Consider the following 72,089-nt stretch of genomic DNA (forward strand, 5'->3'; position numbering starts at 1 on the left):
CAGTCGGTGTCGGTGAAGGTGATGGGTTCGATCCATTGTTTTGACTGTTTGGGAGGTCGGTCCACCGTCGCCACTGCTTTGTCTGAGCCCTGCCTGATTTTTCTGAGTTCTGCCTTCTGAGCTGAGCGGGATGGTCCCCCGCAAGCAAGGCCGCCTGAAATAACTCGGATTTCTCCGACTGGTGGAGGGGGATTACCAGGAGGCCGAGGCTGTGGTGGTGGGCGATCGTGGCCTTGGTTAGGTGGGCCTTGATTGCGGGGTGGTGTTTGTCGGTGATTGTTCCTGGTGAGGTCGGTTCTTTGCCTCTGTGGAGGGCGGTTATCTGTGAATCAGCTGAGGCGGCCCTGGAGTATGAAGGTCTCAATCTGATCTTTGAGGTTAATACACTCGTCGATGGTATGACCATGGTCTTGGTGGAAGCGGCAGTATTTGGACTGATCTTTTCGAGTGGAAGGGTTTCGTGAAGGTAGGGGCCACTTGAGGGGGTAGTCCCGTTGGATCTGATTGAGGATGTGCTCCATAGGGGAGTTGAGAGGTGTGTATCGCTCAAACCGACCGGGCGGTCTGGTCGGAGTCGTCCGGTCGGCACGGGGGGTCGGTCATTATAGTGAGGTGTTTGGCTATTATACTGGGCGGCTCTGGGTTCGGGGTCTTTCCTCTTGTCTCTAGGGGTCGGATTTTTAGGGGTGGGCTCTTGTCGAGCGGCCAGGGAATCTTCAGCATTCATGTACTTCTGAGCTTTGGATAGTAGGGCTGCCATGGTGGTTGGAGGGTTTTTGGAGAGGGAGAAAAGGAAATCCGACGACCGCAGGCCGACCATGAAGGCGGTGAGGATGACCTTGTCGTCATTCTCCGCTACTTGAAGGGCCTCGGTGTTGAAGCGGGTGACGAAGCTGCGGAGCGACTCCCCCTCGGTCTGACGAATGTTGAGGAGTTGGGTGGCTGGGCGTCTCTGACGCTGGGCCCCGATGAAGTGGCTCAGGAAAGAGTCACTGAGGTGTTGGATGGTGGAGACGGAGTCCGCCGGTAACTGGCTAAACCACAATCGAGCTGATCCCTTTAGTGTCACTGGAAAGGCTCGACACATGATCTCGTCAGGGAAAGCATGGAGGATCATGAGGGTGCGGTAGGTTTCCAGATGGTCGACTGGATCTGTCGTGCCATCGAAGGAGTCAATGGTAGGCATTTTGAACTTGGCGGGCAACGGTTTGTCGCGGATGGAGGCAACAAAAGGTGAGTGGGCGGTGGCTGAGGGCTTGTGTTGGATGTTCTGGATGACCCCTTGTAGTTGGAGTTTCATAGCTCGGAGTTCCGCGTCCTAGAGGGGAATGTTGTCGCCATGGTCGGTCAATGGGGGCTGGACACTGCTGGCTTCCCCCTCAGGGGGTAGTGGCACGACTGGCGGGCGTGGAGGCGGAGGTGGTAGGCTCATATGTGGAGGAGGAGGGGGTTGTAAACCTTCTGGGTTGGGGGGAAAGGGTGGTGGAGCAGTGTGGTTCGGGGTTCTTTCTTGGTTGGGTGGAATGTCTGGGGGTGGAGCAGGGAGGTTTCTTTGGAGCAAAGCATTGATCAGGGCCTGGTTTTGCTCGGCCATGCGGTTAATACTGTTGGTAAGTTCGATGATGTACTGTGGTGGGTTGTTTGGATGGGAAGGGTCTGTTTGATGATCGGTGGCGCTATGGTGGGAGGCCATGGATCTAGTCGTGACCATACACCTGGACGGGTGAGAGGAAAAAGGTGATAGTGAGAAAGGAGGGCTCCAGCGATAGCGAACACAACTAGCGCACGAATAAACCACAAGGTTCCCACAGACGGTGCCAACTGATGATACAATCCGTCCTAGGTGGATGGGTCGAGCTGGCCCAGGCTCTCCAGGTTCCGGTTCAGGGTGATGATTCCACCAAATGACCTGCAAGCAAGTCCAAAGGGGAACAGGGTAGTCCCCCAGTGAACCCTCCGGCGAGTGAATTAGTAGAGGAAGAAGGAAAATGTCGAGAGAGAGAGAAAGAGAGAGATAGAAAAGCCTAACCTTCCTCTTGTCTTCCATTCTTGCTTATATCCTTTGGTAATCATTTCACTGTCTCTCGTGACGTGCCTCCTTCCGCCGAAAGCCTGTGCCGTAGCTTACCTTGTTCAGGGTGAGCGGGATCTATTCCGACGGGGAGGTGTTGTCGTAATAAATGCTGTGATGGGATGCATTAATGGTGATGTGTTGTGGTAATAACTCTGCAGATCTTTGTCTGCTGACGTGGCCCGTGTTTCACCTGCCACGTGCCCGAATGCCATTGGCCCCCCGTGACTAGATGGCCTCCAGCTGTCCTGGGCTTTGCCAACCGGGTTATGCTATTGGTCCTAAGCGATGGGTTCGGGGTGGTTTGCTGTGGGCCGTATGCCTCGTGGGCCTGTCCATGTCAGGTACACTATATCCGGTTTGTCATATCAATCAACCATTGCACTGCTAATCTGGTTTGTCGAGGTGTTTGTAGGAGGGATTCAAATTGGAGTTTACACAGTTATCACAGTAGCAGTGGGATTTGCTTAGAGATTGCTCTGGTTTACTGGTTTGCTAGTTCGTTTGGTGGTTATTCAGGCTTATTGGCTCCTTGTGGTGTAATTGTTGTTTGCTTTGCACGTCTCTCTTTGGTTGTTTCTTTGCTTATCAAATGATTCCGTGATATTCTTAGTGTCAACCTAGTTAGGATTTGGAATTTCACTTTGATACTTTTTGCTCTTGCCCTCCCCTTTATTAATGTATTTTCATATGTAATATATATTTATTCTTATCAATAAAGTTTTTTTTTTTTGTTAAAAAAAAAAAGGTACAGTGAATAAATAGTTGAATCTGACTTCTCTCACAACTTGATATCAATGAGGCTCATAGCTCCTCTCATAATTGGATGTTTAGTATTGGAGGAAAGTCATGTGCTAAATAATGTCCTTTTATTAAGGCCTCATGTGAGAAATTAGCTATTTTAGTAGGTTATTTTAGTTTTTGACTATTTTATTATGCTAAAATATTTATGTTTGAGAAAAGGGTTAGATTTCTTTTAGTTGGATGTGATGTTTGTGAGAGAAAAAATGAAATGATTAAGAGTTTGATGTGTCATTTTGTCTTATTAACTATTTTAACCTATTTTATTTTTTTTGTGAATTTTAGCCAAAGAAAAGTGAATTTTTGGCTTCCCAAACACCCCCTAAGGCTCTAATTATTAACCTAATCAAAATATAATTAGAGAATAATCAAATCGTAGGCATTAGCAATTACCCAAAAGAAAAAGAAAAAGAAAACAAGAAAATTCGTGGGTTTTAGCATTGCATTGACATGATTTTGTTCCTCCTGCCGCCATGTGAAGGTTGAATCAATTGAAAGCTTAAGTTTTTGTAAATCTTATTGATTACTTGAATCTAAGTTCATTTATATGAACTTGACCCAAAAAATTTGGCATTGAATCTCCAAGTTCAATATAAAAATCAACTGAGCATAATTGGACAAGTTGGAAAGCAAAATGGATAAGATCAAATTCTAAAAGTCATTTGCACAACTTCATCAATGTTTTCTTTAGCAATTTCTTTAGTATTTAATTTTCTTAAAAGGGAGAAAGGAAAGAGGACTTCAAAGCTTTCATTTAAGGGAAGCAGAAAAAGTGAAAATACCAAAACATGAAAGAAGTGGAAGGGAACTCAAAAAATATTTGGATGAACAAAAAATTGCATTCGAGTTAGATTTCTTGGGTTCTTTGGCTTGGTAAGTGCTCTTGTACAGCTTTTTATTTCGGTGCTTCAACTTACAATATCGATCAACTTCTCAATTTTCTCACTTGTCTTCGCGGTAGTCATTATTAGTCACATGATTTTCTAGGAGCCACGGTGTTGACACCATTATGCCATGTTATGTGACGACTACTAATTCAATTTACTATCATTGACTGATGTGAGACAGTACTATAAGAAGACAATAATCGAGTGCTCATTTTACACCATGTTTGTCCAACCAGATCACAAGGGTTGTATTGGCATGATGATGATCATCTATTCACGATTATACAGCTTTCCTTCCTCTTCCAAAGTTTATACAGCATCCTCAACCTCCTCTGTTGAGAGCTCAACCCAGGCTCAGAGGTCCATGGACCAAAATTAATAACTAATACAGATAGTGCAAAAATACAAGAATAAAAAATTAAATATCCATTTTCATGCTAAAGAAATGACAATATCATTTTTTTAATGTATATAACTAACAAATTATTGATAAAAATATTATGTGAATTAAAATTTCAAATATGCTCATCCTCTCGATTCATCTTCATATTGAAATTGGAAGAACATCATATCTTAAGATCTGCCCCTTCCATCACTCCAAAGAGGTGGAGATGTGAAGTGAGACAAACAAATAAAAATTTCTTCATCTTACTCCTCCCTACCTCAAACCTAACCTCAAATATAAGGTTTTCAAAAGGGATGGGAGGTGATAGGAGGGGAAGGTATGACGGCAGTAGCAAATATTATAACAAGTTGAGGTACATTAGTTCTTTATATAGACATCTCAAGATACATTGAAAAGTTAAGATTATAGCAAGTGTCAACCATCTAAATGATGATAGAGTTGTAAAAGATACCTTTAGGTTTTTACGTCACTATAATAATCCTCTAGATTATTCTCTAAAATAATCTATATAAATATATTTACAAGCCTTGCACATTGAGTTGTTTAGGGAAATTACTTAGAAAATTATTTACAAGACTTGGAAAATTATTTCATCACACCCTTTCATTTTTCACTTTATTTTAATTATAATTTTGTCCCTCTCTAAAATTACCATTAAGGACTTAAACACAAAAAATTCGAACTCTTAATTTTTCACCCTACCGACCCTTCCTTACCATCTCCATGAACTCACTACCACTATCAATTGTTTGTCACCACACCTCGCCGCCTTCCACTACTCACCACCATCCCCTCCATATATCTATATTTTCCTTTCTGTCAGCCCCTCTTTCTTCTTATTTTATCACTCATTCTCGTGGCTTTTTTTTTCTCTTTCTTTTATTTTTTAAAAACCCTAGATCTTGTTTTTTTTCTTCCCCTCATATCTGAAAACCCTAGGTCAAGGTAATGGGCTAAGAGGGATCATGATGGTGAAAGGAGGTTTCCGTTTCACCATTCTCTTTAGGGCTGAGAATAGTGCGATGGGTTGTGATATGATGCTACCCCAGGCCCAACATTTTAAATTAGTGAGAATGATCCGATGGGCCTTGAGAAGAGGCTACCCTAGGCCCAATTTAGTCTCTTGAATCTATGTCAAGAATCTATCTCCTCACGTGCTTTGAAAGCGTTTTAAACACGCAATCTCGCATTGTAAATGAAGTACACCTGTGTTTCAAAGACAGAATAAAAGGGAAAAATTAAATTAAAGAAAAAATAAAAAAGCAAAGCAAAAGTCCAAAACAATAAGATTATTTGCATGGCATCTGAGAGGGTAAAAAGCGTAAAAACTGGGCCGAGCTAGGACTGGGAAGAAGCGCACTGAGCTATTGGCTGAGTGGAATGGGCTTTGCCGCTAGGCTCTGTTAGCCTGGCCATGGATGACTGAAGTTAGCTTGGTTCGAGTATTCTAAACTGGGATACAAGGAGTTGCGTTGTGCAAACAAGTTGATACTGAGCTAGGTGAAGTAAGGTAGAACCGAGCTAAGGAGAGTTCGGTGAAATTGGCCATATCAGCGTGCGTTAGCCCGGTTGCTTTGTTATTCAACCATGGTAAAACCATCTCACTTGGTTTAAGTAGTGAGGAGGGTGTTGAAAGATAAGCATTATCTTTCAGGAGTGTGATTCCTAGGAGGACTCTACATTGAGGAGTAAGAGTCCTACTAGGATTATGCCAGGCAAAAACTATAAAAGCTCACAACAGAACCTATGTAGAGGTAACACAACTTTGATTCTCGGAATACACAGAGCTTTTGTCTATTTGTCTATTTTGCTGACTTAGGCATCGGAGAGGTATCCGACACACACCCGCCGGCTAGCTCACGTTTGTGTTTTCAGGGAGTAAAACGACGACGTTTAGAGGAGCGCAGACTTGATCAACAGGATTATACGAGAAACATTATTTCATGCTCGTACAATTGGCATCGTCTGTGGGAATTCCACAAAGAACAAAACCTCTTGATCAAGCCTTCCTCTCTAGTTAGAAGCAATGGCGCACAATGAAGACTTGCCGCAATCAGCTATTGATAGGCAAACCCCGGAGGGGGGTGGGAGGTGCGAAGGTTTGCCTTCTATCCCTCCCATGACGGATTTAGAACCCCAGCGACGGAACTCCCAGAGGGACGCAAGAGAGAGACGGGGCACTAGTCCCCGTCGCTCTCAAAGTCCTGATAGGTAGAGGCGGAGGCTGGATCCTCAAGTTCTGGAGGATCGCGTGAGGGAGCAGGACGAGTAAATAAGGAGGATGGGGGCAGACATGGAGTTAATAAAGCGCCAGATAAAAGGGAAATGGGTGGCGACAGGAGATTGGCGCAAAGGCAACACGCCCCTTCGCCACTCGGAGGATCGTGATAGGCATACCAAACCATCACAAGCAGAAAGTAGAAGCCTTAGAACAGGCGACACTCAATCGAGGACTTCCAGGACTTGTTACTCCAGGTCTGAGAGAACGAGAACTGAGAGGTCGTGCACTGAGGGAAGCACATATCGGCCCTCGCGTATGCACGAGACGACATCTAGGCTCTTGGAGTTGCCTAGATCATCTGAATTATGAACAGTACTAGAAGAAAGGACCCGATGGAATAAGGACACCAGGGCTCGCAACCCACGCATAGTTTCAACACTACAGCGATTGGCCCCTCGGACACATGGGAGTGTCGAGGTAGGAATGTCAATGCCGCGCCTTGCTTACGAACCAGCAGACAAAGCATTAGCAAGGCTACAGAGCTCGTCGTTCGTTTCGGCAATAGAGAACGTACCACTACCTTCAGGTTTCCACCAGCCCAAATTCACCACTTATAAGGGGAAGACAGACCCCTACATGCACTTGAGCCACTTTCGCCAGGTTATGGCAGTGTACCGGCGGAATGAGGCCCTGATGTGCATCCTGTTTCCATCTAGCCTTGGCGACCTAGGTCTAACCTGGTTCGAAAGGCTACCAGAAGGCAGCATCGCCTCTTTGGCATAATTGGCAGAGTCGTTCGTGACTAGGTTCAGAACGAACACCAAGACACCAATGGAGATCAATCAGCTACTCTTCATTGACATGGGTGACAAGGAGACGTTGAGATCCTGCAACGGTCGGTATTGGGAGACTTTCAACCAAATAGGAGATTGCCCTACAAATCTCGCCATCGCGCAATACAAAAGCAGTCTACCAGTCGGAAACAAATTGAGGGACTCAATTACTATGACGCCACCCCTCACAATGGAGGCCCTAATGGAGAGAGTGCACCAACATATTCGCGTGGAGGAAGATAGCACCCATGCTAAAGCAAAATCTGGCAGCACAGCAGTGCCAAATAAAAAGACTATAACAAAAGTCAACACGGTAGAACAACCAAACAGGAATGGGCGAGGCAGGCGGGCCAACAGAGAGGACCCAAACAAAAGGAGGTTAAAAGTTCGCACTGCCATTACCACAGTACTCAATAAACCAATCTACCAGATTCTCAATAAGATACGCAATGAACCTTTCGCCCGGTGGCCAGCTAAGTTGGGAGAAGCACAAAAAGACTATAACGAGAGGTCCCGGTGCACCTTCCATGATGAAAAGGGGCATCGCATAGAAAATTACACATCGTTGAGGCAGTATTTGGAGGAATTAGCGGCAGCTGAGCACCTGGACCAGTACATAGAATGAAGGACACAGCCATCCCCCCAAAACCACAACAACCTAAACGGGATGCCGGTCGACGCTCCACCTCAAGGCGTAATTAACGTAATACATGGGATATTCGAACCTGAGCGGGTATGTGAGCTCAGGGGGATAATCGAAAAGGCTGAGCACTTAAGGGAGGTATTAAGTGCACAACCTGCCATCAAAAATGGGAGAACAGAGGCCACAAATGTTGTATCTTTTTCAGACAAAGATTTGGTAAGGATATATTGCCCTCACAATGATGCACTGGTTGTCACTCTACGCGTCAAGAATTTCGACATCAAGAGGATTTTGATTGACCAAGGATTTGATTGACCAAGGAAACTCATGTGAGATAATGTATTACGAAACCTTCAAACAACTGAAACTGGAGGACAAAGACCTGGCACCTGCAACTTCTCCCCTAATCGATTCAACTCAATGCCAGAGTGGCCAGTGGGCAAGATTATCCTCCCAGTCAAAGCAAGAACCATGACGAAACAGGTGGAATTTTGGGTATTGAAAGTCCCTTTCACTTACAACATAATCTTGGGGAGAACATGGTTGCACGCCATGCGATCGGTAGCGTCAACCTACCATCAAGTATTGCGGTTCCCCAATGAAGTCAGAGTAATTGAAGAGGTCTTTGGAGACCAAATCATGTCAAAACAGTACTTCGTCACAGTAAATGGCAGTCGAGCTGCAAAAGGATATGTACAGATGGTAGAAGAGCTAGACAGCAATGAAGTATTTATGGATGTTGGCAAGGCAGCAAAATAGAAGGCAGTAGAAGACTTGGTAGAGCTAAGGATAGATAAAAAGAACAGAGGAAAGTTTTTTTTACTCGGCTCGTCTTTGTCCAGCACTGAGAGAATAGAGATCAAAGAATTCTTAACCTCTAACATCGAAGTGTTTGCATGGACACCATACGACATGCCTGGCATTGACCCAAACTTCATCTGTCACCAACTGAATGTCCACCCGACTGCTAGACCAATTATACAGCGTACTCGCAGATCAGCACTCCACCACGCGGAGATAGTGGTGGAGGAAGTGGGAAACTTGCTGGAGGCAGGAGCTATCAGAGAAGTACACTATCCCAGGTGGATATCCAATACTGTAGTAGTGCCAAAGAAAAAGGAAAAATGGCGTGTTTGCATGGAGTACAAAACAGTCAGCAAGGCATGCCCGAAGGATAGCTTTCCCTTACCCAGGATAGACCAACTGGTAGACTTGACAGCAAGGCACAATCGACTTAGTTTCCTTGATGCGTATAGAGGTTACCATCAGATCGCTATGTATGAGCCAGACCAGGAGGTCACATCTTTTACAACGCCTAGAGGATTATATTGTTACAAGGTCATGCCCTTTGGCCTAAAAAATGCAGAGGCCACATTTCAACGGATGGTCACCAAAATGTTTGAACCATTGTTAGGAAAAACAATGGAGGCTTACATTGATGACATGGTGGTCAAAAGCAAGGATGAGAAAGACCATCTCAGGGACCTAGACGAAATGTTCCAAATTCTAAAGAAGAACAAGTTGTGTCTAAATGCATCTAAGTGTGCGTTCAGCGTAGGATCAGGCAAATTCCTAGGCTTCCTGGTGACCAACCGAGGTATAGAAACAGACCCTTCTCAGATCAAAGCAATCCAGGATCTAGAGAAGCCCAACACAGTAAAAGAGGTGCAGCATCTCACTGGCCTAGCTGCCCCACTCAACCGGTTCATAAGTCGGTCACCAGACAGATGTCGACCATTCTTCCAAGTGTTGAAGGCCAAATTTGAGTGGGATGAAGAATGCTATCGTGCCCTAGAGAGCCTGAAAGACTACATGACTTCTCCTCCATTACTAATAACCCCAGTACTTGGAGAAGAACTCTATTTGTACTTAGCAGCTTCACAGCATGTAGTCAGCGCAGTGTTGGCCAGAGTGGAAGGAATCCAACACCTGTCTATCTTTTATGTTAGCAAGACCTTGCTGGGGGTAGAAACCAGGTATTTACCATTGGAAAAGTTGGCCTTAGCTTTGATGATGGCCTCAAGGAAGTTATCACATTACTTCCACGCCCATACCATAATCGTCCTGACAGCTTTTCCCTTAAAAGCTTTGTTTGAGAGGGCGGACTTTTTTTGGATGAATCTTGAAATGGGCGGTGGAATTGGAACAGTTCGACATCAAGTTTCAACCCAGAACCATAATAAAAGCCCAAGCTTTGGCAGACTTCGTGGCAGAGTTCACACCAGGAAGCCATCACATCCGCCTAGTTGACTTGACTGGTACAACCGAAATAGGGAAGGAAAGTGCCGCAGAAAGTGCGCAACCCCTGTTACAAGATACCCAGCCACATTACAAACCACATAGGTTTAAGGAACAGAAGGAGGGAATGAACCATGCCATTCCCAGTGAAGACTCATCAAAAAATAGAGACTTAAGGCAGTCTGACAGTAAAGATACAACACCTACAGCAGGCATGGACTTGGAGGAAAATGCCGGTAACATTCATGATCCCAAAACATCGTCCGATCCATCTACTTGCTGGAAGCTATTCGTTGGAGAGATGTGAAAACTCTTTGTGGATGGAGCATCCAACTGGCACGGTGCAGGACTTGGTATAGTACTCATCTCACCAGATGGCCTAGTAGTGGAACAAGCGGTCAACCTTGGCTTCCCAGCATCAAACAGTGAGGCGGAGTATGAAGCGCTTTTAGCAGGCCTCAAATCAGCACTTTTCATGCAGGCCACCGAGCTAATGGTTTACAGTGACTCCCAGCTAGTAGTAAACCAGATTTCAGGCGACTATGAGGCGAAAGATGAGAGGATGGCTAAGTACCAAGAATTAGTCAGAAAAGAGATCATGAAATTCGAAGTAGTGCGGATAGAACAGATCGGCCGAGAAGAAAACAGTAAAGCAGACGAACTAACAGGCTTTGCTTCAATGGCAGATACATCCATCCCACATCCATTACTGATCGACTTCCTACCAAGACCAAGCATTGAAGAACCCGAAGTAGTTGAGATATGTTGTGCAAAACTAGGCCCTTCACGAATGGATCCCATTATAGTATTCTTAAAAGACGGCATCTTACCTGAAGAGAAGAAAGAGGCCAACAAAATCAGAGCAAAGTCACAGCGATTTTAGCTCTCTCCGTCATTTGCGTTATACAAAAAATCCTTCATAGGACCTTACTTGAAATGTGTCCATCCTAGCAAGGTCGAGGCATTCTTGTTTGAGATACATGAAGGCATATGCAGATGCCACCAAAGGGGAAGATCGTTGGCCTACAGAGCAATTTCACAAGGATATTGGTGGCCTTACATGCAAGCAGATTCAGAGAAGTATGTCAAAAAGTGCGAGAAATGTCAAAAGTTCGCACACCAAATACATCAACTAGCCAAAGAGCTTCTACCATTAACTAGCCCATGGCCCTTTGCAATATGGGGCTTAGACATAGTAGGACCACTTCTAACAGCACCCGACAACAGAAAGTTCTTTTCTCGCAGCAACAGATTACTTCACGAAATGGGTAGAGGCTGAAGAACTCAAATCAATAAAGGAGAAAGATGTGAAGAAGTTCGTCTGGCAAAATATCATAACCCGATTCGGCATACCAAAGGCTCTGATATCCGACAATGGCGCTCAGTTCGACAGCAAGATCTTCAGAGGCTTCTGCGAGGAATACAAGATAGAATTCTACAACTCTACACCAGCATACCCTCAAGCAAATGGCCAGGCAGAAGCATCAAACAAACTTGTCTTGGATGGTTTGAAGAAAAGGTTAGAGAAAGCAAAAAGCAAGTGGGCTAAGGAGCTTCCTCATGTTTTATGAGCTTACCGTACCACACATCGGCGGTCAATTGGAGAAACAACTTTTTCCTTAACCTATGGCATGGAGGCAGTAATCCCACTGGAAGTTGGCCTCCCTACAATTAGGAGTGAAAATTTTGATCCAGACTTGAACGGAGAAGCCATAGCCTTTGAACTCGACCTTGTAGAAGAAAGAAGGGAAAAAGCTCTAGTTCACATTGACTCATACCAGCAAGAGTTATCCAGAAAATATAACAAAACGGTAGATCCAAGGCAATTCAAGATTGGGGATTGGGTATTACGCAAAGTAATGGGTAATACTTTGGTACCCGGAGATCGCAAGTTGGAAGCCAATTGGGAAGGACCATACAAAGTGGTTGGATTAGCAAGAAAATGGGCATACCACTTGGAAGATGAAGACAGCAAGGCCATTCCCAGGCCATGGAACACTGCCAATCTCAAACTATTTTATTTTTAGCCATTCTTTAAAGTACTTGTAATTTTTCTTTAAATAAAACAAGTAATTTCCTTTTCAGCATAATTCTTTTCTTTTATAAAAGTTGTTTTAGTGAGCTAGGGGCAACGAAAGCAGAGTTGGTCGGAATAACCAACACTTGGCTCTAGGTTGGCAGGAATAACCAACATTGAACCCTCTTCAACCAAGATCAGGATCTAGGCTGAAGAAGTTTAGTAGGAATAACCAAACACTTGGCTCTAGGTTGGTAGGAATAACCAACATTGAGCCCTCTTTAGCCAAGATCAGGATCTAGGCTGAAGAAGTTTGGCAGGAATAACCAAACACTTGGCTCTAGGTTGGCAGGAATAACCAACATTGAGCCCTCTTCAGCCAAGATCAGGATCTAGGCTGAAGAAGTTTGGCAGGAATAACCAACACTTGGCTCTAGGTTGGTAGGAATAACCAAACATTGAGCCCTCTTCAGCCAATATCAGGATCTAGGCTGAAGAAACTTGGCAGGAATAACCAAACACTTGGCTCTAGGTTGGCAGGAATAACCAACATTGAGCTCTCTTCAGCCGAGATCAGGATCTGGGCTAAAGAGGTTGGCAGAAATAACCAACATTTATTTCTCTTCAGTCGAGATAAGGATCTGGGCTGAAGAGGTTGGCGGGAATAACCAACATTTATTTCTCTTCAGTCGAGATAAGGATCTAGGCTGAAAAGGTTGGCAGGAATAACCAACATTTATTTCTCTTCAGCCAAGATCAGGATCTAGGCTGAAGAAGTTTGGCAGGAATAACCAAACACTTGGCTCTAGGTTGGCAGGAATAACCAACATTAAGTTCTCTTCAGCCGAGATCCGGATCTAAGCTGAAGAGGTTGGCAGGAATAACCAACATTTATTTCTCTTCAGCCGAGATAAGGATCTAAGCTGAAGAGGTTGGCAGGAATAAACAATATTTATCTCTCTTCAGCCGAGATAAGGATCTAGGCTGAAGAGGTTGGCAGGAATAACCAGCATTTAGTTCTCTTCAACCGAGATAAGCATCTAGGCAGAAGAAAGGTTGGCAGGAATAACCAACATTTGGCACTCTTTAGCCAAGATAAAGATCTAGGCTGAAGAGCGCTAAAGAGGCATGACCACCATTTACTTCTCTTCAGCCGAGATAAGGATCTAGGCTGAAGAAAGTCGATAGGGCCAACTTTTGGCAAAGTTAGCAGATTATCAAGTTCCTATACCGGAGTACATATCTCGGCAATAGGAGGATATAACCGGACCAACAGTTCAAGAAAAAAGAGCATATTTCATTTGAATTTTCAAAAGTGTAGTACAAAATGAGGGGCCTCAGCCCGGTTACAAATTTCTTACAGTTAGCATCTAAAAAAGAAAATACACGATCAAGCAAAGAGGTCATCCAAATCAACATCCAAGTCAACCCGAGTTTCACCAATCGGTAGCCTGGTGTTGGCAGGTAGGTTGGTCACTACCACATCATCAACCGCAATAGGCACCGATGGCTCCACCCGAGCTGACTTGGCAGTTTGAAGACCGGGATCATTGGTAGCAGCTGGGGTGTCGTTTGGCTCTGGAGATGCCTCCTCTTCCTCCCCTACTTGAAGAAGTTTTTGTTTAATGGCATTGGCGTAGTCCGCCATATAGCTCGGAATGAAGTGGGGAGAAGGGTTCTGGAAGACCTCGACTTCATGGCCATAACCAAGCTGTAACAAAGCCGCCTTCTATCTGCATTTGAAGAATATGTCTTTTGCAGCCTCGCACTGTAGGATGTAGGTAGCTTCCCCGTCTTTGTAGCCACGGTCCTCAGCGTCTTCCACGCTCTTCTTCAGCTCAGCTATTTCGGTGTCTTTCTTTTTTTCGAGCTTGGCCAGCTCGTGCAGGTATTTGTCTTTCCACTCGGCCAAAGCCTTTTGCTTATCTGCCTCAGCCGAGTTAACCAGCCCGGTGAGCCGGGCAACTTTAGATTTAAGCTCGGTCATTTTCTGCTTGGATTCTTCTAGCTCGGCCGTCTTAGCGTTGGCCTCAGCCAAGGCCAGCCGTGTGGTCTTACGCAGCTCCAACATGCGCTTGTGAGTGACATGATTCTTCTGCATGGCCTGCAAAAGGAGAGATAGCAATTATGGTTAAAATCGTGGAGACAGATGTACAAATTAGAAAGACAAGCAGAGAAACTTACTAGCACCATCGACTTTGTCGCCGTGCGGATGGCCTTCAGCTCGGTCAGATGATCATGATACTCCATGTCGGCTGGCAAGCACACGCCCTTGGTGAGGTTGAAGGCGAGTGAGTGGTCCTTTTCAACGACCACTGCATCAGTGCTTGTTATGGCTTGGTTTTTATAAGTCACTCTTGGTGCCCACTCTGAAGGGCTAGCCCGGTCTGAACGCACTGGTTCTGGGCTCGGCCAGATAGATTGAGGAAGCACGGTATCATCTTCATCAACGAGGTGTTGTGGCTCGGTTGTAGATGTGCGAGCACGCTTGCTCGGCCGGGATAACGTTGCTCGGGCCGTTGGAAGGGCCACCACTGCCTCATTTGTTTGGCCGACTTGTGGTACCTCAGCCTGAGTAGTTGTTTCGGTGATCAAGGCTCTGACTGCTATTTTCTTAGCCATCTCTTGTTCCTCTGTTAGTGGGATCAACCTAATTTGAGAAAGTGTGGGATCTGGTTCTGGTGAAGGCTCAAGGAGAAAGTCTGACACCCTAGTCTTTCTTCTTCTGCTATATGTGTAGGACAGTTCGAAGTTAAGTAGCTCGGCCTAACCTCGATCGCGATATCGAAGTGCGGCGCGGAGAAAATCTAAGTTGGAGTATTGGTATTGTGACTTTAGTTGGTTCAAGTCTGCACATGGAGAAAGAAAATGGTTAGCACAGGGTAAAAGTTGTAAGCAACAACAGCAAAAATCAAACGAGTTAAGTCGAGGTATTCATACCGGCTACTCCTTTATTCCAGTTAATTTCGTATCCCGGTATTGAGGCTTCCTGGTCTTCAAAATTATCAGAAACCCAGAAAAAGTCGTCATCATTCACGTCTTTGTCTGGTGTGTTTTTGATTATTTTTTCTCGGCGTCTTCTTAATCTTAAATAATATACCCAGTCGTCTTCATTTTGGCCAAGTGAATATTGGTGAAATAGCTTGGCTAAACCGAGGTTGAGGCCAAGCCGATGATTTAGCTCGGCGATGCCATTTATTATTCTGTAAGAATTGGTGCTGAGTTGGGTTAGGCATATTAGTCTACCTAAGGAATTCGCATAATAGTGGCTGAACAGGAAATCGAAGTACAGCTTCAACAATGGATATCACGGTGAAAGGGACGAAGCCCTCTTTTCCCCAGGGTATTGTGTCTAGCTCGACTAGTGAAAGGTGGACGTCATCAGGGATGTTGTAGTCCTTGCAGAATTCGGCAATAGCCCCTGGTGAGTTTACTAGGAATCGATATTTACCCATTTATGACTTAAAAATAACTTAGCCAGGAGTCCTAGCTCGGTGTTGAGATGACATTAAGTATCTTGGTTAAGCGTGCAAAGGAGTGCCTGGCCAACCTAGTCAGAGTCTGCAAAGTGGAGATGAAAAGTGTTAAGCCCAGATCGTTGGACCGTGCTAAGTACAAAGGCAAAATAAATGTAAGCCTAGCTCGGCTACATGGGATACTATCCGTTCTTAGTTCGGTTGGAGCAAAGGACTTTAGCTCGGCTAAATGAAGCTGAAGGTTCTTAGACCGGCTGTAACACAAGGTAAAGCGTGAAAATTTTAGTTCAGTTATTGGGTGGAGTTCCCTAGTTCGGTTATGTTTAAGCCTAGAGTTGCCTAAACAGGTTTTTAGCTCAGCTACATCACGATTCTAGATTCAAACTTCATGTTTTCTGAATCCAGAAGTTGTGTTCTTGAGCTCGAGCCTAAGGTTTGGGGTTTATAGCATTTGCCCAGTACTATGGTGGATATCTAGCGTATATAAACACATGTATGTGGGGATTGAATATCAAAAATACAGAAATAGTTGAAAAAGAACAACATAAAGAAGGATTAGCAAACTTACGATTGTGAAGTCGCGAAGGAACAGTAGCCAATGGAGATGAAGGTGTGAGTATGGAGCTTCAAATGCACAAGTTCTCAAAGGGCAAAGGAAAGAAGATGAATAGTAGGAGTGTTTTTCAAGAATGGGGGTTCTTTTGTATAAAACCTACATTTTGGCGGAACTGTTCAAAATGCGCGAGGTACGAAGACGGCGTTGACAACTGTATTCAACCAATAGGGGCCAGCCATGTGTCTATGGGAATAGAAAACGATTCAGATGTACAGCATGACTGAAAAGACGTTTTTTGACCGGACAAATCGGTAGCCCGGTATCAAATTAGCTCGGTTGAACGTTTGAACTTTTAGGTCGGCCGGTAACAAGTAATCCTGATCATGCTACGCAGACGGAATTAAAGGACAATTGAGAGGGTAAAAAATGTAAAAACTGGGCCGGGCTAGAACTAGGAAGAAGCGCACCGAGCTATGGGTTGAGTAGAATGGGCTTTGCCGCTGGGCTCTGTTAGCCCGGTCATGGATAACTGAAGTTAGCTCGGTTCGAGTATTCTAAACTGGGATACAAGGAGTTGCGTTGTGCAAACAAGTTGATACCGAGCTAGGTGAAGTAAGGTAGAACTGAGCTAAGGAGAGTTCGGTGAAACTGGCCATATCAGCGTGCGTTAGCCTGGTTGCTTTGTTATTCAACCGTGGTAAAACCATCTCACTTGGTTTAAGCAATGAGGAGGGTGTTGAAGGATAAGCATTATCTTTCAGGAGTGTGATTCCTAGGAAGACTCTACATTGAGGAGTAAGAGTCCTACTAAGATTATGTCAAGCAAAAACTATAAAAGCTCACAATAGAACCTATGTAGAGGTAACACAACTTTGATTCTCGGAATACATAAAGCTTTTGTCTATTTGTCTATTTTGCTGACTTAGGCATCGGAGAGGTATCCGGCACACACCCGCCGGCTAGCTCACGTTTGTATTTTCATGGAGTAAAACGATGACATTTGGAGGAGCGCAGACTTGATCAACAGAATTATACGAGAAACATTATTTCGTGCTCGTATAGGATCTGTTGTTAAAAATTTCAAAATATATATTAATATTTTATAGATAATTAAATTACAAACATATATATATGATTATTTCTCATTTCTTATTCCAACCAAAGCATGAAAATATAATCATTTTATTTTAATTTTCTTTTTTTTGTTTATCACAATTTTAATATCTAAACAATCTAACTATTGAACACTTGATTCAACCTATGGCGTGCACTACTGCAATCAGAATAATGTTTTCATGTTTAGCACAAGAATTCATTCTTGACATAAGGAAGGTGTGCACGCCTAAAATCACAATCTTTTCTTTTTAAAATGAGGAGTAAATATAAATTAAGAAATAAACGTCCAAATTATGAGGTAATTGAAAATAAATTGAGGTTTAATGTATTTTCCTCATCTTATAAAAGAAGATTTTGATAATTTAACATATAAAATCTTTTATTAAGTGAAAAATAATAATAATAACAATAATAATAATAATAAGGGCTGCCATGGTGGGTAAAATTATTTGTTTGTCTAAGAAAAAATAAAAAAAATAAGAAAAGGGAAAAATGAATGCCAAAAAATATGCAATCTCGAGAGGAGTTTAACCTATAGTTTTATTTGTGTCACAGTCATCTTAGGAGAGTTTAGTTCATCTACACATATAGCAACTCCCTCCTGCAACTTAAGACACGAATTTCCCAGGTAGGGTGTCGATCATTCCTTTAATTTTGAGTAATACTACAAATTTATCCTTATCAACTCATAAACTACCTAGAAATTAATCTTCACCACACCTTACATGGACTCCACACTACACAAATTAATCTAAACCACGCAATCATTCACCCAAAAAATTCTGGGTAGGTCAGTCTGGGTCCATAGCTTTTCTGTTTAAATTTTAATTTTTTTTTAATGAATAAATTCCAAGGTAAGCTTAATTAAATGGTTTTTTTTCTTGATCTCCAAATAGAATTACCATTCTTTTAATTAGATTGAATGTTAATTCTATTGTGATAAACATATCATTCTATCCTAACTTTATTCACTGAATCAAAAACTGTGTTAATTTTCAATTGTTTGGTTTTTATTTTTATTTTTTTTGTATATGTGCAGTGATAGCCATGGAGGGTACATGGCAACCAAAGGGTGAGGATAGGCGGGAACAGATGAATACTGGCTAATAACAGTTACGTAGCGGCTACGTAGCTCTAAATTGCCGAGCTCGAATTTGGCTCAAATTCAAAACGACGTCGTTTTGAATTTTTTTTTTTTTTTTTTTTTTTATTCTTTCCATAACTGGGTGAAGAACAAAGAAGAAGAAGAAAAATGAGAAGGAGAAGGAAGAAGAAAAGAGGAGAGGAGCAGAGAGATCATCATCTACCAAAAATCAAACCCACCCAACACGCCCAACACATCATCATCAACACAGCAAAGAGAGAGAGAGAGAGAGAGAGAGAGAGAGCATCATCATCATCAACCAAACACATCATCATCATCACACATAAAGATCAATAAAAAAACAAACCTACCATAGAAAGCATCCCAAAAAAAATGTAAAAATCTGAAAAAATTTCAACACATCATCATCATACACAGATCGGAGGTGGAGATCAAAGATCGGAGGCCCGGTGGTGGAGAAGAATCAGAGATCGGAGGCAGCGATCGACCCCCCCTCTCTCTATTCCCTCTTCCCTCTCTTCTCTCTCCCTCTCTTTCTCTTTCTCTTCCTTTTCTTTTCTCTCTCTGCTCTCTGTTTCAAACATAAAAAAAAAAGGGCCCAAAACGGCGTCGTTTTGGACAGTCGAACCATTCGGGGCAGAGAGATTCAAGCTACGAAGGATTTTCCGCTAACTTTTTTTGGCTTGTTTTGGAAATACAGTTAAAAATAGGTTTTTTTTACTTTTTTAACTTTTTTGGGTTACATCTGCTCTATATTTTTTTACATACTTTCGAAAATAATCACCAAAAAATCAATTTTTAAGTTACTTCCTCAAACAAGCCTTTGTTTCTACGACGGTAATGATGTTGGTAACGTTCATACTGCTTTTTAAGCGGATCAAATCGAATGTGGCATATATGTCGGTTCTTGTTGTGTTCATCACAATGGTTTTTTTTTTTTAAGCGCTCGTCCATTGCCATGGCCGGCCCTAAGATTTATGGGCTTTAGGAAGGCTTTAAGAATGGAGTCCTCCTACATATATTTTTTTATAAAAAAATTACTGATAAAATAAAAATTTACTAATAATTTTTTATATTATTTAGTAGCTACAAAAAGTTTCCTTACACATATAATCATTAAAATTTATTTTTATATATTAAGATACAATAAAATCATTACAAAGACTCAAAAAAGATAAAATAAGGTTTTGTTGTTTTATAGTTTAGCAATAATCAATACAAACAACATAATTCACTGATATTTGATAACGAAATAATTATGTTAATCATAATCCACACAAATCACAATCCACTAATTATTTGATAACAAAACACAAATTATTGAAAAAAAATTGGGAGAAAAAACTAAGGCAAAATTATTCAATTAAATTATGATAAAGAGAGGGAAAAAAATTAAGACAAACAAAATTAAGGAAAAGAAATTAGGCAAAATTATTCAATTAAAATATGATAAACAGAGATGGCAAAAAAATTAAGATAAAGTTATTTATTCTATTAAATTCTTGACATTAGACTATATTTGAACTCATTATATTATATATATTTGTTTGGACTAATTACATAAATTTTTAATTAGGCCTAACAATGATAATATATATATATATATATATATATTTTAATTTGGCTCAACAGGCTTTTGTGAGGGGCCTATTAGACTGGGTCTCAAACAATAAAAAAAATTAGACTTTGAACTTATAATCTAATATAAAACTAATAAATTTATGACCTTATTTTGGACCAAAATTTAGGAGTCCTAGGCACATGCCTTAGTGGCCTTAGCACTGGGCCGGCCCATCGCTACAAAAATTCAGAAACTCGTAATTCATCATCGTGATTGTCATCCTAAGTAGCAGTGGTTGCTTCTTAATAAACATTAGATTCAAACCACTGTTTAGGGATTTCTTGGGGTTGATCCTTTATCATGTTCCATGATGTTTGAAAACAAGCTTTATTCGTGTATTATTTGTGTTTCTCTTTATATAAAACTGGCAATCTTGAAATTCAGTTGAAGTTGTTACATAATGTTGCTCTACAAAATCCAAATTATTCTTGTGTAAAGCCTAAATATATCAAGAAAAATGTTTTAGATTTACAACTCTTATAATGACGGACAATGATACAATATGATAAATGCTAATTTTTTATTTATTACATACCAAATGACATAGGCTTATTTTGAAAAGTGGGTTAAAAGTTGACTTTTTGCCCCCTTTTTTTTTGTCTCTTTTAAAAAAATGTGTAAAGAAGTAGAAATATGATATGACCCTAAAAAAAATTAAAAAGTAAAAAAACAAACTTTTAGCTGGGTTTCTAAAATAGGCCATAAAGTTTCACTCTCTTGTCACATCGTTTGGAATGTGGGTTGACTTGTTGATTTTTTGACTATTTGGAGTTAAAAAATCTCGTTTGGGATAGACTTTTTATTTTTTTTTTTGAATTTTCTAAGAGAAAAAATAAAATGATTATGACTTGAATGTGATATTTTGTCTTATTGGACTAAAAGTCTTATTTTATCTTTTTGTAACTAAAAATAAATAAAAAATCAAAAAGTCTAACATGCCAAACGAAAACTTAGGGGTCTAAAAGGGGGTTCTCTAAGCATTATAGACATCCATTAAACGCGAAATGATTTTAAATGAGTCTTGAAGAAAAATATTCATAAAAAGTATATTTTTTAGGAGGGGGATTTCCTTAAAAAATCTAGACTAGAGGGGGTTATTTGGGCTCATGGGGCTTACCATAATTCTCGTTTTGATAATTTAAACTGTTCATTTTATTAGGCACTTCATATATTTTATCCACACAAAAAATTAGGTCAACCTGACAATTGTAACTTATTCAATTCATCGTATTTTTTATTAAAAAAATAGACGATAATTGTATTTTTAAAAAATAAATCATACATTTTTTTATGAGAAAAATAATAAGTTGAATAAGTTGCAATTATCGAATCAACCTAATTTTTTTTGTGGATAAAATAAATGAATTATCAAACAAAATGAACAATTTAAATCATTAAAACAGAACTCGTGATGAATCTGATGGACCAAAACAACCTCCTCTAGTCCAAGACCAGTAATTAAGATGCATACAAAGGTAAAAGAAGTTATTGAAGGGTGATAAAGCAAACATGTAGAACTTTATTTATGGTTTAGCAAGCCAATACCGAATACAGGCTGCGAGGAAATTGATGGTTCTCAAATGGTTAGCATTGAAACATTTATGTATACACATTCTTCAAATTCTTTCTAAATAAAAAATTAGTATAAAATTTTTAAATCCATTCAAAAAATGAAATTATATATATATTGTCGCGAAAGTTCAGGTGAGAGAAGGCTATTACCTTAGTCAAAGGCTGGGGCAAATTGCAAGCCATGTCGAAGACATGTACTGGACTTATACATGGCAAAACGCCCACTAAAGAAGACTACTCGCCCACTAAAGAAGACTCATTACAAGAAATAACACTTTTATCGGCCAAAAAATTGGTCGTTAAAAGCTCATTTTTAGTCGGCAAAAATTATCCGCGACCAAATTTTTTGATCTCTACTTTGGTCGCCAATTGAGGGTCGGCAAAAGTAATTCGCGACCAAAATTTTGGTTGGTCAAAAAAAATTAGATTTGCCGACTAAATTTTTGGTCGCTAAATATGTCATTACTGCGACTAATCCATTTTGTAGCTAAAATACTTTGGTCGCGAAAAGTGATATTTTCCCGACCAAATATCTTAGTCGCCAATTGTCACATTCCACGACCAAAAAGTTTGGTCGCCAATTATCACATTTAACGACTAAAAAGTTTGGTCGCCAATTGTGACATTCTACGACCAAAAATTTTGGTTGCCAATTGTCACATTTAACGACTAAAAAGTTTGGTCGCCAATTGCGACATTCTACGACCAAAAATTTTGGTCGCCAATTATCACATTTAACGACTAAAAAGTTTGGTCGCCAATTGTGACATTCTACGACCAAAAATTTTGGTTGCCAATTGTCACATTTAACGACTAAAAAGTTTGGTCGCCAATTGCGACATTCTACGACCAAAAATTTTGGTCGCCAATTGTCACATTCCACAACCAAAATGTTTGGTCGCCAATTGTCTCATTCCACGACCAAACATGTTTGTCGCCAAAAAAAATGTTTACGCAACTAAAACTTTAGTTGGCAATAGACCTATTCACGACCAAATCCTTTGATTGCCAAAATTAATAATTTTGACAACTAATTATTTAGTCACTAAATGTGCATAGTGATACACCGACTACTTTATTTAGTCGGCAAAAGTATAACTCATCTTTCCCGACTAATCAATTAGTCGCCAAAACTAGAAAAACAAAACCAAAATCTGGTTGCCAACATCCAACAAAATAAACCTGTAATTTATAAGAATCCATCTAATTTATTCAATATAATTTGTAATTTGCAAAAATCATTCAAATCAAAAAATAAATTAAATCATGAACATTCAACAAAATACATATATCAACCATTTTTTAACCTATTTAATTAAAGTCAACTATTATAAATTTTCATTCACAAGTAATTCCAAATTACATATTTCATGTTGCATAAAAATTTTAAAACATAACAAGTATTTATTATTATGTTTTAATTTTTTATCCATGTGCATCAACCCAAAAATATAACTAGTAGTCTACCAAATATTTTCCATACACACCCATCCAAAAGTATAACTACTAGTCTACCCTAATATTTTCCATATACATCTATACAAAAATATATAATTCTTCCAAAAATACAAAAAGTGTCAATTTGTCCTGTACAATTTAGCTTTGTGCATGAGTAAATCCATCTGTACCAAAGAAAAAGAGAAATAATGTCAGGTAAAATTGGATAAATAATGAAAAATGTCCATGAAAAGTTAAGGTCACATTAGCAAATTAAATGACAATCATTATCAAATTATAAATAAAACAACAGCATTCTTATGTCTATAGCATTACCACTTTGGTATTTCATTGTTTAGTTTTTTGAACGGACTTAAATGTAATTCAAAGAAGAACAAGCCAAAAATAATTAAATAAAATAATAATTCACAATAATATACAATGGACTTCTCAACTAGCAAATATAAACTATACATATTGGCATACGAGAGTGTCTAACCATACTGAAGGGGAAAATTGAAGCAGAATTCAAACGGTTCGTCTATCTGTACCAAAGAAAAAGAGAAATTATGTTAGGTAATTTTTTTATGAAAATATTTGCACATCACATTAATGTAAAATTGGACAAAAAATGAAACATGTCCACGGAAAGTAAAGGTAACATGAACAAATTAATTGACTATCATTACCATTTTGTAAATAAAACAACAACATTCATACGTATATATCCAATAAACATTACAATTCTAACTATTGGTCCACAATTTGCCAATATTGACCTGTGCTTCAACAATGGAAACTAAGTTAAAATTTGGAGCTATCTATTTTCATAATTTAGTTGTAGTTTTATATCCTTTGTACTACTACATTTTGGTCCAAAGGTTTTTTTTTCGACCCTTGTTTTTTTTTCCCCTTGGTCCAAAGCTTAAAGAACTGATAGAAGTATCTTACATGTAAAATAGTTCCAGACTTACATCCATGTAGAGGCAGTGCAATGGCAGAAGGCTTCAGTGCATCAGCATAATCAGCAGGTTGATGGTAGCTTCACCGAGGGTGGCAGATTGTGAAGAACCCTAATGCCAATTCAATTCAAGATATCATAAAGTTAATCACTATAGGATAATGTGCGTAATAAGTACAGAAAAATACAAGAGGCATCACTCTATCAAGTACAGATAACTAGCATGTAACAACAGAAAAATACAAGAGGCATCACTGTATACAAGAGGCATCATAAAGTCAATCATAATTTTTTAATGGTGAACAATAGATAAAAGGTCTTATAAATGAACATGAAATGAGGTGTGACCCTCAGCAGCAAGGAACCATAATGCAGAGGCTGCTGAGTCAATATTCTTCTTCCTTTTTGTTTCCCCTCTAATGTAATGCTAATTCAGTCCATTACAAGGACCGTAAAATTTGTACATGCATGTAACAAAATCGTAAAACAAGGAGGGCACACAGCAACTGGCACACCTCATCAACAAAATTTATATGGTGCAAAACTGAGGTGATCAACTTGGTAATTCATTTAATAAATATATTTAAAGAAAGAAACAAAAAATGAGGTGATTAGCTGATTTTGGACATCAATTTTACCATTCTCTTATTTGGATAAAAAATTTTGGACATCAAAATATCACTATAATCCTGTCGATGACTTCAACAAAGGAAAAAGTTAGCTAGACTTTGTAAAAAATGCAACAGGAAAACTGGACATACAAAAATCATTTTAAGTAAACCAATTTGATAGTTATCTAGAATACACATTTTTCTATTTCCTTATGTTGCACTACATAAACCAAGTCCAGCAGATTTCCATTTCAAGGAGTGACCAACAATATTGTTCCAAAGAACTTTTCCATCATTAGAAATTCATATAAACAAAAGTGATAATATAATGAAAAGGTTAGATATACGTGCCTTAGTTCCTTTCTTCAAATTACATCCACGTAAATAACCGCATAAAGTGACATTTCTATTGCATTTATTATCCATATGCACTCTTTCTGGAGGTGTGACATCTTCAAAACGATCTACCAATACATAAGGATGGGTAGTTTGCCAAGACAAAGGATGAAATTTCATAACAGAAATGAACCTTGCAAGATTGTGAACCTCACACTTAGCATACCTGTTCAATCAGAAAATGGATCATAAATCTAATGAGTATTCTGTTAAGGTATTGATTATTTAATTACAAGATAGAAGTGAACTTGCAGATTTCAGAACAAGAGGCAGTCGAATACTTACTTCCCATGAATAAGACCAGACAAATAGAATAGTTTAGCTCCATCATATATTTCGGTCCAGTATCGATGCTTGAGGCGCTGTTTTGTTTTTTTAAGTTTCTTTACATCCTTGAACTTATCAATATGTGTAAGAACTCCCATTATTTTAGGGAATCCACGATTTTGCAAAATATTAAGGAACTCAAAAGTTTCCTGCAAGAACAAAATACCCCATTACACCAGACTTAATATATATATATATATATATAATTAATAATAATAATAATAATAATACTTAGATCAGATGAGCCAGACCAACAAAAATGTCCATAAATTCAGAATAAATTGTAAGTGAAACAGTTAAAATAAGAATGGATAAGTTGGGGAGGGAAAAAGATTAAAAACAAAATAGGATAAATTACGGATCACGGGCATTGCACAACACCCATCCAATGATTTTGACGAGCTTCAAAAATCCGTAAACTTTGTAGTTAACAACCAATCAAATTTGATTATTATTGCCAGAAAGAAAATTATAAATATGCAGGTTAGTGCATCATTTTACCAATCGAACAAGAGCATTTGCCATTGAATGCTAAAAATACACTTGCTACTCTCTAAGCCTAGGCACAAAAACAAAACAAAATAAAATAAAATAATTTCCAAAATAACAGAATCATATAGGACTTGATACTTGCTTATAATAATACAGAAGTGGGTTAAAAAATTTCTTAGTGTTAAAGTAATATGCCAATAAGACCTCAACATTTCAAAACTGTAACTTCCATCAATGAGAAGCAGAGCTAGATCAGCAAACTTTGCAGCATCAATCATACCATTAATATCATTTGGGCACTCCACAGATTGTACATGCCTTTGCTTCCCTAAAAAAACAAAAATAATAGAAAAAAAATTGACCAACCACTTCTACCTCAACCGGTGAATACAAGAAACCCTGTGAACATTTCCAATCCTTCACTAATTCTTTCCTCAAATTCACATTTGATGAATAAGGAGCTAAAAGTGAGCCCCAATCATTTCATCAAACTTGTATCAAATCATGGGAGAGCCAAAATTTTAACCAAATCAAGAATGAACCAAATCCTTCACTAAGTTTCCAACAATTTGATGAGATTTTCTTGAAAAAATATGATTTTTTTTTTCTTCATAAAAAATCGATAAAAACAGGTTTTTTGCATAAGAAACAAAGAGTAAGGATTAGAGTGTTCCATACCAGATCAAGCTTTCAACCAAATTTTCACTCGAATTTGATTAAAAAAAAGTAAGTATAAGGATTGGAGATGCTCTTATCAGTGAAGTTTGTACTTAAAAAACCCAAACTCGTTAGGGAGAGCATGTTAAACCTGACACAATAGTAATGGGTCCTCAAACATCTGGTATATTATGCTTGGTGTAATGCTTCACAAGACACTTTATCAGAAGAGACTTTCCAACCTTTAAAAAAAAAAAAAAAAAATTGAATCCCATTATCATAACTTCATTACTAGCTACTAAAAAATAGATAATTACCTGGGGAGGACCCTGCACCAGCACAACATACGGTGCCGGTTCTCCGATAGACCAGTCAATCGTCGGTACATGAAGCCTCCGCTGCTCTTTCTCCGAAGCACGCAATTGCAATCGCTTCGCTTTCGCAGTCGAACTGAAAGCAAATGCCTAAAAGACATAGCAAAATTAGTTTGCATGGACATGAAAGTAAAATCTGTGTGTTACACATTTAAGAAAAAAAGATGAATCAATGTAATACAGAAATCTGATCTACAGTCAAATCTGTGAGTTGATACATCAAAGTAGCACGTTAAGGAGGGTTTATCCATCAATCAATGGATTAAGAGAGCATCCATCACCCTCCCAGCAAATTAAGAATCCTGGGATGAGATTGCAAATAACTAAGTATTGCTAGCTGACTGTTCAATGTGAGGTGTATAAATTTGAACAGGAAGATGTTTCAAGTAATAATAAAAAATGGGTGGTTTAAAAAATAAAAAAGACAATCTAGTTTTGGTCAGTTAATCGATGACGTTAGGAGGGGTGAACCAGATACAAACATAACCTTAGGCATTATTTGCGTGCAATGGCTACTCTCACACAAACTTGTATTCCCATGATTGCCAGGCCAGGGATTTCACCATTCAACCAAGCAACACTGCTTTAATGGTTCGAAAAGTACAAAACTTTGAAAGTAAAAGAAAGGGGGAAAATTTAAGAGAAAGCGGCACAAAGAGATAATTAAATCCATGCACATACAAAGAAAAGTAATGGCCACAATATGGAGCCTTTGTTAACATAACAAACCATACTAAAATATCTAATCATGGAAGTATGAAACACTTGCTGCAACTTGTGGCACTGCATCTCATAACTATAATATCTATCACTCAAAACAACTATAAATAAATTTTATAAAATGGGTCCATTCACATGGTTTTCATTGTTGCAAACTTGCAATACTAACAATTCAAGCTCAAAGCTGCATATGTTTCCAATTTTGAGTGATCATACACATAACAAAAATTTCTACTCCATCCAGTATGTCACATGAAGATGTAAGGGCAATAATCTCATTGATTTTTTTTTTATTTTCCCCAAGGTCCCCCTGATGAAGAAAACATGACAGCTTTCTAAAGTAATTTCATATACATTTACAATAATACAGTGGCGAGGCAGTGCAGCACGCACATGATCCATAAGGCATAGTAACAGGTCTTTAATTCAAACATTTGGCATCCACATCCTGTACACCAAATAACAAGGGTCAGAAGACAAGGCAGGGACATGATACATATGAAGCAATGCAGCATGTATGTAGCCCAGAATGCATGCTGAGAAAACGTCAAATTCAATTTTTAGCATCATGTAAACCAAACAAAACAGATCAAGAGTCAAAGCAGGGACATGACACAATGAGCAAATGTATTATTAGAATTATTTAACTTTGACCTTGTCCTCCATCCCAAATAGGGGATGGGTCCAAAAGGGTGTTTTACACTAAGTAGTTCCTAAGAGACATTTTATCAAATAGTTTGAAGGCAAGAAAAACAGACATATACATATAGGCAAATTGGTACAAACGTATACACATCATTTCCTATACACATACAAATCGGTACAAACATATAAATCTACAAATTCAACAAAAGTTCATAGTTTCCTCTACAATGTGCAAATGATTATTTGTACCTTCAAGATTCCAAGTACTCTAGTGACATCTTCCTTCATGAGCTTCTTCCTTAAATCCTTACAATACATCAAACTTAGAGCCTCAATGTAAACTTCAACATCATCACAGTCAGCAATCTCGACAATGTAGGGGTTAGAAGTTCGTTGCTGCTTCGACCACCGATCGGAAAGCTTAACCGCGAAGAATCGGATGTGAGCAACCAAGATCTGCCAAGAGAGAGATTGATATGATTCGGGGGGGGGGTGTGGGGAAACGAAGAACTTAACTAATTAAAATACCTGTTTCGGATCTCCTTGAATATTGACGACGACCGAGTACCGATCTCCCTGGAGACAGTGGTGGTCCAGTGAAATCTTCCTTTTTGTAGTGGCTCCTTTCGAAATCTCCCCTATGGCTGAAATAGGAAGTTTGGCCACCACTGTTGATGAAGATTGGGATGGCGGAGAGAGGGAGTGAGGAAGAGAGAAAATGAAGACAGTAATAGGGGGTTCGGGGTTGGGTCTGCGACAGGGAATTGAGGAGAGAGAGAGAGAGAGATAATCGAAGGAGGGCAGATGCGAGAGAGACAGAGAGGCACTTTTGTTTCCAAGCCCCAACTCATTTGCGTGTTTGAAATCCCACCAAAATCCCTTCCTCACCAAATTAATTTGAAAATCCCTCCAAAATTTGAAGTCTGCCCTCCAAAATTTTTAATTATAATTAGGGACCAAAATTTAATAACTTAAAATTAAATAAATACTGATTAAATTATTTTTAATAGTTAAAGATTACATATTTAGAGACTAATTTTATTTTTTGTAGTCCAAAACATTATTTTCGACGACTAAAACTCAATTAGTCTTCAAAAATAAAATAAATACTGACTAAATTTGTTTTGGTCACCACAAATGTACATTTTTCTAACCAAATGAGGTAGTCACCAAATATTAAAATCAAATTATACTACATATTTGGCGACTGAATTTCTTTTAGTCGGCAAAAGTTATTACATGATGACTAAAATTTATTTAGTCGTTGAAAATAAATTTTTGACGACCAAAGTTTTGGTCGCTAAAGATAAAAAGTAAATTTTTATTTTTCATTCGGCGACTAAATAATTTTAGTTGCCAAAGCTGACTATACAACTGGGCTCATCCTTCTTCTCCTCCACTGGTGCCTCCACCGGATCTAAAAAATTGTCGAGATCTGAATCAGATTTGAGTCCTCGTCTCGATTTCTGATCTCTCTCAACCTTCTTTCTACCACACCCCTCGAAACAAGCCAGCTTAGAAAACACATGAACCACCTTAGATTACCCAAAGTTTTAGGAATGGGCCAAGTGCTTTGGGTGTTTTTCAAAAGTGTTTTCGAAAATCTTTCCTCTTCATCATCAGCTAGGGTTTCCTGGTTTTCGAGCTCTTCAAAGATGTCAATGGCGTCGCAAGAGCATTTGGACAAGATGCAGCTCTGCTAGAACTACCGTAACCTCTGGCACACCGATCTCATGGGCACCATTCCGGTCAACACTCTATGTACTCTCTCTCTCTCTCTCACTTCTGTACTCTAATATGATATTAATTTTGGTTTGTTTCTTTGATGCAGATTGTTGCCTTGCTTCTTGGTGGCCACCAGCAGTGAGGTGGGGGTGAAGGAGAATCTATGTGAGAGAGAGAACAATCTGATTTGTTTAAACAGAGAACAGGCGGGGATAATTGGTCTCCCTCTAAAATTTTCACACCTTTGGCGAAAAAAGTAGTTTTTGGTTGGCAAATGTTAATAATTGGTGAGCTAAATTTTGTTGTAGCCAAATCTTAATTAACAGCGACTAAAACATTAGTCGCCAAAAATATTAATTTGGTGACTAACTTTTTTTTGGTCGGAAAAAATAAATATACGATGACTATTTTTTTTTTTGTCACTAAAAATAAGTTTTTGGCAACCAAAACTTTAGTTGCCAAAGATATTTTTAAAGTACCATAAAACTGCAAAATCTTAGAAGCTTCGAAAGGACTTTCATTTATTCCACTGATACAGATGCATTACATGGTTACAAGACAACTCATGTAACATACATTCCATGACATGCTTGTGTTATTTCTATATTATAATACTTGTCCCTTCCAAATTTTTATATATAGTATAGCTTCAGACCCTGCAAAATCACAACGAGAGAGAGAGAGAGAGAGAGAGAGAGAGAGCAATAAGTGACGATATTTTTATCGACAACTATATTATTTAAATGCTTAACCACTAAAATATATGATTTCAAGAAATTTATAAGCATTTTTCATAACAGTAAAAAAAAATGCAGTGAAAATTAATATTAAGTTAAAAAAATTATTTTTTTTTTTCCCTTTAGAATTTGAGTTTTGTAGCGAACTAAATCTAAAATTTTTAATTTTGTCAATTTAAACTATAATCTTTTGATTTATTTTCAACATAAATAATTTACTTATTTTCATTGAGTAAAATTGACCCCAAAAAAATGGTATTTTAATTATTAAACTTAATGTGAATAAATTGATATAATTAAAAATTCAGGATTTATTTTGTTACAACCGTCAAATCTAAAGATCGCCCCCCCCCCCTCTTAATATTGTATATAACATTTGTTTGGTTTGAAATTTTCAAAAACAGTTTTTTAAATTTTCAATCCATATTTTTTAAGTAAATTCTTAAAATATTTTTGTTAATTTTTTTTACTTTTTAAATCATTTGAATCTAGATACACTTAAAGAGTATAAAATTTATACAAAAATTCTTTAAAAATTTATTGAATATAACAAAATATGAAAATATACTGAATATATATATTATTTGGATTCAATGAGTTTTCGGGAAAAAAAAATTGTATAAATTTCGTACTTTGTTTGATTGTACTAAATTACATGAATCTAAAAAATAAAAAAAAAATTGATTAAAATATTTTAATAAATCACTAAAAAAAATACATATTAAAAACTCAAAAAACTGTTTTTGAAAAGAGTAATGCTAGTGACCTATAATTTAGACCCACAAAATTACCCATAATAATGTGGCAAGTGAGTTAGACCTTATATCATTAAGTATATAATAATTTAAAAATTGACATCTATCCTACAATATCATTATAGGTCAAATTATGAGAATTTTTAATGGATGTCAAACATTTTCCTTTTGAAAACTCTAAACTGAACATTAAAATCAAACTACTCTCTCAAAATTTCTATGTTTGCTTATTTAGTTTTCAAAATTAGATTTTGAGTTTTCAATTCATATTTTCTTTTATTTTTAGTGGATTTATTTTATATTTTGTTCAATTTTTTTATTTTATTTTGTAAATGTACTCAAAAAGTAAAATATTTGTAAAGAAATTTTTAAAAAATTCAATAAATACAAAGAAAATGAAAATGTATTGAATTTTTACATTTTTGTATTTTGTAGTATTTATTAAGCTTGTAATAATTTTTTTTACAAATATTATACTTTTTGAATACATCTAATTTTTTTTACAAAAAAAAAATTGTTCAAAATATTGTAGACGTCCCCGAACGCCCCCGGGAGGGATGAGGTCCCGTTCCGTTCGATATTGGGCTCACTACAGTTCGAACTCTCAATTTGTCACGGTTCTAAATCTGAACCAAAGAGGCCAAATCCGGCAAATCGTTTTGAGAAAACAGATTTTGAAAGAAGTGCCAAACATGGACTGCTTTGCCAGATACAGAGTCGCCACCTAAATATTTTATTTTGGGGAAATCTAGGAAACCCTGACTCGTTTGCCTAAGGCCACGTGTCCGTCATCACCAAAGTTGCCTCGGCTCGGGAACTTGGGTACGATTGGAGAAGGTCACTTCGTGAGCACCCCCGCTCGCCCGATCAAAGATCGGCCTCTACTAACCATGATATCTATTTTTGAAAACATTATGCGTTCTTATTCCGGTTATTAGCCTAGATTTACTATGTGATGCGCACAGCATACAAGTATAGACTGGATCGCCTGAATTGGAACAAAACATTTCATGTTTGTTTGTTTGAAAATGGTTTGATGGTGCTACTCGCAAGTAGGCTAAGACGTGAATTTGCCACCCTCAGGTGGGCTTAGAAAACATGATTTTGCCACTATCTAGTGGGCTTAAAACTCAGAATTAATGAATTGTTCCAATTCAAATAACCCAACCTTCACCCATAGGCATTCAGGCAGTTTATATCACATAAGCACATAGCCTCATGGTAAGCATGCTATCATGGCATTCACTCACACGCATGCAAGGATGCTAAAGCGTAAAACTTACCGAGTACTCCAAGCCAAAACAGAAGCTAGGTTAGAAATCCATGCATGATCCTAACTATACAGAAATGTCTAATGCAACACATGCAAAAATGCAACTATAGCAGGCTCGGCTATTCTAAACATGGCATATGAAATGCTACAACTAACATGTATTCAACTTGAAATTGAAAATACAATGCAGTTAGTATGATGCGCCGAGCCCGGTGCATGCAAAACAGATGAATGAATGCAAACATGCTATCATACTGTATGTTAATTGAAATATGCCCTAATCTAACCATCATAAGCTGGTAAATAAAAGGGAGAAACACGTGGGGTTGGAAGACATACATCACACACACGCACACTTATTACAATATTGCCCTCACACGGAAGGTCCGAATAAATAATACACAGTCCCGAATGAATATTACAGTTCAAATATGTACAAAACCCTAATTAATTAACAAATTAAATTAGGAAAGTAATAAATTGGCATGAAAGTCAAGGACTGCCTCAACTCTGCTCCGGATGATGGATGATGCATGCTTGAGTTGCCTTGTGCAGAAATCCACTGCGATGCCCCAATTAGCCTCTGTTTGCAATTATTCTCGGGATGCGTGCCAAGCTTTGGAAGGCTGCTAATTTCTGATTTGCTGCAACAGAGAGCAACAAAGGGGCATGGCAAAGTATTTTCACATATGTATGCATGACTACTCTTCAGGGAGTGTAGTCTTCGATCCTCGTGCCACCAATCACGCATCTCGATGCATGATGGCCGAGGAGTCGATTTGCACGACTCAATATGAAATGAATGCACATATGGACACAACAAGCCTAGACTCCATCATGGATAATCCGGAGCGTCGGCGACCAGGAATTGAGACACGTTCCGTCACTCGGAGTATGAAACGTACCTCGTTTCCCGTGCTTGGGCTAATTCCTATCCCAAGCACAATGCAATATGCATGACATGCATGAATGCAACTAATATACAACCTAACATTCACAATGCTATGAAATGGCATACACAATGCACGATGTAACATGGCATACACGATGCTGTAACATACAACCTAGCATACGAAATGCTATGAATTGAAATGGCATACACAATGCAAAATGGACTTACACCAACATGAGTGGACCTCAACCACACTTACATCGGTAGCCATTAGATGAAAATGAGACACTCGAGATGCGTGCACGCATGCACGCAAATCGAGGACCGAACCCAAGGCATAGCATGCAACACTAACAAGGCATGGCAATGCATGAAACATGGTATGCAAACATGAAAATTTCAGTGTTGAAATATGATGCAAAACAGCCCCGAAACATGGAAACATGGCACCCGATGCATGGAATGAACCCGAAACACAAAATTAGGCATATGCATTGGCCTATAGCTATACAAAACATGCATTATTTGATCATGAAGTATGAATACAGAAGAAAGAAATTCCCAAAACATGCATTATTTGATCATGAAGTATGAATACAGAAGAAAGAAATTCCCAAAACATGCATATTTCCAGTTTATAACAAGTCTCAAATATGAACACAAATAGGGCTAATCTATCATGCAAAAATGGCCCCAAAATAGAGATTAAACACAAAGGGACAGAAGCTGGCCCCAAATGGCAAAGATCCCTTCAACGAAGTTGAAGAGAGGCTCAAAACAAGGTGTTTTACAGCTTACATCAAGCCACGAAAATAATCACAAATAAGGCCAAACTATCATGCAAGAAAATGCCTAAAAGAGGGGTAAAGAGACAAGTAGCATCTTCTGTTCTCAAACATAGGAGAGCCCTTCAAAAAAGTTGAAGAGGGACTCAAAAAAAGACGTTTCACAGTTTATGAAAGAGTCCAAAACAGCCTAAAAATGAGCCTAAACTACCATGCAAAAATTGGCCCAAAAGAGAGATAAAGAGGCAAGTGGCAGTAGGGGACCTCAAACAGAGAAGATCCCTTCAACAATGTTGAAGAGGGGCTCAAAATAAGACTATTTACAGTTTGTCTTGGAGCCAGGAAATGATCAAAAACAAGGCTAATATATCATGCAAGATTAGGCCCTAAGAGAGAGATAAAGAAGCAAGTGGCAGTAGGGGACCTCAAACAGAGAAGAGCCCTTCAACAATGTTGAAGAGGGACTCAAAATAAGACTATTTACAGTTTGTCTTGGAGCCCATAAATGATTAAAAACAATGCTAATATATCATGCAAGATTAGGCCCTAAGAGAGAGATAAAGAAGCAAGTGGTAGTAAGAGACCTCAAACAGCAGGAGGTCCTGAATAAAACATGAAAAGAGGCTCAAAATATGACTATTTACAGTTAGGGTCGGAGCCTGAAAGTGTAAGAAAGTATGGCTTAGATATGGAACAAAACAAGGCAAGAAAGAGGGAAAATGGGACTCACCTTTGTAGAACCAAGCTTCAACGACTTTTGGACCAAGTTTAGAAGCTCTTCACCTCTGGAAATTAGCGTCAAAGGTCTGGAATGGAGTATGGAGGCTTTGTGCTATGAGGTAGTGTAGAAATGGTGTAGGAAACTTGGGGTTTTGGAGCTTGGAAGAGAGAGAGAGAGAGAGAGAGAGAGAGAGAGAGAGAGAGATATAATGCAAGAGCCTTAAAGAAAATTTTGTAACCTCTGAAAACACAGCTGGGGGTGCTGGTTATATAGGCAAAGGAGTGGAGGAAAAGGGGGGGAAATGAAATTCAAATTTCCCCCAAAAAATAGGCCAAAAAGAGAGATAAAGAGGCAAGTGGTAGCTTCCGGCCTCAAACTGAAGAGAGCCCTTCAACAAAGTTGAAGATGGGCTCAAAAAAAGACATTTTACAGTTTATGACCAAGTCCGAAACAGCTCACAAATAAGCCTAAAATACCATGCAAAAATAGGCCTAAAAGAGAGTTAAAGAGGCAAGTGATAGTAGGAGACCTCAAACAGCAAAAGGTCCTTAATCAAACATGAAAAGGAGCTCAAAATATGACTATTTACAGTTTGGGTCGGAGCCCAAAAATGCTTGCAAGCAAGGCTTAGATATAGAGCAAGATAGGAACAAAAAAGAGGGAAAAGAAGCTTACCCTTGAAGACCAATGGATCAGCAGCTCTTGGTCTGAGAAATGGTGCTCCTAAGCTCTGAAAAACAGCTCCAAGTTGTTGGAATGGATGGTGGTGGGGTGTATACAAAAAACCGGAGCAAACGGAGGTGGTTAAGTGGTCCCGAACCGAGGCACACGGCCGTCGGCTCCGAAAAACCGAAAACCGGGCTCCGAACGGGAAAAATGGCCTACGACCACGAAACGTAGCCTACGGCCACTGAGAGATGATCTACAAGACCTCTCCCTCCCTTCGGGAAGAGAAAACAGAGAAAAGGGAGCCTGGTTCGCAAACCGAGGCAAGACACAAAAGAGCTCGGAAGTCCGGAGGCAAGGCTCGCAGTCGAGACTCTGAAACTTCTGAACGAGCACAATATGCACCATCACCGAGCGCTCAATCGGTGATGTCTGAGTCTTAAGGTCGGTCAAAAATGGGGTGTCTACAGTTGTCCCTCTTTGACAGAACTCGAAAGTCACACGTGACGGGAGTGAATGTCAAAGCCTAGAGACGACCCATTTTTGACAAGGCTGAAGACTTAGACAAACAGGCAAGATAACAAAGATGTGCCCGCAGGCATGCCCGCAGGCAGAGGGCAAGATGCAAAATGATATGCAGGAAGATTTTGATAATTGGACTTATACGCTACGCGAAGCCGGTTTGATAATTGGACTTATACGCTACGCGAAGCCGGTTTGAAAATTGAGGATTCATGCAATGCACTGTAATGTAGTGGCTAAAATGCAATGTAATAGCTAAGAGGTAAAGGTACCTTACAGGGGCAATTGGCAATGACTTACCTCATGCTGTTGGGGATCTTTCGTTTCTCCTTGGTTGAACCGCAGGTACTACTTTTCTCCCTGACTATGGTCGCAGTTTTCCCTATTCTCCAACAGGGTGACAGACTAGGTTGGTTCAGTATCTAGAATTGAGGCGCATACACATGTTATCTCAATCTATGGGGCTGCCATACAGATTTCAAGCCGAGGATATATCCCTGGGTATTTAAACCAGACTTTAGTCTCGGAAATCCCGAACCTTTGTGTTCTAGGCATGAGCCATTCGAACTCTAGTTTCCACCATCTCAGTTGGTCTCCTAGGAACTCACTACTAACACAGGCAGGTGGCTATACCAGACCATCAAAAGTCGTTCGGGCACGACAAACACCAAAGGAATTGCACTTTTAGAGGATTTAAGGTCTCCTAGACCGGGGAGTGCACAAGACAGTGCGAATAAAGATGCAGGATTTAAGGTCTCCTTAGACCGGAGGATTTAAGGTCTCCTAGACCAGACAGTAAAATAGATACGATGTAATAGATGCAAAGGGTGAACACACGCCAACCACGCTGGACTCGTGAGTGGAGGAAGAACAAAGAAAATCAAATCAGGAGCGCGTTTCACGCACCCTAAGATAAATTCCAAACACGCTGAAATCGTGTGAGGGAAAAGAACACTCTAACCACGCTGAAATCGTGAGAAGAGGTCTGAAAACAATTGCTCAAGTGCGCACACAACGCAACTAGAGATAAAATCCAAACACGCTGAAATCGTGTGAGGAACGGGACACTCAAACCACGCTGAAATCGTGAGAGGAGGTCCAAACACAAACTGCCCAGCGCGTCTACAACGCAACCTGGGATAAATTCTAAACATGCTGAAATCGTGTAAGGAATGGGACACTCAAACCACACTGAAATCATGAGAAGAGGTCTGAAAAACCGCTCAAGTGCGCACACAACGCAACCTGAGATAAAATCCAAACACGCTGAAATCGTGTGAGGAAGGGGACACTCAAACCACGCTGAAATCGTGAGAAGAGGTCCGAAAACAACCGCCCAGGTGCATACACAACGCAACCTGAGATGAATTCCAAACACGCTGAAAATGCGTAAGGAATGGAACACTCAAACCACGCTGAAATCGTGAGAGGAGGTCCAAACAACAACCGCCCAGGTGCGCACACAACGCAACCTGAGATAAATTCCAAACACGCTGAAATCGCGTAAGGAACGGGACACTCAAACCATGCTGAAATCGTGAGAGGAGGCCCAAACAACAACCGCCCAGGTGCGCGCACAACGCAACCGGAGATAAAATCCAAACACGCTGAAATCGTGTGAGGAAGGGGACACTCAAACCACGCTGAAATCGTGAGAAGAGGCCCAAACAACAACCGCCCAAGTGCGCGCACAACGCAACCTGAGATAAAATCCAAACATGTTGAAATCGTGTGAGGAAGGGAACACTTAAACCACGCTGAAATCGTGAGAAGAGGTCCGAAAACAACCGCCCAGGTGCATACACAATGCAACCTGAGATGAATTCCAAACACGCTGAAAACGCGTAAGGAATGGAACACTCAAACCACGCTAAAATCGTGAGAGAAGGTCCAAACAACAACCGCCCAGGTGCGCACACAACGTAACCTGAGAAAGTCCCGGAGGACAACGATTCTAAACGCAGCACGGCGCAAAAGGATATAAGATAACACAAGATGCAAATAAACGCAACAAGTGCGATGATACAATACATGTTACAAGCAATGTAGAGCATGATGTTTAGGGAATGCAATGAATAGACAAAGCGGCACTCTAGAAGGCACCTTATGGAGTGAGTGGCGGTAAACCGCTTTACTCTGATAGGGAACGGTACTCAGGGAGAGCACTTCTGATCGTCATTCTGGCTTGAAACAGTGAAACAGTCAACACAATATTCTGTTCAATTTGAACACACAGCTCGTATCGACATACTGCTCATTCTGAACACGCAGCTCAAAACACAGTATTCGGTTTACTCGGCACACAGCTCAGTCTGAACAGACAGTCCGATCTGAAAAGACGGGATGTAAAAACGGAACCTGTAGAAGTTGAAACAAACTCGGATGCTCCAAATTTTCCCTCTTTTCTTTTGCTTTGCAGTCTGGAACCCATATAGCTTCAGATAGGTCCTGGTTTTACTGTTCTCACATGACCTGGGTAGAACCCTACGTTTTTTTTTTGAAAGAACAAAATCTTGTTTTGCACAAATGTAGAGAACGACACGGCACTCCTAAGCACAAAACGATTCATTTTGAAATTGAGAAATGAATTCTTAACCGGGTATTGAGCCTACAACTGACCACAGCCAAAAAGACTGAACAACGAAAAACAAAAGGTAAACAACCTAAACACATCGAGACACACTCGGAACGACTCAAAGCAAGAATTGAGACAAACAAAACAAAAGACACGACACACAGATGTGTTACCAAGACGAGAGACCTCTCAGTTCGCGAGGAGCCAGTTTCTCCGGGTATTGTTTCCCACCCTTTCTTATTTGTGATTCTCACATCACTCGGCCCTCAGGCTCGGCTTTTCTCACAAAACCCTTTTCCTCACTTTTTCTCTCAGCGCACATCTCTCTATTCTTTAATCTCTCATTTTTTATCCCTCCCCTGGGTGGTTGATGGATAAACAAGAAGTTGCGGGCTCTTGCCCCTAGCATTCTGCTAGATTCTCTTTCTTCTGCGCACAGCTAGTGAATTCCTCCCACAGAGGAATTGCTCTACAACTGGGTGTGTAGCAAATCTGCAGCTGACATCGGCTGCCGATGCTCTGCCGGGGAGTTTGGATGTGGTTAGATCTGCCCAGATGAGGGAGTGAGATATCTTGATCCATTCCAGTTCGTGCTTCGCACTCGGCTTGATACCTCGTTGCTTGGAGGATGAGAGAGCTTTCAGCTCCTTTGTTGACAGTTTCAGCTGTGCCCTTTTCTGGCAGGGAGAGTGCCCTTCTTGGCCAGTATGGTGCCCTTTCTGGCAAATGCACTGACAACGGGGGGAAAAGACAGGAAGCCTGACTCAACTGTGCCCCTAGTTCATTATTTTGACCATTTTTTGTTTTTGACGTTCTGCTAAAACAATTTTGACCAACATGAGAGTTAGATTAACACACTTGTTCGATTTTTGATTTGAAATCATGCAAGTCAGGTTATGAGCACTGAAAATTTTCCTTTTTTGGGTCCAAGAAATGGTCTAGTTTGGGAAAATGAAATAATTTTCGAGAAATTAGTCAACCTCAGTAAAAATTTTCAAAAACTATTTTTGCAAACGGCCACTGCTCAACGAGCACGGAACCTACTCTTGAGATGCACAACCTCATATCCGAAGGAAAATTGCCCCTTGCCTGAAGGACATTGCATGGCAATGGAAAGTTGCCCCTTGTTTGAATGACGCCGCAGCATACTGAATGGCAACAGAAAGTTACCCCCTGTTTGGATGATGCCGCAGCGCATTGTAATCAGTCCTCAGAGTGACGATCATAACCGAACCCTCGGATACAGAGAAGGCAAAGATGATTAAAACCATTACATGGACACAGTCGATTTGGATTGTTTTACGGCTGGACTTCAGAATGAAGTTGCCTACGTATCCCAAAGATGGGAATCAAGCCTTACGTAGTTCAAGGGTTAAGGTACACTCGGGTATTAACCTCTCCTTTTGCGCTCTAACTTTTGCTAAGGCCATCCTTCCGGGTTTTCAACCTTGCGAGCTTTGTTTTTCTTTTCATTTCTTTTCATTTTTTTTCTTTTTCTCTTTCTTTTTTTTTTGTTCTTTGCATTTTTCTTTTTTTTTTTTGTTCTTTTTCTTCTTTTTCTTGCTCTAACTTTTGCGTGGGTCGCCCTTCCAGGTTTTCGGCCCAGCGAGCCTTTCAAGGGTAAAAGTGTAGCTTGGTCCATGTCAAATGGTTCTGAGATCTCGAATCCGTCTGAATCCAAGAGAGTGGCTGCTGTTCGCTGACGATGTAGGAGTCCATCCAACGGGGGCTGAATTTGCCCCTAGTGTTGTGGATAGGAACTTGGTTGTCCTTCAACAATGTCTTCTTCTTTCCTCCCTTCTGGGGTTTGGCATTCTTGTCGATCTTCGTTGATTTGTGGAACGATCCGTCTTCGGCTCTTCGAGCACAATCTGGCATCTTTCGCCCCTAGTTAGAGTGGTGCTTCTGATCTAGCTTTGCAAGCTTCTTTTGACGACATCTGATCTTCTTGATCTGACTTCCCTGCTGCTAATTCATGGGCTGCTTCGACTCTGGCCACTCAGGCCTCACATTGTAGTTGACCGTTGAACGTTCTGAATTCAAGTTCAAGTTTTTGAAAGCAGAGGGGTCGAGTCTCGAGGCTGAGAGCGATCCTAAGCTGCACAATCTCAAGAGTGATTCCACACAGGTCTTCGCAGGATCGCGCAAAACATTTTTTGAAATCTTTTAAGAAAGCGACCAGTCGCTCGCGCTGAAGACAGTGTAGAACCAATCTGGATCAAGCTAGGATCCTTCCCAGTACTCACACTAACAAGCATAATCTCAATCATTAAGGGCTTAGCATGCCTCTCTTTCTCTCAATTTGATCAAAGTTTAGCAAATCTCGAGGAATTCCTTCCTCTTTGTTTTCATCACAATGTTCAAAAGATTTTGAAAAACTTAGGTCAATGCAATGACCTTCAAAGCACAGAAAAGCAGGTGAAAAGCACTGTCGTTTCATTTAGAACTTCTAGCACAACTGGCACAAGGCAGAAGCGAACACAAGAATGTGAAAATCACTACTGTTCATTCAAATCTGTTGGCATTACTAGCTCCAAGACAGAAATAGACTCAAAAGAAAGCAAAACGACAAACACAAAACAAAACAGTGATGCCCGAGGTAACACCCCCGGAATCACCTGACTCTAACAAAACAAGACTGACTCGGCACAGCAAGACAGACCCAACTGACTCAGTAAGAAAAGACTGACTCTGTACAAAACAACAAGACTGACCCAATACCCAAGTCAGACAGTACAAATTAACAACATTCACAAATGTGCTCAAAACAGTGCATGCCATTCCTACGTCTGGAGTTAATCGAGCGCCATCCGCAGCTGGTTCATCCCCCGATCACATTATCCCCCAAGTTCACTGATCTAGTGCCGATAGACTTTGCAGGACCTGACGCGAAGATGACCTTTTTATCAATCAGATCTTGTATTTCATGGTGAAGACGAAGACACATGTCAGTGTCATGGCCGGCTTGTTGATGAAAGACACAGTACTTCGCCGGGTTGTGGGAGAGAGGAAGTTTATTCAGTAATGGCCGCGGCTCCAAGGGCTTCAGATGCCCCTTTTCGATCAGGACCCTCAGGGCCGTTGACAGAGACATGTCCAATGGGGTGAACACCCTCTGGCCCCGAGGTGGGTATTTGGCAGGTTGTGAGCTAGTTGTATTGGATGTACCGGCGAAAGGGTCGGTAGGTGCTGACTTTTGATGATCTCTTCCGAGTGTAGGATTGGAGCTGAAATGGGTGTTTCTGGTATAACATCTCTTGTCTCGGCTTGCCCCTTGATTCAGACTGCCCCAAACTTGAGTGGCAAAAGTATCATCCACAGTTTTTGTAACCACTGCAAGCACTTGCTGTTTGTTTAGTCCTTCGGCCTTCAAAGCCTCAACAGCCCGTTGAAGGTGTTCATGGGGATCCATGTCCGCCCCTATCTTGTTCTTTCCACTCGCCTCCACTTTGCCAAGGGATTGGCATTCCTCAAATACAGCCCGTTCCAAGACTGGGGAGCCTTTTGACATGAACTCCCTGGTATGTGATGTGGTTGATGACGGAGCCGATGTCCTGGAGGCCAAATCTGTCACAGTTCTCTGAAGATCTTCGATCATTCTCTTCAGCTTAGAAGTAGTGGGTTCACGGGTTTGAGATGATTGGGGTCCAGGTGCATCCATCATGTATAAGTCCATGCTTTCTGGAATGAACACCTCAGGCTTGGGTAGATGGGCTGGGGTGATGTATATGCTGGGTTCGAAGGTGGATGGTAGTGTATGGATGAGGTTGAGGTGGGGAGGTGACGAGTCAGTACTATCTTGAGGTCCTTTGGGTGGAGCTAGGGTCTCTTCATCAATAAGATCTTGAATCTTATGACGGAGGCGGATGCAACGGTTCGTATCATGACCGTGTTATTGATGATAGGCACAGTATTTAGCTGGGTCATATCTTGGTGGAAGAGGATTTGGAAAGGGTTAGGGTTCTAGGAGTTCTAGGTGCCCTTCTTCTTGCAGCTTTTTCAAAGCTTGAGAGAGACTCATGTAAAGAGGATTGAATTTTCGGGCTTGGGGCCGAGTTGAAGTGGTTGGTTTTTGGTCATTGAGGGAAGTGGTGATAGCGTCTACTTCTGAGCATTTCGCAACTGTGCTACCATCAGTATTAGCATTGGAACCGCGAGCAACATTCCTCTTCGAAGGCTCATTATCTTCTGCAAAGATCCCTTGTCTGATGGCATCCTCGATTTGAACCCCCATTTCATGAAGGGCTGGAAAGGTAAACAGAGGTAGAACGACCATCTTTTGCAGCAACTTGCCATGCAGATTCTGAACAATCATCCTGATCTGATCTTTGTCAGAAGGCCTTGTAGTCATCATTGAGGCCTTTGCTCTCCATCTTGTCACGAACTCTAAGAAACCCTCCTTTGGCTCTTGGCGGGTGACTTCGAGATCACGAGTCATGACCTCGATCTGTGTGTTGTAGGAGTATTGAGCAATAAAGGCCTCAGCCAACCCTTCCCAGTTCTATTTCACAGAGTTCTCCAATTTTGCATACCAGATTGTGGCTATCCCATACAAGGTTCGGCCGAATAGTGACAATTTTTGGGCTGTGGTCAAACCCATTGGCCTCAAGATATCAGAAAACAGTTGGAGGTGCACCATTGGGTCTTCAGAGCCATCAAATCGATCGATATGCGGCATTTTGAACCGCTCTGGCAAGGTCACCACTGAGTCGGTATAACCATCCTCTATATCAGGAATAGAGCGGGCCCCCTAAGACTTTTTGAACAATTTCTCAAGCTTGCTCACTTTCAATGCTGTGGGGTCCGTCTCGAACTCAAGGGGGGAGTCTGGTAGGTTGGTGGGTGTTTTAGACAGCTGGGGTAGCACCGGGGGCGGAGCTGGCCCACCTGGAATGTCCGTATCATCCTGGACGTGGGTTGCTCCCCGAGTATGGGAACTCTTGGTGGGGGAGGAGCCTGGTGTGAAGTAAATACTCCAGTTTGCTGCTCTAACCTGGCAATTGTCTCTGCCTATTGGGCTATGACCACGGCCTGTTGCTTGGTGAATTTCGCTTGACGGACAGCATCTTGCTGCATGGCTTTCATACAATCCTAGAGTTGGTGCACCATCTCTTCCAGATCTGACATATTGTCCTGATCTAACTGAGCAACTGGTATACCTGTGTCTGCAGTAGGCTCCGAAATCTCAACCTAGCTGTTCAAAGACCACTGAGTTGGTAGCTGCTGTACTGGTGGTCTGTGCCTGACCGACCTTTTCACCCTGCCTCTGGTAAAGGAACACTGATTGCCTTTGAACTGAATCTCTGACCCGACAAAGTCTATCAACACAAGTTCGGTGTGCCCGGGGGATATTGGAGCCCTCTGAAGCTATGGTTCCCAGACTACCTAGTAAAAGAGAAAACATGCAGCATCTCAGCCCGATTTCACGATAACCCATATGAGCAAAGTTGAATGATTGTGCCTCCTATAGTATTCTGCCCAAAATTCTGCCCATAAACTGATACCCTTAGGTGAACTGAATCCCAAAGTACTGAACTGGTGCCTGCAGGCCTAATGCCCAAACTTGTAGACTGATTCATGCATTCCTATAGAGACGCACTCTAAAAGCACATAGCAGACAAGTGAGAGCCAAAACACCCCTATGTTGGGGTAGGGTTTCCCTGTCCTATTTTGTTAGAAGCTAGGGTTTCACTACGCACGCAGCGGTTTCAAACAACCTACGATCGGGAAAGCAACCTGTCCTATCTTGGAATGGTCACTACGGATTCCGAATATGCACTAGGTCGAATGGTCAAAAGGGTGCCCCGGTAAAACTGGGGTTTGTGTTCCCATACTGGCAGAGCCCACAACCGGTCAGCCTTATGGTCATGCCTTGACAAGACAAGCCTTTGACAAACCGTTCAGGAATAGCAGATGGCAGACACGGTGTCCTAGGCGCACCAATGCAAATGCCATGCAAAGAAACACATAAGTGTAATCAAAACAAGATATCATGAGTTCAAGTCAAGTTCTCTAAATCCCCAGCGGAGTCGCCAGAAACTGTAGACATCCCCGAACGCCCCCGGGAGGGATGAGGTCCCATTCCGTTCGATATTGGGCTCACTACAGTTCGAACTCTCAATTTGTCACGGTTCTAAATCTGAACAAAAGAGTCCAAATTCAGCAAATCGTTTTGAGAAAATAGATTTTGAGAGAAGTGCCAAACATGGACTGCTTTGCCAGATACAGAGTCGCCACCTAAATATTTTATTTTGGGAAAATTTAGGAAACCCTGACTTGTTTGCCTAAGGCCACGTGTCCGTCATCACCAAAGTTGCCTCGGCTCGGGAACTTGGGTACGATTGGAGAAGGTCACTTCGTGAGCACCCCCGCTCGCCCGATCAAAGATCGGCCTCTACTAACCATGATATCTATTTTTGAAAACATTATGCGTTCTTATTCCGGTTATTAACCTAGATTTACTATGTGATGCGCACAGCATACAAGTATAGACTGGATCGCCTGAATTGGAACAAAACATTTCATGTTTGTTTGTTTGAAAATGGTTTGATGGTGCTACTCGCAAGTAGGCTAAGACGTGGATTTGCCACCCTCAGGTGGGCTTAGAAAACATGATTTTGCCACTATCTAGTGGGCTTAAAACTCACAATTAATGAATTGTTCCAATTCAAATAACCCAACCTTCACCTACAGGCATTCAGGCAGTTTATATCACATAAGCACATAGCCTCATGGTAAGCATGCTATCATGGCATTCGCTCACACGCATGCAAGGATGCTAAAGCGTAAAACTTACCGAGTACTTCAAGCCAAAACAGAAACTAGGTTAGAAATCCATGCATGATCCTAACTATACAGAAATGTCTAATGCAACACATGCAAAAATGCAACTATAGCAGGCTCGGCTATTCTAAACATGGCATATGAAATGCTACAGCTAACATGTATTCAATTTGAAATTGAAAATACAATGCAGTTAGTATGATGCGCCGAGCCCGGTGCATGCAAAACAGATGAATGAATGCAAACATGCTATCATACTGTATGCTAATTGAAATATGCCCTAATCTAACCATCATAAGCTGGTAAATAAAAGGGAGAAAGACGTCGGGTTGGAAGACATACATCACACACACGCACGCTTATTACAATATTGCCCTCACGTGGAGGGTCCGAATAAATAATATACAGTCCCGAATAAATATTACAGTTCAAATATGTACAAAATCCTAATTAATTAACAAATTAAATTAGGAAAGCAATAAATTGGCATGCAAGCCAGGGATTGTTTCAACTCTGCTCCGGATGATGGATGATGCATGCTTGAGTTGCCTTGTGCAGAAATCCACTGCGATGCCCCAATTAGCATCTGTTTGAAATTATTCTCGGGATGCATGCCAAGCTTCGGAAGGCTGCTGATTTCTGATTTGCTGCAACAGAGAGTAACAAAGGGGCATGGCAAAGTATTTTCACACATGTATGCATGACTACTCTTCAGGAAGTGTAGTCCTCGATCCTCGTGCCACCAATCACGCATCTCGATGCATGATGGCCGAGGAGTCGATTTGCACGACTCAATATGAAATGAATGCACATATGGACACAACAAGGCCTAGACTCCATCATGGATAATCCGGAGCGTCGGTGACCAGGAATTGAGACACGTTCCGTCACTCGGAGTATGAAACGTACCTCGTTTCCCGTGCTTGGGCTAATTCCTATCCCAAGCACAATGCAATATGCATGACATGCATGAATGCAACTAATATACAACATAGCATGCACAATGCTATGAAATGGCATACACAATGCACGATGTAACATGGCATACACGATGCTCTAACATACAACCTAGCATACGCAATGCTATGAATTGAAATGGCATACACAATGCACAATGGACTTACACCAACATGAGTGGACCTCAGCCACACTCACATCGGTAGCCATTAGATGAAAATGAGACGCTTGAGATGCGTGCACGCATGCACGCAAACCGAGGACCGAACCCAAGGCATAACATGCAACACTAACAAGGCATGGCAAGGCATGAAACATGGTATGCAAACATGCAAATTTCAGTGCTGAAATATGATGCAAAACAGCCCCGAAACAGGGAAACATGGCACCCGATGCATGGAATGAACCCGAAACACAAAACTAGGCATATGCATTGGCCTATAGCTATACAAAACATGCATTATTTGATCATGAAGTATGAAGACAGAAGCAAGACAGTCTCAAAACATGCATATTTCCAATTTATAACAAGTCTCAAATATGAACAAAAATAGGGCTAATCTATCATGCAAAAATGGCCCCAAAATAGAGATTAAACACAAAGGGACAGAAGTTGGTCCCAAATGGAAAATATCCCTTCAACAAAGTTGAAGAGGGGCTCAAGAAAAGGTATTTTACAGTTTACATCAAGCCACGAAAATAATCACAAATAAGGCCAAACTATCATGCAAGAAAAGGCCTAAAAGAGGGGTAAAGAGACAAGTAGCAGCTTCTATTCTCAAACAGAGGAGATCCCTTCAACAAAGTTGAAGAGGGGCTCAAAACAAGACATTTCATAGTTTATGAAAGAGTCCAAAACAGCTTACAAATGAGCCTAAACTACCATGAAAAAATTGGCCCAAAAGAGAGATAAAGAGGCAAGTGGAAGTAGGGGACCTCAAACAGAGAAGAGCCCTTACAAAATGTTGAAGAGGGGCTCAAAATAAGACTATTTAAAGTTTGTCTTGGAGCCCAGAAATGATCAAAAACAAGGCTAATATATCATGCAAGATTAGGCCCTAAGAGAGAGATAAAGAAGCAAGTGGCAGTAGGGGACCTCAAACAGAGAAGAGCCCTTCAACAATGTTGAAGAGGGGCTCAAAATAAGACTATTTACAGCTTGGCTTGGAGCCCATAAATGATCAAAAACAAGGCTAATATATCATGCAAGATTAGGCCCTAAGAGAGAGATAAAGAAGCAAGTGGTAGTAAGAGACCTCAAACAGTAGGAGGTCCTTAATAAAACATGAAAAGAGGCTCAAAATATGACTATTTACAGTTAGGGTCAGAGCCCGAAAGTGTAAGAAAGTATGGCTTAGATATGGAACAAAACAAGGCAAGAAAGAGGGAAAATGGGACTCACCTTTGTAGAACCAAGCTTCAACGAATTTTGGACCAAGTTTAGAAGCTCTTCACCTCTGGAAATCAGCTTCAAAGGTCTGGAATGGAGTATGGAGGCTTTGTGCTATGAGGTAGTGTAGAAATGGTGTAGGAAACTTGGGGTTTTGGAGCTTGGAATAGAGAGAGAGAGAGATATATAATGCAAGAGCCTTAAAGAAAAGTTTGTAACCTTTGAAAACACAGCTGGGGGTGCTGGTTATATAGGCAAAGGAGTGGAGGAAAAGGGGGGGGAAATGAAATTCAAATTTCCCCCCAAAAATAGGCCAAAAAGAGAGATAAAGAGGCAAGTGGTAGCTTCCGGCCTCAAACTGAAGAGAGCCCTTCAACAAAGTTGAAGATGGGCTCAAAAAAAGACATTTTACAGTTTATGACCAAGTCCGAAACAGCTCACAAATAAGCCTAAAATACCATGCAAAAATAGGCCTAAAAGAGAGTTAAAGAGGCAAATGATAGTAGGAGACCTCAAACAGCAAAAGGTCCTTAATCAAACATGAAAAGGAGCTCAAAATATGACTATTTACAGTTTGGGTCGGAGCCCAAAAATGCTTGCAAGCAAGGCTTAGATATAGAGCAAGATAGGAACAAAAAAGAGGGAAAAGAAGCTTACCCTTGAAGACCAATGGATCAGCAGCTCTTGGTCTGAGAAATGGTGCTCCTAAGCTCCGAAAAACAGCTCCAAGTTGTTGGAATGGATGGTGGTGGGGTGTATACGAAAAACCGGAGCAAACGGAGGTGGTTAAGTGGTCCCGAACCGAGGCACACGGCCGTCGGCTCCGAAAAATCGAAAACCGGACTCCAAACGGGAAAAATGGCCTACGACCACGAAACGTAGCCTACGGCCACTGAGAGATGATCTACAAGACCTCTCCCTCCCTTCAGGAAGAGAAAACAGAGAAAAGGGAGCCTAGTTCGCAAACCGAGGCAAGACACAAAAGAGCCCGGAAGTCCGGAGGCAAGGCTCGCAGCCGAGACTCTGAAACTTCTGAACGAGCACAATATGCACCATCACCGAGCGCTCAATCGGTGACGTCTGAGTCTTAAGGTCGGTCAAAAATGGGGTGTCTACAAATATTAAAAAAAATCACTAAAAATAAAATACTATACGAATTTAAAAGTCAAAATATGATTTTAAAAATTAAATAGCTAAATAGCGATATTTATATCTTGAATGAGAGTTATGAGTGATAAACGAGTTGAACAACTGTTCAAGTTTAATTTAATAACTTTAATGAGATTCAAAATTTGTTTAAGTTTAATTTAAAAAATTTAACGAGTCTCAGAATGCATTCAAATTTAACTTGTTTACTTAATAAACTGAACTCGAATAAATTTTTAAAGAGTAAAATATAATCCGAAATCAAACTATTTACTTTATCACTCACAAATAGAGTTAATTGGGCTTACTGAGTATATTTGATATTGATTTTGCCAGCATTGCGGTGAGCAACTATGGCAAAAGCATCTTGAGAGAGATAGATGGTTGCACGAGAACCAGGTGGACAGTAATCAGCAACGGTTACTACTACGCTCTTACCAGTGCAAGGATGTGGCATACCCTTATTTGTCGGACCTGTACACGTCACCTTGTACTTTCTCCCACACGCCTTCTTTTCCCCTATGGCATCACTTGCCGCCGCTATCATTTTCCCTTTGTCTTGGTACCCATAACATGCAGATGCTGAAAAAAATAAAATTAAAAAATTAAGATAATTGCAATTATTTTTTTTTAAATCTGACCCTTCTAACAATTTTTAATTTAATTAATTCAAATTTTAATATTTTAATTTGTTTTTAATCTAAATTATTTGTCTATTTTCGTTAACTAACACTACAATATATAAGAGTTTTTTAGACCAAGTGTTTTTTTTTTTTTTTTTTTTTTTATCTTTAGAAGTATAAATTTTGTTGCAAAAAATATTTAGGAATTTATTTCAATTATCAGGAGGAAAATCGTTAAAATGTCGTCCTGAAAAGTAAAAAAATGAGCTTTTAGAGACGAAATTTAAAAAATGTCACTAAAAAGGGGTTTATTTTTTGAGACAATTTTTGTTCCAAAAGCTTAATAATTCATCACTAAACATCCAATTTTGTCGCTAAAAATAAAATAATAACACTTTTGGCAACAAAAACATTTTGTCTCTAAAAAGTGATTTTATCCTTAAATTTTTATCTATGAAACCTCAATTCTTGTAGTGTAAAACCAACCAAAAACTTGTATTTTATTCATTAAACTCAATGTAAATATAAAATGTTTATAATACTTATTTCATTTGTCGATTTTACATACAAAAATAGACAAATAATTGAGACTGAAAATAAATTAAAGATTTAGGATTTAAATTGACAAATTTAAAATTTTAAGATTTATTTTATTATAATAGTCTAACCTGATTTTTATTTTTGGAATTTCCCAAAAAATAAAAGCTTTTTTGGTTACAAATCTTAGAAACTAATTTTAAACGAGTTTTCGTTTTCCTTTACTAATTTTTTTTCGTATTTTAGTCAATATGTTTTTTATTATTTTGGAGATACATCAAGATTAGATGCATCTAAAAAAAAAAATTTGAAGAAAAAAAATTCACTAAAAACAAACAAAAACTCGAACAAAAATGCACACAGATTTGTGTTCAAATTTTTGTATATTTTTAATGATTTTTTAAGGATTTAGTTAAGAGGTATATTTTCTTACTTATCTTCTACAATGACTACTTGTTTGATTTATCTAATATTATATATCAATTTTGTTTATAGTTTTTTAATTAATTGTCTTTAAGTTTTTCAGAAATGGGTTGTTTGGGATGTCCTAAATAATTGCACTTTTTGACTTTTTGGACTAAAAAGTTGAAGAAAAAAATATGGTTGTTTGGGTTAACTTTTTGACTTTTTATAGAAAAATGTGTATTAAAAAATTGTATAAATTAGTGTGTAGGGGAAAATTAGGATTGAGAGTTGTGCAGCCGTAATTTTTGACTTTTGGTAAATAGTGATGACTTTTTAACTTTTTGAATAACTTTTTGACTTTTTTTCAACTTGCCAAACTTGGCCTAAATCTTTTTTATAACTTAATTAATGAATTATTTTGTTTTATTATTATTTGTAGTGAAGTATTATTATTTAAATTATTTTATTATATTTCTTCAGTATATCAATAGTCGTATAATTTTATTGGCAAAACTGAGAAACCAGACTCTAATACTAATTTAAACACACATTGAAATAAAACACTTTTTTCAAAACAAAATAAAAATTTAACATCTTTTTAGAATAAAATATTAATTAGGTCTTTTATTAATTTATAATATTTATGGGTTTATATTTTATTTTTGTAATCCTATTAAGGACTAAATAGTTTGAATTAAACATTTTAGTGAGTTAATAGATTCAATTGATAGTTTATGGACTAAATAAATTTTGATTTATATACTTAGTAGATTCAATCAATAGGTCAAGAACTAAGTAGATAATTTGATAATAGTTCAAGCATAGAAATTGTAATAAACCCTTTTAAAAATATTTTAGCCAATATATTTTACTTATTAGATGCATCTTGATTAGGTATATCTAAAAAGTATAAAACATTAATAAAAATATTGTTAAAAAAAAATCATCTAAAAACAGATTTTGAAAAATCAAACTAAACAGACATAAATAATGTAGAGCATATGTTGAAAAAGGTTACCTACTTGTATGTGTGTAAATTTGTTAGGTGTTTGCATGACATATACCTAGAAGTGGTATACACTAAAAAAATCATAAAAAAATGTTAAGAATTGAAATCAATTGCACTAATTTGAGATAAAGTAAAAAATTTAAAATCAAAATCAATTTAATTAAAATTATAGGGACCAAAATAACATAAAAGTAAAAGAAAAATGATTGAGAGCTCTAATAAAAAAGCTCTAATAAACTCTAATGGGAGTGGATCCCACTGCGATGTGATATTTTGGCCTTGATTTTATTTTTTTTATTTTATACCACATCATTAGAGCTTAATTAGAGCTCCAAAATTAGAGAGAGATATCATTGTTCTTCAACAAAAATACAAAGACCAAAACAAGGCAATAAGATTTTTCAAATAGATAATGTAGAGTATGCATAACTTTCACTACAAAAAAAAAATGGTTTTTGCGACGGCAAAACGCCGTCGCAAATGGTCCCGTGCGCCGTCTCTAATACTTTTTGCGACGGTAATTTGGCTTTTGCGACGGCAAGTGGGGGTCGCAACAAAGGGGGTTGCAAAAGGGCTTTAGCGACGGTAAGTGCCGTCGCCATTGTTTTTTGCGACGGGAGACTGCCTTTTTTGCGACGGCAATGTTCTGTCGCCAATAATGGAAGAAAGTCTGAGTGTTTGCGACGGCACAGTATTTCCATCGCTAAAAAAGGTTTTTTTGAGACGGCAAGAATGCCGTCGCTAAAAGGGTCGTAGCTCATACTATTGCCGACGGCAGCCTGAGCCGTCGCTAAAGGTTTTTTTTCATTACATTGCGTAGCTTTTGCGACAGTATAGCTGCCATCGCAAAAGCCTCGTAAATTTTTTTTGCGACGGGTTCTTATGCCGTCTCAAAAAAAAAAAAAAACCTGCTGGTTTATTTTTAAAAAATTAAAATAAAAACCTGCTGTTAAAAAAAAAACCTGTTCTCAAATAAAAACCTGTTATTTTAGTTTAAAAAAATTAAAATAACCTGTATTAAATGAAAAATAACTATAAAAAAATCCAAAAATTACATAATAATATAAATACATACATAAACAAAATTTGACAAATAATTAAAATTCATAATGTTGTTACATTCATAACAATACAGAAATAAAAATTCATAACAATAAAAATTATGTCACTACATAATGTCGCATACTACATACATAATGTTGTTCACAAATTTAAATAACATAAATCAAAATCAAAACCAAAAGTTTTCGTCTTGATTCTTTCGTGGGTTACAAAAACAAAAGTTGGTCATAATCTTTATACGCCCGCATTCCACAAGAAGCAAACTGCTACTCAGGAAATATCTGAAAAAAAAAAGATAAAAATAATTAATAACCATATAATGGTGTTAATATTTTAATTACAGAAAAATATAACAAAAAATTGACTACTATATAATTAGAAAGATAGTTTAGTAAATAATTTTGACTAGACCGAAATCCGACTCTAACTCCCAAACCGGGAACCCGATTCGAGCCCCGTTTTCTCCCACAAGTCTCTCGTGCCTAGGCGGTCGCGTGTGCCAAGTTTCAGGCTAAACCGACGCCGTTTGGTGATTTTGGAGCATTAACGCCTCGAATTCAAGTTTCTTAAGGAACCAGTTTACCTAAAGTGAAATCCGGCTCTAACTCCCAAACCGGGAACCCGATTCGAGCCCCGTCTTCTCCCACAAGTCTCTCGTGCCTAGGCGGTGGCGTGTACCAAGTTTCGTGCTCAACCGACGCCGTTTGGTGATTTTGGGGCGTTAACACCTCGAATTTAAGTTTCTTAAGGAAGTAGTTTACCTATAGTGAAATCCGGCTCTAACTCCCAAACCGGGAACCCGATTCGAGCCCCGTCTTCTCCCACAGGTCTCTCGTGCCTAGGCGGTCGCGTGTGCCAAGTTTCGTGCTAAACTGACGTCGTTTGGTGATTTTGGAGCATTAACGCCTCGAATTCAAGTTTCTTAAGGAAGTAGTTTGCCTAAAGTGAAATCCGGCTCTAACTCCCAAACCGGGAACCCGATTCGAGCCCCGTCTTCTCCCACAGGTCTCTCGTGCCTAGGCGGTCGCGTGTGCCAAGTTTCCTGCTAAACCGACGTCGTTTGGTGATTTTGGAGCATTAACGCCTAGAATTCAAGTTTTTTAAGGAAGTAGTTTACCTAAAGTGAAATCTGGCTCTAACTCCCAAACCGGGAACCCGATTCGAGCCCCGTCTTCTCCCACAAGTCTCTCGTGCCTAGGCGGTCGTGTGTGCCAAGTTTCGTGCTAAACCGACGTCGTTTGGTGATTTTGGAGCATTAACGCCTCGAATTCAAGTTTCTTAAGGAACTAGTTTGCCTAAAGTGAAATCCGACTCTAACTCCCAAACCGGGAACCTGATTCGAGCCCCGTCTTCTCCCACAAGTCTCTCCTGCCTAGGCGGTCGCGTGTGCCAAGTTTCGTGCTCAACCGACGCCGTTTGGTGATTTTGGGGCGTTAACACCTCGAATTCAAGTTTCTTAAGGAAGTAGTTTACCTAAAGTGAAATCCGGCTCTAACTCCCAAACCGGGAACCCGATTCTAGCCCCGTCTTCTTCCACAAGTCTCTCGTGCCTAGGCGGTCGCGTGTGCCAAGTTTCGTGCTAAACCGACGTCGTTTGGTGATTTTGGAGCATTAACGCCTCGAATTCAAGTTTCTTAAGGAACTAGTTTGCCTAAAGTGAAATCCGGCTCTAACTCCCAAACCGGGAACCCGATTCGCGCCCCGTCTTCTCCCACAAGTCTCTCCTGCCGAGGCGGTCGCGTGTGCCAAGTTTCGTGCACAACCGACGCCGTTGGGTGATTTTGGGGCGTTAACACCTCGAATTCAAGTTTCTTAAGGAAGTAGTTTACCTAAAGTGAAATCCGGCTCTAACTCCCAAACCGGGAACCCGATTCGATCCCCGTCTTCTCCCACAGGTCTCTCGTGCCTAGGCGGTCGCGTGTGCCAAGTTTCGTGCTAAACCGACGTCGTTTGGTGATTTTGGAGCATTAACGCCTCGAATTCAAGTTTCTTAAGGAAGTAGTTTGCCTAAAGTGAAATCCGGCTCTAACTCCCAAACCGGGAACCCGATTCGAGCCCCGTCTTCTCCCACAGGTCTCTCGTGCCTAGGCGGTCGCGTGTGCCAAGTTTCCTGCTAAACCGACGTCGTTTGGTGATTTTGGAGCATTAACGCCTCGAATTCAAGTTTTTTAAGGAAGTAGTTTACCTAAAGTGAAATCTGGCTCTAACTCCCAAACCGGGAACCCGATTCGAGCCCCGTCTTCTCCCACAAGTCTCTCGTGCCTAGGCGGTCGCGTGTGCCAAGTTTCGTGCTCAACCGACTCCGTTTGGTGATTTTGAGGCGTTAACACCTCGAATTCAAGTTTCTTAAGGAAGTAATTTACCTAAAGTGAAATCCGGCTCTAACTCCCAAACCGGGAACCTGATTCGAGCCCCGTTTTCTCCCACAAGTCTCTCCTGCCTAGGCGGTCGCGTGTGCCAAGTTTCGTGCTCAACCGACGCCGTTTGGTGATTTTGGGGCGTTAACACCTCGAATTCAAGTTTCTTAAGGAAGTAGTTTACCTAAAGTGAAATCCGGCTCTAACTCCCAAACCGGGAACCCGATTCGAGCCCCGTCTTCTCCCACAAGTCTCTCGTGCCTAGGCGGTCGCGTGTGCCAAGTTTCGTGCTAAACCGACGTCGTTTGGTGATTTTGGAGCATTAACGCCTCGAATTCAAGTTTCTTAAGGAACTAGTTTGCCTAAAGTGAAATCCGGCTCTAACTCCCAAACTGGGAACCCGATTCGCGCCCCGTCTTCTCCCACAAGTCTCTCCTGCCTAGGCGGTCGCGTGTGCCAAGTTTCGTGCACAACCGACGCCATTTGGTGATTTTGGGGCGTTAACACCTCGAATTCAAGTTTCTTAAGGAAGTAGTTTACCTAAAGTGAAATCCGGCTCTAACTCCCAAACCGGGAACCCGATTCTTCTCCCACAAGTCTCTCGTGCCTAGGCGGTCGTGTGTGCCAAGTTTCGTGCTAAACCGACGTCGTTTGGTGATTTTGGAGCATTAACGCCTCGAATTCAAGTTTCTTAAGGAACTAGTTTGCCTAAAGTGAAATCTGACTCTAACTCTCAAACTGGGAACCCGATTCGAGCCCCGTCTTCTCCCATAGGTCTCTCGTGCCTAGGCGGTCGCGTGTGCCAAGTTTCGTGCTAAACCGACGTCGTTTGGTGATTTTGGAGCATTAACGCCTCGAATTCAAGTTTCTTAAGGAACTAGTTTGTCTAAAGTGAAATCCGACTCTAACTCCCAAACCGGGAACCCGATTCGAGCCCCGTCTTCTCCCACAAGTCTCTCGTGCCTAGGCGGTCGCGTGTGCCAATTTCCGTGCTCAACCGACTCCGTTTGGTGATTTTGAGGCGTTAACACCTCGAATTCAAGTTTCTTAAGGAAGTAATTTACCTAAAGTGAAATCCGGCTCTAACTCCCAAACCAGGAACCCGATTCGAGCCCCGTCTTCTCCCACAGGTCTCTTGTGCCTAGGCGGTCGCGTGTGCCAAGTTTCGTGCTCAACCGACGCCGTTTGGTGATTTTGGGGCGTTAACACCTCGAATTCAAGTTTCTTAAGGAAGTAGTTTACCTAAAGTGAAATCCGGCTCTAACTCCCAAACCAGGAACCCGATTCGAGCCCCGTCTTCTCCCACAGGTCTCTCGTGCCTAGGCGGTCGCGTGTGCCAAGTTTCGTGCTCAACCGACGCCGTTTGGTGATTTTGGGGCGTTAACACCTCGAATTCAAGTTTCTTAAGGAAGTAGTTTACCTAAATGAAATCCGGCTCTAACTCCCAAACCGGGAACCCGATCCGAGCCCCGTCTTCTCCTACAAGTCTCTCGTGCCTAGGTGGTCGTGTGTGCCAAGTTTCGTACTAAATCCGGCTCTAACTAGTCCCGTCTTCTCCCACAAGTCTCTTAACTTAGAATGTAAAGAATGCAAAGATATATTTGAGCTTAGAATGCAAAGATAAATTTTATACCTGATCTTCTGGTGGTGGTGTATATGGATTCTTGTCTTCTACAGATTCCCTAAATGCCCGGTGGCCACTCGATGCATCAGGAACCTATGTTAGTCAATGCATAATGTGTTAATCATATTCAAATTTTATACATAATCTTGAGTGACAATTGAACTATCAAACAATTTCATTTATATGGAACCTGTCTATTGTGATCTACACTCGCCCCCTGTGACACAAGGGCCATCATCTCAGCTCTCATCTGCTGTAAATGTGTAGAGAACTCTGCTCGCAGCTCCTCCCTCAACTCATCCCTTAGCTCTGCATGAACCTGCTGTGTGATCTGATCTATAGTCGATGGCTGGGGTGTTGACTGTGATGGCCCAGCACCATCTTTATACACCGCTCTCCGATGCACAATTCTCCAGTATGTGCGACAATATCCATGTCCGTCATGACCTATCAACTCATGGAAAATGGCATTCCTAGCCTCCAAAGTCCGACCATCCTCAGGTAGCATAGAGAGTTGACGATTAAACTCATCCTGTATTGAATAAGACATACAAGTATATGCCAAATTAAGATGGTTGACACACAAAAAATAAACTTTAAATACAATCAAAGGTGTTTGGAAACTACCAAGGTCTGGATAACCTCTGGGTCATCTTCTCTACATGTCATAAGCCAAACATTCATCTTATCAGTAGACTCCCCCTTACTGGTCATCTACATTTTTTTAGAAATATGAAAATTAGAATCCAAATAATTTGCAAATATACAATGTTTATACAAAAATAAAACAATAAAATGTAAACCTCATGCCGTATCTGAGAGAAAGTAGTACGCCCTGTGGTATGAGCTATGCCGTGAGCTCGCCGATTTTTAGCGTTCCTACTTGCAATTTTCTATAACATGTTCAACAAATGTAAGTATGTAAATATGATTTGTATGTTTACATATCATAAATATAACTTATTTGTATACCTCAGCATCGGAAGTACGCCAATACTCCACAAGTTGTTCCCACTGGCTTGGCACAATGTGCATAGGAACATCATCCTTCAGATTAGGATCAGAACTTCTAGGCTTGAAATACTTAGCCTTAATCTTGTTCTTGTGATCCTTCCATATGCTGTTGCAGTTTTTCATGCAGATTGACTTGTACTCCTCTGGACATATATTCAAATTGTCCTATAAAACACAATTGCAAAGTTTAAGGCAAAGTATAACAGAAATTTGGAAATCGAATTTGTGGAAAAAAATATACTTTTACCTTCACATCCTTCCAGATAGCATCAACAATATCATCAGGCACATTGTTCCAGTCAAGAAAAGTAAGAGGAACAATGTTACCATTTCGCACAATAATGCCAAGTTGAGTAGTTAACTTAGCCATGTTATCCCCTATTGGACAGTAATTTTCATCAAATTGTATGTCCAGCTTTTTACCAGTACCCCACTCTTTAATGCCCTTGGCACATCCTCTACCACGTCTAATCGAGGTTGATGAAGAACTAACACGACCTGCGAGATACAACAACAATAAACAATATGCAATGGCAATAAACAAATGCAAATTTAAATAATGTGAATACAAATCATATCAAATAAACCTGAGGTGGGCTGTGAAGAAGTCGAAGGGTCTGCAAAATACAATGAGAATAAACAAGTTATATATAATGAGCATAAATAAATGTATGTGTAAATAATTTTCATACAAATCAAAGCAAATTTATATACCTGCAGATGGCTCATAAGCTGATGATGATAGCTGCTGTGGTGCCACTGATGGTGGACGCACCGATGGTAGGCGTGGAGGTTGAGTACATGGTTGCTGCTGTGGTGCCACTGATGGTGGTCGATATGGTGGTACTAATGGCTCCTCAGATGGTGGTGGCACTAATGGCCCCTCCGATGGTGGTCGATGTGATGCCTCCTCTGATGGTGGTGCTACTGATGTCCTGTTATGTAGCACATCAGATATCATGCGCCGGGGATGATCAGGCTTCCTCTTCCTTCCCATAATAATCTGCAAGCAATATAACACTAATTGACATTAGAAACATAGACAATGGTTTGTCATCAACTATAATATGGCATTAATTGAACTAATACAATTACGAAGACAAAATAAATTAAGAAATTGATGATTAACTACAACCTTGGCCTTAATTGAATTACTAATGTTGATTAAATATCAGCCTATTTGAACATCAACTGTTTCCCCTTCTGCGGCTTCCCTCACCCAACCAACTTCTTCATCACGAAGCATTATATTTTCTTCCAATTGTTGGCTCATGTATGGCTCGATTTGTGGATCAGTCGAACTCATGTCAAATAAACCTCTTTGAGACATCTTCACCACGACTTGCCAGTCTGGTTGTAACGGGTCTGCAACATACCAAACTTGCTCTGCTTGGGACGCCAAGATGAAAGGTTCATTGGTAATTCGCTCATCTCGGTACAACAAATGATTGAAGTTCACCAACGTGAAATTGAAGGCATCTTCTTTCTTTCCGTGAATGTTGTCAATCCAATCACACTTAAACAACACATGTTTCTTCTCATTGGAATATCGAATCTCAACAATATCTGTCAATTGTCCATAATAGTACACAGACCCCACACGAGGATTCTTGTCTTTTCGACTAGCATAACTTATGGTATCTGCCTTCAAAGCTACACCACAATTTTGTGTGGCTCGACGATCATCCATGGCTTTTACTCGATACCGAAACCCATTCAGTATATACCCGTTGAACCTCCTTGCCAAGTTATGAGGACCATTTGCCAATAGAATAATCTCTTCAGAAAATATGACATCAGTAGTCCTTCGCAAAGTTTGGACCTATTTAACACGAAAATGTAAAATTTGAAATGTAGATCGACTTAAGTAAGTAGAATCTATAGAGTTAAATACATACATGTTCCTTGAACCAAATGTGAAAAGTTTCAAAATGTTCACGCCGAAGTTGATGATCGTCGACACGAGGCATTTTGAGCTTAAGTACTTCAAGGTGTTTGCTGTGTAGATTGAAATTTTAGCAATACAAAAAATTTAGTTGAAAATTCAATAAAACATAATAAAATATTGAGTGAGTGACTTAACCTACTTTATGAAAGGTTGAACCGCGCTTGTATTGAATAAAATGTACCGATGAGCTTGTACCCAAGAAGTATTATCAAGATAAAAGCTTGTGTTTTCACCAATAGCATGACCCAAATTATCAGCACCACTATAGTTCCTCACGGGTCGACTAGATTTGGTTTCCACATCATTGAGATATTGTGCACAAAAATTCATGCATTCTTCCATAAGATATCCTTTAGCAATTGATCCTTCAGGATGAGCTCTATTACACACGTATTGCTTCAAAGTAAGAAGATACCTCTCAATTGGATACATCCATCGAAACTGAATCGATCCACCCAATAAGGCTTCATCAGCTAGATGTATAGGCAAGTGCTCCATTATATCAAAAAAACTCGGAGGAAATATTTTCTCTAGATGACAAAGTGTTATAGCGATACGATCTTGAATATATTGCAAATCCGTCGCACGATTCACTTTCGAACACAATTGTCTAAAGAAATTGCTCAATTCAATCAAGGGTTCAATTACATTCTTCGGTAACGATCTTCGAATAGCCAATGGAATAAGTTGTTGCATTAGAATATGATTATCGTGGCTCTTAAGACCCCCAATGCTTCTATCATGTAAGCGCACACGACGTGATATATTGGATGAATACCCGTCAGGAACTCTTACTTCCTTCAACACTTTCAAGAACAAATCTTTCTCATCCTTGGTCATCGTGAATTGTGCTGGTGGTAAATAGGCTTTATTCGACCCTCTTAACTGTAAATGTAGGGGTTTTCTAATATTCATATCTTGTAAATCACGCCAAGCATTAACACCATCCTTCGATTTTCCTGCAACCCCTAATATTGTCCACAACACATTGTCACAAACATTCTTCTCTATATGCATCACATCGAGGTTGTGTCTTATTAGATTGTGCTCCCAATATGGCAATTCATAAAAGATACTCTTTTTCTTCCAACTATGGGTGCGATGTCCAGCTTTCTCCTTCTCTACCTGTCTCCTATGCCTCTCCTTAAGGTCATCCCTCTTGTATTGGGTTAAAATACCCTCAGATTCTAATTGTAGCAACATCTCAGTTCCAGACAACAATTTTGGTTTGAGTCTAACTTCCCGACTACCATTAAATGATACTTTATCCTTCCGAAATTTATGGCCAGCATGTAAAAATCTGCGATGACCCAAGTACGATTGTTTCCTTCTATGCTTCAACCAACACGATGTAGTTTGCTTATTGCAATAAGGACATGCATATTCGCCTTTAGTGCTCCATCCTGACAAGTTTGCATATGCAGGAAAATCACTAATTGTCCACAGTAAAGCTACATGCATTTGAAACATTTGATTTGTTGATGCATCAAATGTTGACACACCCTCATTCCATAGTTCTTTCAACTCCTCAATCAACGGTTTCATATACACATCAATCTTGTCACCAGGTCCTTTCGGGCCGTCAATAAGCAGGGATAAAACTAGAAATGGTTGCTTCATGCACATCCATGGCGGCAAGTTATATGGAATGAGCACAACAGGCCAAGTGCTATGAACTCTGTTCATCGTCCTGAATGGGTTAAAACCATCAGATGCTAAGCCAAGCCTTACACTTCGGCAATCATTACTAAAGTCAATATTCCGATGATCAAAATCTTTCCATGCAAGGGAGTCAGCAGGATGCCTGAAGACACCATCATCAGTTCGTTCCTCTGCATGCCATCTCATGAACTTGGCCGTCTTGGATGACATAAACAACCTCTGCAACCTTGGCTTTAAAGGAAAACACCTCATCTGTTTTGTAGGTATTTGTTTGCCACCTTTGTTAGGACCATTTAAACCACCATCACCATTTGATTTCCATCTAGAACTGTTGCATATGACACATTTATCAAGATTGGCGTCCTCGTTTCGAAACAACATGCAACTGTTCGGACATGCATCCCACGTCTCATACGTGAAGCCCAAATCTGTTGTGACCTTTTGAGCTTTATAATATGAGTCCGGGAGTTTCACACCCAACGGGAACGCGTCATTCAATAACTCAAGCAACATGTCGACAGACTTGTCTGTCCACTGATTAAGCACTTTCAAATGTAGAAGTCGAACAATGAATGACAAAGATGTGAACTTCTGACAACCCGGATACAATTCACTTTGTGCATCTTGAAGAAGTTTGAAATACTTTGCAGTCTCTGCATTTGGACCGAGCTGGGGTTCAGATGCATGGGGATCAGGCCCCTGTGGTTCATCACCCTCAACACTTGTACTGGCATGTGGATTTCCCATAGCCCCTTGTATCATTCCAATCATATCATCCCCAATGTCTAAATTACTTAATGTTTTATTCTCTCGATTACTATGCAGAGATACGTAAGATTCCCCATGATTAATCCAATGTTTGTATTTTTTAAAAAAACCATTCAAAATCAGATGCTCCCGTACACCCTCTCGTACAAAATAGTATCGATTCTCACACTTCCTACACGGACAACTGATCATCGAACCTTCAACTGTATTGGTGTAGGCAAACACAAGGAATTCATCAATCCCATTAATGTATTCGCTCGACATCCTATTTGGCAAATCAATCCAACTCTTATCCATCATCTGTACACATAAATAAAAAGAGACCATAATAGCCAAAACTAGCTAGTGTCTTTTTATGTAAAATTGGGTATGAATTATTGAATAAATACAAATATCAAGTTAACTTCCCCCATGTGGGGATACAGAAAAAGTAAGTGAAATATTACTACATTTCACACCATTTTCCATTTCCCTTTCCCTTTCCAAATGCCTATCCAACTCTATCAACCAAATACTACCTAAATAACAATAAACTTTGAATAAGGAGAAAACCCAAACTTATCTGCCATAAAGAAATGAATAAATGTTTACAAAATGCATAGCCATCGTATGTTAAAAGACTAAAAACCTCCTAATCGAGTCAAGATGTAGTTCACCTCAAACTAAAACTAAGTTCAAGGTCATTACAGTTTCATTATGATAGAAAAGAGTTACTAGCTAAGTACAAATATACCCACCCCTATCCACATATACATAGAAAGAATAAAGACAAGTGTAGAAATAGCAATATAACAAACTGAGTTTCCAAATACCAAACCAATTCCAAAATTCTATTCCCATCACTTTCCATTATGTAAATAAATATGCGAAATACACATTTCTATTGCCTTACTGTTACCAGACCTCAAATGAAACATGGAAGAAAGCTTTTTCCTAAAGTATGGTTACCAACACATATTTTTTCAAAAATATGAACACAATTAATAATTTGAAATAAAATAAAATAAAATAAATAATTTAAGGGATGTAATTATTGAAATTGATAGTTCAAACCATTAATTCAGATCAATTAAATCATGATAGGATCTTTTTTTACCCCAAATATAGCGGTAGGAGTACTTAATTTTATTGTTTTTTTTATTTGTACAGATTTTTTAAACATAGTTATGGAGGTTAAATAAAAATTTAAAATTTTGAATTTGAGTCATTATTGAAAGAGTTATTAGAGATTTTTTTGGTTCTTAATTTCAAGTGTCTAAAAGGATTAGTTATTGGGTGAACTTGAGTTCAACTGGACTGAGTTGAAAATAGTTGTTGAACTACTTATATCTTTTTCCCAAAAAACAAAAAAACAAAAAAAATAACTATTCAATAAAACTAAAAAAATTTAAATAAAAAAACATGTGTGTGCTTGTGTAATTAAATAGAGTGAGATTAGTATTTATATAACAATTAAATGAAATTCATGTAAAATTCATATTATTTGAATTTAACTTTAACATAGTCTATGTATTTTTCATGCTATCAAGTCATACTACTTTTAAGTCTGTGTAAAAAAAAATATATATATTTTTGAAAATTATAACTTGTAGTATTTAGATTATAACTTGTAGTCAGTTTATTATTATTATAGTAATAATTCATTCCTCTAAAATTAGAGCTCATGTGAAAAATCAAAAAAAAAAAAAAAAAAAAGAAGCCAAATTTGTAATTCTTTGATTGATTTTATATTAGGGTAATGAGAAATAAAGTCATGTAATCAAATGAAACATGTCAAACATCATACATTCATCTATATATATATATATACAGAGAGAGAGGCTAAAGTAAATATACATTCATCTATATATATATATATACAGAGAGAGAGAGAGAAAGAGAGAGAGAGCATATACGCAGAGAGACCGTTGCCGTCGTCGGACCAACCAGAGCCGTTGTCGTCGCCGCCGCATCGCCGCACAAATAAGACACTTTACAGTTTGGGTCGAAGCCGAAAAATGATTGCAAATAAGGCTAACCAATCATGGAAAAAAATGTGAATTTAGGGGAAATAGGCACTTACCCTTGAAGAGCCGACCTCCAGCAGCTTTTGGACCAAGTTGGTGAGCTTTCAACCTCTGCAAATGACTTCCAAGGTGCTGGAATGGATGATGGAGGTGTGGTGCTAAGGGTTGTAGTGCAAATGGGCCAAGAAAGTTAGGGTTTTGGAGCTTTGAGTGGTGACAATAGAGGAGGGAGGTAATTTGCCTTAAGCAAAAATGTCTAACCCCCTCATATGAAGAGGAGGGCCTCTCTTATAGAGAAGAGAGACCAAAGCTTCTCTTGGAAGCTTCAAAGATCCTCCATACACGTGTATGGAGGATGCACCAAATGCCCCCCAGCTGGCACAGCTGTAAAGCATTCAGAGAGGGCAAAAAGCAAGAAGCAAGCCGGTCAGTTCAAGTGGCCGGCCGGCCACTCCCCCTGGTCGGCCGACCAGGGGTTAAAAGGTTCAAGCTCCAAAGATGGTCATCCATGAAGCCCTTGAAGTTATCTTTCCAATGCTGCAAACCTTGCATTAAAATTCCTCCTGTGCGAAATGTTATGCCAGTTTTGGTGAAACCACGCAGATTCGGTCCAAACGGACTTCAACCAACCATATCTCCCCACCTGGACTTGTCCTTAGGAGATTCTTTAGTGAAAAATGAAACCCCAGAAGTAAGATTTCCAACGGTGATAGTCTCATATCTTAATTCCTCCTGTCCAAAGAGTTATGCCCGTTTCGGTGAAGCCGTGCAGATGTTTTCTCTCCTTCCCGGATTCATGCTGAACCACTTTTGACCAAAAAATCTGGTCGGCCATCTGATTTTATGGTTTTCCATGTAGCCACATTGAAGCCCCAAAAGTTATCTTTCCAATGGCGCCAACCTCGCATCAAAATTCCTTCTGTGCAAAGAGTTATGCCTGTTTCGGTGAAGCCGCGCAGATTTGGTCCTACCCGGATTCATGCCGAACTTCTCCCAAACTAGTTTTCCTTTCTTTTCTCCTCTTTTCTTCAACTCCAAACGCCTAGACAAGGTGTTTTGAAAGATTTTCCAAAGATTTCATCTCTCTTTCGTTCATTTCCACTTTGTCCTTCCTCGGTTTACCGAAAAGCGCAACATTTGACAAAATGCGAGCCTCGGAACATCGTTAAAACTTTATTTCAAAAACGTTTTGAAAGAGAGGGTTTTAAGGTCTAAAATCTTTTGATCAAGATTGTTTTGGTCCAAAAAGGGGTATGAAGTTGAGATTTGACTCTCCTCTTGCCGAAGAAATTGACCCTTTGCACTGCGCAACTTCCAAAACCATCAGTTGCGTCCAAGTCTTAAAGGCGGTCCAAAATGGGGTGTCTACAAACACGCAGCCCAAATTTGATGGTGAACACGTAGCCCACATTTGATTGAAAGTTGAACATGCAGCCCAAACTTTAAATTTTAGAAATCTGAACACACAACCCAAATTTGATGGTGAACACGCAGCCCACATGTGATTGAAAGTTGAACATGCAGCCCAAACTTTAAATTTCTGAAATCTGAACACACAGCCCAGATTTGATGGTGAACACGTAGCCCACACTTTAAATGAAAGTTGAACACGCAGCCCAAACTTTAAATTTCTGAAATCTGAATACACAGCCCAAATTTGATTGTGAACACGCAGCCCACATTTGATTGAAAGTTGAACACGCAGCCCAAACTTTAAATTTTTGAAATCTGAACACACAGCCCAAATTTGATTGTGAACACGCAGCCCACATTTGATTGAAAGTTGAACACGTAGCCCAAACTTTAAATTTCTGAAATCTGAACACACAGCCCAAATTTGATGGTGAACACGCAACCCACATTTGATTGAAAGTTGAACACGCAGCCCAAACTTTAAGTTTCTGAAATCCGAACACACAGCCCAAATTTGATTGTGAACACGCAGCCCACATTTAATTGAAAGTTGAACACGCAGCCCAAACTTTAAATTTCTGAAATCTGAACACACAGCCCAAATTTGATTGTGAACACGCAGCCCACATTTAATTGAAAGTTGAACACGCAGCCCAAACTTTAAATTTCTGAAATCTGAACACACAGCCCAAATTTGATGGTGAACACGCAGCCCACATTTGATTGAAAGTTGAACACGCAGCCCAAACTTTAAATTTCTGAAATCTGAACACGCAGCCCAAATTTGATGGTGAACACGTAGCCCACATTCGATTGAAAGTTGAACACGCAGTCCAAACTTTAAATTTCTGAAATCTGAACACACAGCCCATATTTGATTGTGAACACGCAGCCCACATTTGATTGAAAGTTGAACACGCAGCCCAAACTTTAAATTTTTGAAATCTGAACACGTAGCCCAAATTTGATTGTGAACACGCAGCCCATATTTGATTGGAAGTTGATTTGATTTGCACACAGCTCATTTCCTTCATTTGCACACAGTTTATTCATTCCATTTTGAAACGGAATACATGTGTTCGTTATGAATGCTGACATCCTCCCGCGTTACACGGGGATACGGTTCTATTGCTGCGAGAGATTGGTACGTGGAGCTCCTAGAGGCTGTTCATGATTGGGTTGATCTGGCTGGATTCGGGACCTTTTGTACCGGGATATCTCGCTATCCAGCTGGCCAGACATTGATGGGCGCCCTGGTGGAGAGATGGTGGGACACCACAAACTCCTTTCATTTCTCAGCTGCCGGGGACATGACCATGACCCCATTTGACTTTGCCGTGTTGATGGGCCTTGACGTGGGAGGCTGGGCGATCCGTTACGACGAGGACATGGGCGAGTGGGAGGCTGCCTGGATTCATCTGTTGGGAGCTCGCCCACCGGTAGACCGATCTTCGGGCCGAGTCCGATATACCTGGTTTTCTACACAGTTCAGGGGGACTGAGCCCGAGACTCTTGAGGAGATTGCACAGTATGCCCGCGGGTTTTTGATGTTCCTCTTCGGGACCACTCTGTTCGCCGACAGGGGGAACACCGTTGGGCTATATTTGCTGAGTGCCTTGGTGGACCTTACGCAGGTTGGTCAGTATGACTAGGGTGGTGCCAGCTTGGCTACCCTCTATTGCTATATGAGTGCGACCTCCCGCGGGCAGGGGAACATAGTCGGCGGCTATTGGAGAGCCTGGGAGGTACCTTCTGCCCTCTTGATTCACATTTCTGCTTTTCATTATCTGTACATTGCACACACGGCACGCTTTGTATTCTGTACTTACATTCTGCACTCAGCATTCTGTATTCTGATGGCTTTTGCCCTGTTTTCCACAGGTATGGGTCTTCATGCACTTTCCGACGCTAGCCCCGGAGCTCGAAGTGGAAGCCCCTCTTATGACCCCTTATTCACTCGTCTTCGAGGGCCAGTACCGGTCGCGGCCCCGGGAGACTCTCCCCTACCTGCGGCAGTATTTTGACACTGTGTGGGCGACCGAGGTATTTCAGAACTCTCAATTCTTTATGTGTTGATCTTTGACTTATTTTGCACATTTGCAATTTCTAATCGGCTTATGTATTGGTCATCTGCAGATCTTATGGCAGCCCTGGGCGCCTTTGGGTGAGGATCTCCGATTCCAGTTTGCCAGAGGATGGGACTCCTCCCGGTGTAGGATCTTGTTCGAGGGGCCAGTTGGTAGGGCCTGGTTCTTGGGAGACCGCTTCCTTCGTCAGACTATGGGCTTCCTTGAGCCGAGTGTCCCCTCAGCACCCCCGGACGATATGCGGCTCGCTGATAGGCTTACTCCCTGGGGTGTCATTGACGCCAGGCTGGGCACTGATGCACTGGTGCATTTGGAGGACGGGGAGTACGCGACGTACCGTCACACCTACTTGATGCCTCCATTGACAGGTGTCCGTACTCCCTCGAGGAGGTCTACCGGCATGCCGTCTTCGGGTCGCACCTGAGCCAGAGACATTCCTTCGGCCAGTAGGGCTAGCACATCCAAGGTGGGGCTGGACTGGTCCCTCCGATTCCCCCGACTTATCATCATGCCAGATGGCCAGGTATCCCGACTGAGTTGACGGGATGGAGATACGGGGCTTCCTACCCAATTCCACTAGAGCCTCCTATGCCAGATCATCCATACACTAGAGACCCTGACTCACCACCGGTATGTTTTACAGCTTTGTTTTATCACTCAGATACTTGGACATTCATTTATTCACTGATGATTTGCACTTGCATCTGTAGCCTACCACGGAGTATGCTGAGGGGTTACTCGGGTTAGTGGCCTCGCTCGAAGGCATGGTCTTGCGGAGAGAGGCGCAGCTGTCCATCATGGGTGTCTCGGTACTCTTTAGTTTTCTTACATTTATCATATCTCTGATGACATGCTGAATTTGAACATTTCACTGCATTGATTGACCGACTGTATGCGGAGAGCACATCTGACACACACCACATCTATGTACTATATTTGCATACATCCATTCCATATAGCTTTTTATCTGTACATCTGATATACATATTTTGGCTAATGCATTCAAATTGCACTCTTCCTTTTCAGATGCCTCCAATATATACCGGACCACAGGCCGGGCCATCTGAGCCTTCCCGAGGAGCTGGGCCATCTAGGCCTTCTCGAGGAGCCGGGAGAGGAGAGTCGTCTCGCAGACGAGGTGGGCGCAGAGCACATATCATTGAGGAGGAGTCCAGTGAGGAGGAGGAGTTCGCGCATCATCAGTCAGAGACATCTGCTGGCAGAGAGGATGACTCTGAGTCTGGCTCTGAGGGTGGAGGTGATGCCGAGGAAGATTCCGAGGACAGTGGCTCTGATTCGGATGGTGGTGCTGATGGAGATGGCACAGAGGTTGTTCCGCGGAAGAGGACGAAGAGGGCCTCTTTTTCTTACGCTTGAGAGCACAGATGTTCCTGTTTTATTTGCCTTTTTTACTAGTAGTTGTAGCACATTGCACATTATTAGGTAGTTTTATTTTCTGTAAAACTTGTACCCTTGCTGTAAAATGTTGTAACAAAGGAAGCATGATGGAATGAAACAGCTTTTGTTCAAAAAAGTATTGTATTTTATGTTCTTGCATCGCATCGCATTATTTTGCACAAAAATGAGATTGAATGGAAATCGTGCATTGAAAATTGCCAAGTTAGGTAGTGAACGGACGCAACAAACAAAGTAACTTAACTTACTAAGAAAGGACAAAACCTTAGCAAGTTTACAACTCGATAAGCAAGACACAACAATGTTGATTAAACTTACAACTCGATAAACAAGACACAACAATGTTGATAAACAAAGAGTAACAACTCAATACACAAAACTCGTCAACTCGACAAAACTTAACAACTTGGTAAGCTTAACAACTCGGTAAGCCAAGCAACAACTTGATAAGCAAAAACAACAACTCAATAAGCCGGATTTAACAACAACTCGATAAACAAATGCATTTCGGACGATCTGGGTGACGGAACGCATCCGAAACAGAGGAAAACTCGCACCTTTAACGCCCCCAATGCATGGAAATGTTTGGAATTTTCTTCTAGAGGCTAGAACAAGACAAAAGCCACCCTCCTCTTGATGGCCGACCACCTAAGGGAGCTGGCCGACCAGCTTTTTGCATTGGAGGGGAGAGGGGTGGTCGGCCTGCCAGAAAAGGTGGCCAGCCGGCCACCTAGCTTGGCAACCACCAAATTTTCGACACGTGTCCTCCGAACAGTGCCTTATCCTCTTTAAAAACTCCAGCCTCGTGGTTCTCTCATTTCATCTTAGTTTTGCACCAAAATGGAAGCATTTCTTACCCAAAATCTCACAGCTTGGATTGCTTCTCTAGATGGCTCGGAAAAGTTAAACTTCCGGGGTTTCGGCTTGAATGCACTATTCACGCTGAGCCGTACTTCGCTGCACATGCCGTTCCTTCATGCTGCGGCGAGGTTTTGGAATCCGGTAACACACGTCTTTAGCTTCGGCGGGCAAGAGATGTGTTCGACCTTCGAAGATTTTCAAGTTTTGATGGAATCTGAGCGCCATGAAGAAATTTTGTCCCAACTTCGCTTCGGTCACGCCCAAGCTTTAGGACAGATGTGTGGGCTTACCATGCACGATGCTCGGTCTCTGATTTGCAACGGGGAGCTGGATATCCTTGGCTTGATTCATCGCTTTTCTGATGCCGGTAACCGCGGCGACCATCATTGGCAAGGTTTTCGGCAACACGCCCTTTGCTTGTGCATGCTATCTCACTTTTTGCTTGCCCCGGGCTTTAGCGGATCTAGCATCCGTCTGATTGAAGTTGCTCAAGGCCTGAAAGAAGGAAAGAGCTGCATTGCCATGACATTGGCCGAGACGCTAATGGGCTTGGATGCTTTCTATCGCCGAGAGACGACCAGATTCGCGGGGAGTCCACTACTGCTGCAGGTAATGTTTCCCACCCTTTCTCACATATATATTGCTCACATCACTCGGCCCTCAGGCTCGGTTTTTCTCACAAAACCCTTTTCTTACTTTTCTCTCATCGTACATCTCTCTATTCCTTATTCTCTCATTTTTCATCCCTCCCAAGGTATGGTTGATGGATAAATTGCAGGTTGTGGACTCTTGCCCAGCCTACTCAGCTCGCGGCTACTTCTTCCGACAATGACTAGTCGATGCCCTTGATGAGGGATGGTGGTTCGACTGGATGTGCAATTTGTCTGCGGATCGCATTGCTTGGCGCTGTCCTTGGCTCAATCTCCCGGCAATGAACTATAGCATGTCCCGGTAGACCGGGGTCCAGTTGATTGGTCTGACTCACTTTGTGTTCTACTTTCCGTTCCGGTTCTGGCGCCAGTTCGGTCATGATCAGACTTGCCCGCCAGAGGGAATAGAGTATCCTGCCGCATTTCCGGTTCGAGGAGCACAGCTTGGCCGATATGCCATAGCATGGAGGACTAGAGAGCTCTTGGCCCCTGCTCCCACTTTCAGTTGCACCTAGTCTGATGAGTGCTTGGATTGGCTCAATGAAGAGGCACAGGAAGGGCCTACTTTGGCATCAGAGGCTTCGACCAGCTCTGGGAGGGGGCGCAGGAACACCTGACTTAGCTATGCCCCGGATTTATTACTTTATTAGTACTTCGAAGTTTTCCTTATGAATGTAATAAAAAGCAACTTCAATTTGTATGCAAGAGCAGGAGAACTTTGTATTGAAATCAATGAAATTGAAGGTTGTGGGTACTGAAAATTTTCCGCTTTGGTCCAAAAATGGTATAAGTTGTAAAAAGATTAATTTTGAACAAAGTCAACTTTTATTAAAACTTTTCAAAACCATTTTCGATATGGATCAAAACTGGGCATCCTGAAATCTGTCACTGAGATGCACAACCTCGGATCCTAGCAACTGGAAAGTTGCCCCTAGTCTGAAGAGTACCGCGGCACTGCACAGCAACGGAAAGTTGCCCCTAGTCTGAAGAGCACTGCACCGGAGATCATAACCGAACTCTTGAATGCTGAATAGACAAAGATGGCCGAGATGATCAAATGGACAAAGTTGATCGGGAAAAAGTTTATGGCTGAACTTCAGGATGAAGTTGCCTACGTATCCCAAAGATGAGAATCAAGCCTTACGTAGTTCAAGCTTAGGTTTACTCGAGTATTTTCACTTTCCTTTTACGCTTTAACTTTTGCCAAGGTCGCCCTTTGCGGGTTTTCAACCTTGCGAGCTCAGTTTTTATATTTTCCAATTTTTCAATGCTCTAACTTTTGCCTAGGTTGCCCTTTGCAGGTTTTCAGCCTAGCGAGTCTCTCAGGGGTAATATTTCTTCAACTTGTCCATGTTGATCGGTTGCAAGAACTCCAAGCCATCTAGGTCCATTAGAACCACAGCTCCACCTGACCAGATTGACTTGATGATGTAGGGACCAGTCCAATTGGGTTTGAATTTGCCCCTTGGGTCATGGATGGGAGCTCGGTCCTTGAGCACCAAATCTCATTCTTTTAGATTCCTGGACTTAACTTTTT

General features: G+C 40.6%; 1 protein-coding gene across 1 annotated transcript; it reads right to left on the minus strand.

The window, feature by feature from the left end:
- Window positions 1-22,878: 22,878 nt before the first annotated feature.
- LOC114285688 (uncharacterized) lies at window positions 22,879-49,657 on the minus strand. Its single transcript, XM_082871600.1, has 9 exons — window positions 49,419-49,657; window positions 29,556-29,671; window positions 28,712-29,106; window positions 28,433-28,639; window positions 26,762-26,908; window positions 25,254-25,444; window positions 24,924-25,134; window positions 23,500-23,545; window positions 22,879-23,185 (listed from the first exon to the last, which is right to left on the minus strand). The coding sequence occupies exons 1-9, from the start codon at window positions 49,655-49,657 to the stop codon at window positions 23,160-23,162; spliced, it is 1,578 nt and encodes a 525-aa protein (XP_082727726.1). The 3' UTR covers window positions 22,879-23,159.
- Between the last annotated feature and the right edge of the window lie 22,432 nt (window positions 49,658-72,089).

Source organism: Camellia sinensis, chromosome 5 (genome assembly GCF_055761805.1).
Source record: "Camellia sinensis isolate YWXY chromosome 5, ASM5576180v1, whole genome shotgun sequence".
NCBI lineage: Eukaryota > Viridiplantae > Streptophyta > Magnoliopsida > Ericales > Theaceae > Camellia > Camellia sinensis.

Coding starts and splice junctions, on each gene's coding strand:
- LOC114285688 (XM_082871600.1), bottom strand. CDS start 49,657: ATGATAGCGGCGGCAAGTGATGCCATAGGGGAAAAGAAGGCGTGTGGG. Junction 29,107..29,555: donor GAAGAAGGATGAGCCCAGTT/GTATAGTCAGCT, acceptor TTTGGAGGGCAG/ACTTCAAATTTTGGAGGGAT. Junction 25,445..26,761: donor TGGTGCAGGGTCCTCCCCAG/GTAATTATCTAT, acceptor TTGTTCTTGCAG/GAAACTTTTGAGTTCCTTAA.